The sequence below is a fragment of the Anopheles nili genome, chromosome 3 (assembly GCF_943737925.1).
Source record: "Anopheles nili chromosome 3, idAnoNiliSN_F5_01, whole genome shotgun sequence".
Classification (NCBI taxonomy): Eukaryota; Metazoa; Arthropoda; class Insecta; order Diptera; family Culicidae; genus Anopheles; species Anopheles nili.
Window position 1 is genome coordinate 73,925,858 of NC_071292.1, and position 71,417 is coordinate 73,997,274.

A 71,417-nucleotide genomic window follows, 5' to 3' on the forward strand; every position below is an offset into this window, starting at 1 on the left:
ATCACTGTCAGTCCCAGATGCAGTGAAGACAACAGTGCGTTTAGCACAAAGTGGGATAAAATTCTCTTGAAGGCTTTTGCAAATGCATTAACAAATGATACATCAGCTTTCCCCCTAAGGATCCGCTGATGCAGCAGCGTCCGTTCGGTATTAGTGGAAATTGAATTTGACCTGCACAATGCTCTAGTCGACTAGTATATAACCTCATCAGCGAAAGCACCACAGCTGCTGTGAAGTTTGCCACACTTTCCGGTTGCAGGCGGATGAGGAAGATGCGTTTTACCGGATGGCCTGGAATACACAAGCTCGATGCCGCTTCCAGAGTCACTGCGTTAGGAGTCTTTATGGGGAGAAAAGAAGCGATGTTAAGATTCAATTAGTCTACCATTGCCTGCACCGCGGAATAAATGCTCTAGAGGGAAGATCAAGGGAGACCATCACATGCCGTGGGGAAATATGGTCAGGAAACAATAGTATGCTCGAACGGATGCGACATCCGATCCATCATCAGTCAGTGTATGTATTTTGCCATGAGGGAACCACCATTGCCACTTTGTTTCAATCCATCTGTTTCATATTAGGTGTTGAAGGGCGAAAAAAATCGACATTCTGTACTAAATCGATTTATCTTAAAGCTATGGTGTATTAACTTCTATAGGCCAGCTGGCCTTTTCCATTGAGAAAATCCTTATTTTAATCATTTGCTTCCTTTGCAGAACTGTTAAAATAATTGTTGATAGTTTGCAAACAATAGTATATTCTTTAAAATTTCTATTTTTTTCAATTTTATTTTTCTTGATGAATATTAAAAACTTGAAATACGAGGTGCATAATAATTTTTTTGTTCTCAAAAGCGTCCAGAATAAATGTAATGTCGATTTTCTGTTTCCAGCTGCAAATAATCTTGCGCAATATACTCAAATCGAAGAATAGTATTGTTTGTTCGTTCTTATTGCTGTTGAATTAGGTTGTATCTCAGCTTTTATGTAACCGTGTCGTTATCAGTTACGTGGGAAATTGAACTCGACAAGGCTTACGAGAAGTGATGGTTTCCGCAACCTTTGAAAAAACAACTATTTTTAGCCCGCACCGTGCTTTTATCGTTTGCTTGCGCACAATTAGCAATAAATCCTTTTTTCCAGAAACATTGTAGATCTGCGGATCTGAAGGATCTGCGAACGGTAATGTCGATTGGCAATGAGCCACCACTCGGGAGCACCATTTCGTACCAGTATAATCTTCAAACTGAACGATGATTAAACGCGAAAAGGTCAATTACGGACTGGGGCAATCGAATTGCTTAATTTTGGGTGAAGTTGTTGAATGATTCCCTAAGCAAGAACTCACGGATTTTGCAAAACCCGCACATCCATACGAAAGAAATGTCTACCTTCAGAAGTTGAAATAGAATTTAAGAAGCAATGTAGAGAGAAAAAAATTAAAACATAAGTGTGTTTGAGTTGCCAGAACCACAAAGCAGCAAGTGAACGCTACGCTCGAGCGTCTTAATCTTAAAGCGTGTAACGAACGGACCATCACGTTGATGTGCGAAAAATCCGCTTGGCAATCGAGGTTGAAGTGGGAAAATCATTAATAACCAGAGTAATAACAGAAAAGCACCGATCAAGCTAGGTTATTTAATTTCTTTTTTCTTTTCTTTTTCCTCCATTTCCTGGCTAATGTTTCCGGCATTCCGCATCGTACAGCATTCAGCAACGAAGACGGCTCCCCCATCTCAGAACAGAGGATCAAGAAAGCGCCAACTGAAACGTAGCTCCGGTGCCGGCACCACAGAAACCCGGGGATTGGCTTCACAGCTTCGCATCCTCGTAATCTAATCCCAATCGGAGTTTCATCTTGTAACGGCAGGCTTAACTTGGGACGCAATTGACGTCACCGGACGAAGCACCAGACCTCACAGGGTGGTGGTGTGGATGATCTAAATCGTTGCCATTCTTTTCTAATTAAGAAATTGAAAAGTGTAACTCCGCCGAAGGAGTGCATTCCAGAGTGCGAGTGTGATACACGAAACACGGACGTAACACACAAAACCTCATTAAAAGACAGCAAAACATTGCGGATAGCAAGAAGGAAGGAAAAAATACGACACCGTAACCGAACCGCCACGAAAGGAAGCCACCAGAGGCGACGTGGCATCCGTCGAGTGCTTTAATCATTTATATTTGAGCCGACGGCAGATCCAACCAAGAAGAGCGTTTTGCCCGCTGAGTTCGAACAACGCAGCTATTCCTCGGTTAGATTCCTCGAACCACAAGCGAGCAGCTTCGGAAACACCAAATCCGACCCCATCCACCAAACAGCGCTTCCCGGACTCGTACACACAATCACAAAATGGGCAAGCAAAACAGCAAACTGAAGCCGGAGGTGCTGGAGGATCTGAAGCAGAACACAGAATTCTCAGGTACGTTGGCACGGCAGGTGGACCAAGACACGGTGGATAGGTCGGGTATTTTTGCGTTCCCTCGCTCATGTGCGAGCATCTTAGCAGTATCTTAGAGTATCTTAGCAAACATCCGGACTGAAGGCACGGTGGACGTTATCATTGCCGGATATTATTATTCATTACGGGTTCTTGAAGTGCGCGACGCCGCGTTTTTTATCGCACTCGGAGACTCATTCATCGTCCTTAAACCACACTCTGTTGGCGTTCCTTGCAGGGATTCGCAACACAGACATGGTGGTCAAGAACAGAGGGAACGCGAAAAGAAAAATGTCCGTTCGTTGAGAGCGTGAAATGGAGCGGATCGGAGAGGCATTAATTGACAAACGCTGTCGTAAAAAGGAAAAACGGAAAGTTTCCTAAAATGCGACCTGACATGGGGCAGAACCGTTATCTACCATCCGCAATGTGGCATTTCGATGTTTTTATTCCAATGCACAACTTAATTATCGGAGCCCTGTTTGCCTCTTCCCACGGATGTGGTGCGCTCCGTAATTGGAGGTAGCAAACATATTTAATTATATAAATGTGCATAACATGTCGTGGTACTGCTTTTAGCATATTATTATCCTCACACTGTACCATTAGTCGGAAGTTTATTTTTCGAAATAGTAATACGCCACGTTAATACTGTTCCATGTTACACAATGAGCAATTGGATTGCATTGAGAAAGTGATTGTAACACTTATTATCTTTGAAGGCAATTGCTACAGAGAAACGCCTTCATTTGCCTATATTTTGATGTGTAGTATTTGACAAAATGTTCCTATGGCTTCAATTTGTAAACATTTCATTTGATGATCAATTTAATTAAACATGATATGCAATCATATAGTCATCAGATTAAGATCTGATCAAATTGATATTTATTCAAATTGGAGCAATCACCTTTTACACTGCGAACGACAATGTTCGACCAGCGTTAGAGTATTGATTTATCAATTATTTTCCGTTAATTGACACAATCTACGTAATCATGAGCTCGAGAAATCATTTGATGTGTTTTATCCAGTCATTTTTTTTAAATTTTCTGTTGCTTCATTCGGTAGAGATCTGCGAAAATAGGATTCCCATGCAATGTTGTTATAAAAGAAAATTGTTTTAATACATGTTCAATCCTAAATCATTTACGAAAGTTGAAATCTGTTCGTGTAAAGTCTCGTTTTAATGGTCACCTTAAAGTAAAAACGCAAAATGGTCTGGTTGAAACAATAAAAAAAAGGAAAGGAAATTCAACCAAAACGGCATCGGATGCTCGAATGAAACCGCGTCAATAGCAGATACATGGCTCGTTCAACAGGAAATACATTTCCTGCTTCCTTTTCCTGTACGTTTTCGCTTGCCATTCTTCCTCCACGTGATGCTCGCTGTGTTTCGATCACTATCGTTCGGTTCGCCCTTGGTCGCGGCACTGTCGACATCTTCTTCAATCAAATAAATCCAGTTTCCGTTCCGGTGCGCCGTGAAAAAAAAAAACTACATTTCAAAAGCGAACCCAGTATCCTGCACCACCACGTTCATGCATCCTTTAACAGCAACCCCGAAAGCCTGTGCACTATCGAAACGACCTTCAGCAGCGTAAATTATTCCGTCAGTGAAAGCTTCAAGCTGAACTCACACGCACTCTCCCTGGCACGGGAGGTGTCCTTTTGCAGGAGGTGTTTTCGTTTCTTCTTTCATCGGGTCAATATACCAAGCCCCAGAAGCTCCACCACACACGCATAGGTTGGACGGTTGTGGAATGGTCGAGGCAAACCTCGATCATCAATCAAGGTCCACGCACCCTGGTGGACGAAGGATTTCGGACAGCCCACGGGGGCCAGCACTCCTTCCATTAATCCCGGACTGCTTCGGCGGCCCATGTTGACCCGTACTCCACACTCCTCGGCCTTGGCTGGGCCTGATTATTCGAGTCTCAGCGTATGGCTCATTAAATCGAACGCTTCGGGGGCTCATAAAAGTCCACACCGGGTTTGACAGGGTCGTGTCATGGTATGCGATGCATCGGCCATTCCCTTAACGATTCTTTCTGCCCAATGCGTCGCAGCGCGCGCTTTTACGACGTTCTTGTTATTGTGGCTTATTGCGTCGCTGCCCAAATGGAGCTTCAAGGGAAGATAACAGAGCTGTCGGGGTTGGTATTTGTTACGTTCATGCCGGTAATGGCGTGGGCGGAGGAGGGAGAGGGAGGTGAGTTGGACAATTATTTGCTCTGAAGACGACGTGGGCCCTTTTAGTAGATGATAAAAGCTCGCTTCGACGGATTTGGCCTATTTATGATTAAGCTGAATCATCGTCTCGTGCCGCTGATAACCGGCACGACGCGAAGCTCCATTATTAATCGATTCCATCATCGCGATGCGATCGTTGGCCCTTTATCAATTTCAATCAGGCTGAAATGTTGAGCGGCATATTTCAGGAACTAATATTTTTGACGATTTATCAATCAATTCTATCGCCTGGTCCTGATAGATGGATAACAGCGGTGCTCAGACAAACAGAGTCTTTCAACGCCTTCAACACAGGGATGTAATAGCTGGAAACAAGGGCTCGATGGGCACGAACTTAATTAGCTTCTATCGCTTCATAAGGCGATCGTTCAAGAGAGCGAGATGGGACTAAGAAAAGAGGGTACTCAAAATCATCGGCTTGGTAAACAAAATTACATCCCATGGTCTCGTTGGGTTTTCCCCCAAATGGAACTTATGTACCTAAGTAAAGTAAGGTGTGGCGAGGAAAATATTATCCACCAAGAGACGAATTTTCCATCCCATGCCTCCGGATCCGGAAAAATCCTCGCTCTGCAAAAAAGGTGCAACACGCTCACATTGCGTTGAATGCGGCTAATGTGGAAGAGTAATCTATGCCTTGTATTTTGGTTTTGGTTTTGCTTCATGTGCCGCATGAAATCCGGTTTTCCCACGGGATGGGTACGGAATTAACCGTGGGTCAAAGTTAATGAAACGGATACGAAACGCTGCACGAGGAAAAGGTCCACTGGGACGGTATCGCCCGGAAGGGACTCTATTTCGGTCGGCTAATCCGTTTCTCTGCGAAAGGGATAAATCACGCCTGGGTGTCTGTTTTCTTTGGCCGGTATGTTTTTTCGACACGTTTTCATTAGGATCGAGATTCCACGAAAACCTTCGACCATCTTCAGCACCACGTTTAGTGTACGCGTCGTAGAACCTTCTAAGGGGAACTCCAAACCGGAGAAGCGTTAATTTGTGTGAACGATGTTGTGTGCAATTTTGCTGTCGATCGTCTGAGTTCCGGTTTCGAAGGTTGAGGACGCCGTTGATATACTTGCTGCTTCTAAGCTACACATGCCATCATGGCTATCAAAATGCTATCGACTCTTCTCTTGAACAGATGTAGATTTGCACGTGAGTTTATTTCATTTTTTTAAAAATTATTGGAATGTTTATCATATTTTCGGAGATCGGGCAAAAGGTTACGGCTGGACAACAATGGAACTGAATAATACAACAAATGAAGTAACGCCGTATTGGAGAAAATTGTGAAGTGGAGTAGATTGAATGAAAGCCTCACATTGTTGTAAAATACTTAGTCACAATTGTCAACACTAAATTTCTATTCAACTAGTTAAAATAAGTCAGTATTACTTTAAATCTTAAAACCCTAAACATACACCATTCATCGTGCTTCCAATTTCTAACTCCCAAAAACGAGGCAAAGGTTTTTCAACCGTGCTTCATATTAATCGAAATTGAGCCGATGAGTTCCATTTAGTCGAATCGATACATAATAAACCATTTACCATCAATGGTAAGCGGATCATTTAGAATAGGCATCTCGTTTGGGGGAGAAATAAAACATCAAGCGTCAGAACCCACCATCTGAAATTCTGACTTTCGAGGACATAACATATTTATTTCCATTCCATTCGTTCCGTTCGATTCGATTACTCTTCTTTTGCAGCATCATGCTCCAATGGGCGATCGAATCGAAAACAACAACCGTACCATAACAAAGTACAAAACAACAAATGGCTGGCCGAAAAATCTCAAAAGAATTTATCCCAGCCTACCTAGAGAGAACTTCCTTCCTTAGCCATTTGGTTTGTGTGTGTTTTTGTGCATGTTCGTATCGTTTTTTTTTTCTTTTTCGCCACGTCCTTCTTTCACCATCTGGCTCAGTTTGCCGCTGGTGCCCATTTTGTAGGGCTTTTAGATCGAATCCCAAAAACATCCTACCGTTGTGGCACGGTCTTTTCTTCGCTTCGTTTCATTCTTTTAGTGAAGCTGTTCGATTTTTTTCAGTCTCAGCCCCTTCCTTCATCTCGCGATTTTGTGTGCCCGCTTACGAATGCGGATAAATAAATAATCAAATTCGAAACAATAAATTTCCGCTCCGGAACGATTTCCCAAACGTCTTAATACAGCATTATTGTACTATCTTTCATTTCGCCTCACCCGAGCAATGGTTCCGTCATTCACTGGTCCGGTAGCAAATCGTTATTCGATTTCGGCGATGTGTGCTCGAAAATTTTCCTCGCGATGGAATGTTTGTATAGCGATCTTTGTATACAGATAGGTGGATCGGGGTTTTTGTTTTTCTGTTGTTATTTAGCACCGTTCAGTAGACAAAGAAGCCGTCTAAGAGCTAAACAGCAGCGATTTAGATGAAATATGTTTTTGACACACGTCGCTCGAGCATTCGCGGTTCGTATTGACATTGCACCATCATCTTCTAGCACAGTTGCTCCCTTTGTCATTAGCAATCAATATGCATCCGGCTGTTGAATTTCGATTTATCATTTAAATCACATGCACGTGGCTTTCGGCATAATTTTACACTCAAATTTTTCTACATTTACAGACGCTGAGATACAGGAATGGTACAAAGGGTTCCTCAAAGATTGCCCAAGCGGCCATCTATCGGTAGAGGAGTTCAAAAAAATCTATGGTAACTTTTTCCCGTATGGCGACGCGAGCAAGGTGAGTATTCCCGATTTTGCTTCCCTTTCAATTGGCATCAGCAGCATTGCTACCTTTTATTTTGGGTTTAATGTAAATGCTGGTCTTTTAAAAAAAGGGGATAAGCTATCCCTCGGAGATGAACAGCACCGGACACCAATCATACGCTCACACTCGCCGTTGGCAAAGTGGGCTGATGTTGAAATGTGGCAACAACAGATAAAATATTCAAACTCTAATATCCAACATTGGCGCGATTGTTGCTATACAAGCACACGCCGTCGTGCGCATGCCACTATGCAAAGGCATCGTTTGATCCTTATCGTTGAAGCTTTTGTTTTTTTCCTGCTCCATGTCGTCCAAACCGGCATCGTCATCAACAGCAGCAGGTGGTCGTCCTCGTACAAGCAGGAACGCTTGTCTCTCGGCGGGAGTTGTTTGAAATTGAATCAACTTTCGTTGAATGTGTGAGAGTTTTTTTAACTCTGTTTTCTCGCACATGTTTGTACGTTTCATTGGAAAACGCCAGGCTCATTCCAGCTGAGTGGATTAGGATGGGAGTGATTGTCTGAAACGCGTATCGAAGAGCTTCGTCGAGGGTACGCAGGTTCTCGAGCGCACCGTGGCAACCGAACGCCTTGAAAGATACCGGCAAAGTTCTAATCCCCATGCGATGCCGTCCAGCGTTTGTTCTCGTCGCGTGGGCTATGCCAATCCAATCTGTATGCAACCGGACGTCGCGTAATTAGCTCGAGCTTTGGGAGTGTTTGAGATTAAATTTATTTATATTTTCTCCTGAGCCCGGTCAGGTGCGTTGCGAATTGTTTCATCTTTCATTAAAAGTCACCACTCGCTGGATGGCGTAACAGCTTTTTAATGTGTTTCTAGTTAACTGTAATTTTTCATTAGTTGCGGTTGTGTTTTTGTAGATATTACTACAAAACACCAGGCGTCTCCATCAAACGTGTAGTTTCGTAACTTTTGTCAAATTTATGATAGAAGATAGACGGTTTTGCCTGTTAGGCAATATAATTAATAACGAATGATTGTCACTGATCAATCTTTTTAAGCAATTAACATCCCTCCCAGCCCATAACTATTGATTTTACTGTAAAACACCAGGCGCCTCCATTTGCCATGCCCTTTAATCAAACGTGTACTTTTATGTCTTTTTTCAGATATTTGATAGAAAGCAAATAGTTTTATCTGTTAGATAACATTGTTAATAACGAATTATTATTATTAGCATTTTTATATTCAATTAAGATCACTAATTTTACTCAGAGTCTATAATTTCAATAGTATAGAATTTCCATTTTTTTTAATGATTGCTTTCAAAATTCTCTTTGCAAACCATCGTCAGAAACCAATTACCATAATATTAATTAACAGTAAAAGTAACGATACGCGCAAGTACTGATCGAGCATAAAACATTAGGAACAATCAATCATTTCTATCCACGTTTCATCAAGTGTTGCGTGTGTCCGCATCAACCTGATTGCCTTCCGGCCATTACCCACCCGACGGTACCAAAACCCATCCCTAACTTCCTCGCCATCATTAGTGGAGCTCAATTTGCTGCCAATTGCTGGTCGGGTCCTAGAAAGGGAAACCAGATTTGACCGAAAGGGCAAAAATAAAATAATAAATCTGGCGGTCACGGGTCAGCGGATTTTTTTTCTGCCGATTGTTGTTTGATTTTTCGGTTCATTTGTTTTGTAAACGTCTAGCTTTTTTATAGTTTTATTCGCTCGCTGTTTTGCTTTTACACGCTAGATTTGACCTTGTTACAAATGACCTTCAGGGATTTGGCATTACTTGTCCACGTTAGATCCCCCTTCTGGCGGTAGGGTTTAGGGGAATTTTATTCTCCATTCTTTTTTCCTTTTCTTTCTCTTCTCTATAGGATATTTTCAGTGTTAATGCTTTCTCTATGCCAGGCAATGAAAAATGGTTCACCTTCAATGCCACTGAATATAAGACGTAGGTGTGGAAACACCGTTGCTCACGAGTCCCATTTCAATCCATTGAAATAATGCCTGCACGATGAAAACATTTCGGAAGCGACGCTTCTTTTTCTTAAATGAAAATCTATGAGAATCGGGCCTCATTAATGATGATTGATCTGCTAAATATAAAATGGAAATATTGTTTTCTTTTTGTTTCTCATTTCCGCATTCTCGCCACACGTGCTATCACTCTTCCAAACCGTTTCCAACTTAGTTCGCCGAGCACGTGTTCAGGACGTTTGACGCCAACGGTGATGGCACGATTGACTTCCGGGAGTTCCTGTGTGCACTGAGCGTCACATCGCGCGGTAAATTGGAGCAGAAGCTGAAATGGGCGTTCTCGATGTACGACCTGGACGGTAACGGATACATCTCTCGCCAGGAAATGCTGGAAATTGTTACCGTAAGTCGGTCGGCAAACTCTGCCGGAAATACAATTACCCGTAACAACCCGCACCGAAATGGGGCGGCTATGGAAAGGATGCAAGTCCTTGCCATTCACGAGCGTGCTACCTTCCCAAGGTTACCCATGCTTTCGGACTCCATTTGTTTCAATTTTATTACCCGTTCGTTCGTTTTATGGTTTTTTTCTCTCTCGCTTTCTTTTTTTATCTCTTTCTCTCTTCGCTATCTTTTCCTCGTGTATTTGTGTTTTTTGGTCTGTCTTGTGGTGTTCCTCTCCGGAATGTTCAACAGGCCATCTATAAAATGGTCGGCTCGGTGATGAAGATGCCAGAAGACGAGAGCACACCAGAGAAACGGACGGACAAAATCTTCCGTCAGATGGATCGCAACAAGGACGGCAAGCTGAGCCTGGAGGAGTTCATCGAAGGCGCAAAGAGTGATCCGTCGATCGTGCGGCTGTTGCAATGTGATCCGCAGGCGCAGTGAGCAATTCCATGCTAAAAATATCCTACATCGCGCTACAATAATATGCACACAAAACAACACATTTAACAAAGCAACAAACAAACCAACACACAAGACAGATGCAGAGCACTTTCACCAAGACCTGATCCACAAACTCGGGTGGCACCTTTGCTGCACGAAAGAAAGAAGCTCGATGCAAACAAAACGTTTGAAAGCGTTTAAAACCAACAAACCCTTATTAGACAAAAAAAAAAACAAATATATATACAACCATATTAATATACTTATATTTTTTCCTTTACACACTCAAAACTTAAAGTAAAAACATCCTTAAAGTACGAGTTGATAAAAAACACGTCATGCAAAAACTAGCTAAAATCCATCAAAATTCCTCAACGTTTTAATATATTGTAAATGGTAGTAACAAAAAAGAGAAACTATTGGAACACGAGTTTAAACGAAGAAGCCTGCCTATGTTGAGGGTTAACATAAATGAAATGCTACCAACTACCGATTGCTATATGTTTAATCAGGCTGACAAGCTTGACTTGATCAACCTGGACAAACCGTGTCATGTCGATCACACTTATCGGAAATCAGAATTTGTGTCATTTTATGGGCTGAAATGCAAACGTACCGGTTCGCGCAAACCGTTCCTTAAGAGATTTAAAAAGGCTATAAAATCAATCTCATTTTTTCGACTGCGGTTTGTGATGTTTGACCTCGGGGCTTCAGTAGAATTACAGGTAACTAAAGATAAAAAAGCATTTTAACACCGATAAAATGGGCGAATTCGAAGTGAAAAAATTACCCTATCTCTGGAATGGAGAGATCCGATGTATAAACAACAAATCGATAGTCAACTTGTGAAACCGCCCAAAAAGGTACATTTGCCGTCATTTTGTATTTGAATCTTCGTTTTAGCTTTTGCATAGAGTTATCGTTATTTTATATTACGGTTTCTTGCGTAAATTGCGCAATAAGCGCATTCTATTTGTATAATCTCTTGTCGCGTGTAAAACTAGATTACCTTCCGCAATCTCGTTCGATTTTCGATCCCTCCAATTCGGTTCCTTTCCCTGTAAGTCGCGATATTCTCAGGATTTGTAATGATTTCCAAACACATTCGTGCGTCGACGTTAACGTTCAATTCACTTATTAAGAGGGTTTTTTACTAAACTCTCTCCACATCATAATTGGATCACCGTCATGTGCCACTCTGTCGAACACTAGAAAGCAAAATGAATAGCAATCGAGCTAACGAACACGCACTCACAAATGCATTAAAATAGCTTCCATTTTGTTCCTGTTGCCCCGCTGTTTGTCGCCGCTTTTCGGTTACATTGCGTTGAGCCAAAGCCATTGGGCGAGATTAGCGTCCGTGGGTGGGTGGCGGGTGTGATTTTAGCTCCAGAGATCACACCCGACATCCCGGCCCGTAAAGCCCTCTGTACCTTCCGAGAGATAGTAGGACGCAAAAACGATCAATGCCACATTAAAGCTAACAAATTGGTTTTGCGACCACCGGCAGTAGATTAATATTTGAAGACATTGTTGCGGGTTTATCTTGAATTTTCACGATGTCTTTAATATCCTAGAGGGAGCCTGTTGTCGCACGGCCATTTGTTTTTGAAGTGTCTTGTTAGTTGGCCTACCGCTATGGTATGATTGATTGCACAACACCGTGTGCTGATCGGCTGCAAATGGCATCGGCCCAACCGAAGTTCGACGTTTCTCGAAAGCGCTTCAAACAGAATAATTGAAAGCGTCTAAACAGGAACAAGATATGTAACGAATTGAGCATACGGCTAATATTTGCAGTATAGTTGAAAAGCGTATCACACAAATACGTATATATACCCACAAACATACATTCGCCTTCCCTTTCACACACGCACAGTAATACGCAATCTCACACTCGACCGTTCGAACCATACACGAATGGAAATGGAATTTTTTGCTGCCTCCGCGAACTCACCTGGCAAACGCCCGATGTGATGAGATGATACACAAGACATTCAATCTCAATCAAACTTTCTCACGGTAATACATCAGCGTAGCATAAGCAATAGCGAGTGTACACTGTAGTATAGTATATCCTGAACGTCTGAAAGGTGTTGATAACGACTCCAATTCGTACCAAATGTAACCAATTGAAAGGCAGATTTTTGTACGCAGGAACGTCAGACGCCATAGAGTAGCTAAATCGGTTATCGGTGAAAAACGGAATGTATAATCGGATGGAATTGAGCTATTATGCTAGCGTACCAACATATTCAACACTGAGATCGTGGATTCACGGCGCAATGTGATGCGATCAATACGAAACGCTCGAACGAAAATAGTAAGAAAATACTGATAAGCCCAACGCAAATGAACGCACGGAAAACAGAAGGTTCTTTCAATAATGGGAGTTGCTTTCCATTTAGGCGTATTTTCAATTTTTGTTTCGTCGATCCAAACCACACAGCAACAAATGCAAACAACAACTAGCGCTGGCTGATTTAAAGATGTTCGTTTTAAAGATCAGGAACCTACATTGCGCAGAACGCCATATTATCCAGCCGACCCAATAGTTCACATAGGGCTTATGAAAGTATTTGTTGCTTCCCTCCATTATGTATTATACCTTCATCGTAACCGTTGCTATGCGTCAGCATAACGATGCGGTTCGTTCAACAGCACATCAACCTCCCAGTTAAGAGACTGGTTCATAACGTACATAAACATTATCGTGTTTTATATTATTATTATCATTATTATTATTATTATTATATTATTGTCGCTATTGATTTCTGCGCAAGTTGGTTTGACGCATCTGTCGTAAACATTATTTATTATATTTAGCCATGAATTGGTACGTTACACCCAATATTGCGAATTTATTAAACTTATTCCCAATTTGTTTTGTCGTTCTCTATTTAAACACAGTTCTTTTGCTTTTGTGTTTACATGTGTTATGAAACATTCACTATTTAAATTTGCCTTGATTGCAAAAGAAACTATTTCATGAAAAATGGTATGCACACCAATCGTGGACAGCACCGAAAATGTGTGTAGTGTTTCACGCCATGATTTAATGTTTCACAATTTGTACTTTACGCTATACGAAGAAACTGTCTCGATCATTTGAGGGAGTACATTGTTGTGGCAGTATTCTCACGACAGTGCAAATTCTATAGGCTGTACTGGCTAAACAGAAATTCGTTAAATGTTATAATAAGTTTGCCATTTGGCGCTTGTTGAACAATTAACCAGACAGATCTGAACTTTACACACTTGTAATCTTTTTGTCGATAGAAAAACACAAAAATAAATACGACAAATTTATGAATTTACCACGTGTAACCTCTCAGTTTTTGCTCATGAATAGGAAAATGTTGTCCTTCTCAGAGTAGATTATCTAAAATTCATTTAGCCCTCGCATCTAGTTGATCGTTCCTCCCAATCTAATATAGACATTTCTTGATCCGTAAATGACACAATAAATGACACTATCGATGAAAAAAGATAAACTTACAGTAAGATAATCAAATGTCACTGAGAAGGAGCAGCGACTAAAATTACAAAACTAAGCAATTCCCTATTTTGAGTGCATTGACGTTAACACACATCCATACTGCAAACAATGAGAAACGTAAAATAACGAGAATGGTATGATCGTATATAAGTTTGTACAGTCTTTTGATTACATATTAAAACTTTTTATTTTATTTAAATTCTTGATGAGTTTTTGATGTTGTATTTTTGTTACTATTTACTTTTAGTCCTTTTTTGATTTTTTATTTAGGGCAAACAAATAGTGAAAGAAATGTTGTTTTTTCTTCATTTTTATTATGCCGCTTATAGCAGTTGATTCAACACTCATCTCATATCCTCCTGTACATTAGCAACATCAAAATATTCCTATCCACACTATTGTAGCGTTTCATTCCTTCTTGTATTCATATCGTAGCGTATACAATGAACACATGTAACAGAGGCATAAGCAAGAAACCGCGTTGGTTTCGGTTCATAAACGATACGCTTGCTATCTTGGAAATTTCGGTCATTATAGTTGATTTCTTCTAGTTAGTGTATTCACAACATGCTAATCGTTAGCGTTTCTAGCTCTGCCTAACTTCCAACTAAACGTTGTTGTTGACATAAAATTGGGTAAAATAGTTAATCATTCAAATGGCGATTAAAGAAAACAAATCTATCAATTACGTAGAGCTTTTACATTATCACATATCGATACATACGTACGCGTGTTTTCCGAGTGTTCCTTCCTCTTCTACTTCTAAGCTTCTTGCTTCAACGAAACGTATGGAAGTTTACTGATAACAGTGCTCCCAAGTTTTAACCATCGTAGAAGTAATTGTTTTTTTAACTACCACCCCACGATTCCGAAGCTGTTTTTGAACGGTTTCTCCCTCAGGATTTCCAGTGGCCGTTCCGAATTATCATGCATTTTTGTCATTATTTTTTATGCTAAACATCCAAGCCACTCCAAAGACTACATCGGGCACATTCCGTTGTCGATGTCGTCGTTTGCAGCTAAGGCACCTTTTGATGAATCCATCGGTAACGCCAACCAATGGAGCAACAGCAAGCGTCTTACGATCGGCATAAACATGATTTAACGGTAGAGCAGTGGTTTATGTTTGACGTTACCGTTCGTGAAGGAATTAATACACTTCAAACTGCCCGACCCTGGGGAGGAAGAAATGGATAAGTAATAGCTTAAGCCATACCATTGAATTGAATGTACCTCCAGATATGCTGTCGTTGAAACACGCTACTAATTAAGTACATCGAGCAAACCGCGCAAGTACCGCTCCATCGCCTAATGCCCGGGTCGAATATATCGAAAAATAGGATCTATAAACAAGTGTAGAAACGTAATGTAAAGATCTGCAAGCATTCATGGCGGGTGCCGTGTGCTCTAACATAAGTGAAAACATATTACTTAACAAAGGAAAGAAGAAAAACATAAATGAAGAGCATTGAAATTGAACAAAAAATATTACTGGAAAAACGTTTACAATTATGGACAAATGGCTAAAATGTGCGATATTAAATTTACGTATTAAAGAGAGTGTGTAAACGTGAAAAAACTGTAACCTGTCGAAGAAACATGAAATGAAACGAAAACAGTGGATAAAATGCAAGAACCGGTGGTGTACACACTTGTTTGCGCTCAAGTCTCCCGGTAGGTGGTAAGCTCAGTTTGGATTCCCTGATCGCTAGAGCAAGCTGTGAGACACACACAGGTTGGAAATTATAGGATTAGAACTTGCATCTAGCAAATGCCGGAAAGCTCTGGACGAACTGTTATATAATCTTTACAACAACGTGGAATAAATGGTAAACGATCAGCACCGAGGAAACCTAACGCTAGAAACAAATATATATATTATATATACACATAAAAAGAAAAACCTATAGCATAAAAGGCAGATAGAAAAGAAAACTAAAACTGACATAGATAAAAACCAAGCGCACCCCAAAGCACAAACTTGCACACATACTTACGTTTGCTGAGAACGAATGAAAGGACGAAGCTGAGCAACAGTTTCAAACCATTATCGTTCGCTAGGACTGAAGTCGCATCCTCGGACGTAAGGATCGTAAAAGCCTATTCCCAGCTGTGAGTGTGTTCGCGCATGGGTGCATACGTGGGGTGCAGTTAGATAGTATTTTGGAAGTAACATTAGCGAATACAAATAGACCCACAGCAATTGCTAGCAGCCAAGCAGCAAAGCAACCAGCATCCAGTACGAAACGAAAGGCAGAACGGAAAAGGAGACAAGTTATCAACGGTAAATGAGACACAAACTACCTGATTTATTAGCGCACCACTAGCTGTTGGCTACTCATTATTATCTATATTTTATATTGTCCGATCCAAAAGGTGGGCTAGCGGAATACTTAACACTACTAGAAATTAAGAGGTACATCTAAACCGTTACTGACGTCAGCAGCGCAGCAGAGGTGTGCAATGTTGTTGGCACAAAACAGCAAACGTTGATGCAAGAAATTCTAGTCACTTCTCTTTTCACTTCTTACTTTCCTAAAACCCACAAAACTTCCGGTATCGGAATATTGAAGGAAACGTGATTTTGTATGGGATTTGTGCATTGTACGCAAACGTATCGTCTGCATAATAAATTATTCTTTTTTTTTAACTACATTTTTGAGCAATGCGAGCAAAATTTCTCGTACTACAACGTAATGCAAACACACGATTTAGGTCGTGCTTAGTTTTAGTCTTGTATGCGCCCGTTGCATAACATTTGCTCCATCATTCTCTCTTTCTCGTTCTATATCCCTTAGCTACACACGTTTCACAAGCTAGATAGGCGTACGACGTTAAGGTACTATTATATTTTAAGTCCAATTGGGTAAATCGAAACTGAACATCGTTCAAATGCAAACTGCACATTACACTCGTGCTGCAACTGCAGTAAAGGGGCATTTAAGGGATCTATATATCGGTGCCTGCATCGGAGATTTTTAAACACCGCCTACTTACGACACCTACCTAGCAAACGACGGGCTTGTGTGTGTACGCTATTGCTCATCGAATCGAAGGTACCCTAACTATCATCAACTTGAGCGGTTCGAAGATAAAAGCGGCGCATGAAAAAAATGTACACAAAAACGACACACGCAGAAAGAAATCTCGCTATTATCACACGAGTTTCAAGCCGAGTAGTGCTTAGCAAACTTTGCCAAAGCAGGGTCCAATACCGGAGCCCTTCTACCAGGCGATTTAACCGAATTAAAAACATCTTTTTCGATAAAAAGCCTCCTTTTCTGGGAGAGGGAGATCGAAATGAAGACGAGCGGGAAAACTCTTGCAATGATGGTAGGAACACAAAATATGCTCGACTTATCGATAATATCTAAACCTTTTTGAAGCACGGAAACTCATTTTACCTCTACATTTTATCCCGTTTCTCGATTATTGTTACACAACAAACTTTAGATTAATGAAACGAAAACAAAGCATAACAGCGAACATGTAAGAGGTGGAGTTGGAGGAAGTGGGTGAGAGCAGAAAGGAAGAAATAGAAGAAGAAGAATAATAAGACAACATTACACGGTACACATGAACGACAAATAAATCAAACTTGAGAATAGTATTGCAGGCCGAAACCAAACGAAATGGAAAGGGAAACGATTTATCTGGTTCCAGTCAGGATGTATAACGTGGAGCAGCGATAAGCCACTTGGTAATGTAATGTAAAAAATCTCGAACAAAACCCGAAGACAGAACAAATCGCGAAGGAATGTCCCGACACGGAGAAACGATGCAAACAAACAAAAACTAACAAACTCTCAATATTTACTTGCACAATATCTAAGGCACAGCTCTTCCGAAACTTTTCAAAAACTAACTATACTAGCTAAAACTAACGTTGCGAGATGAAGCATTGAGTAGCAGAGGCATGGCAGAGGATTAAAGAAACAAAAAACACTTAATAAAAGATATCAAAACAAAACATGAGCAAAACGAACTAATCATAGTGTGACAGTTTACCGAAAGCAGACATATTTTCAAATAATGCTACTAAAGAAAAACGGTAACGCTCTCACGAAAACAAAGCAACGACCGAAGAATGATGATGCGAAAGAAGATGGACAGGATACTTGATCCACGTGCAGATACACATGGTAGCCGTCAGTCGGTAGGCACGAGAGAAAATAGAAGAGATCTGCCTCAAGTGCTGGCTGGTGCCGTATTGTTTAGGAGTGACGCCATGGACACAGAACGATGTAACCGAGACATCTGCTGATCCCGACCCGCCGCAAACGCGCTAAGGCACTGGTGGCGGAAAATAAAACATAAATACCGAAACATTAGAGCTGTACGCCTGAAGCAGCCTGAAGAAATGGATGGACGTTGCCGAAATGCGAATGCCAAGGTTCCAGCACACGGAACCGCTCGAGTGGTGAAGTGAACCGGTGTGAATATTTCATCACAGGATTTTCCTATCCCTCCTACACACACACACACACACAAATGCGAGAAAAGTTCGTTTCCCTTTCCAAACTCAAACGGACCTCGCGAAGCGAACGAACGAAGCGTAACGAAGGGTCCACATGCTATGCGTCTGGTCAGTTCGTGTCCCTTTGAAAGCAATTTGCGACTGTGAAACGGGGTTCGGGTTTTTGGGGGCTATGACGGGGGATCAATTGAGAATTTACATATTCCGAGGAATTGGATATAAGCGATGAAGCCATTTGAATTGGGGAAAACGAACAAAAGTTGCTCCCTGTTGTGGCCTATGCAAATGAAAAGGCGCGATCGATACTCCACTCCCGCACTTGAAAGAAGTTTTGCAGAAAGAGAGAGAGCTGCTGCCGCTGTCCAGACTGTGGTAAGAAACTGAAATGAAACTTCTCGTCGTTAATCTCAACTTTAAGCCTCAATCAATAGCAAATACTCAAAACGATTGTAAAATGACGTTCGTTACAAGTAGATTTTTTGAATGGTTACTTTTTGGACAAAACAACTAGCTATGGAGGTATTTTAGAAGCAAATTTCCAGGTGGGATTTTAGGGATTCTTAGAAAGCTACACTCCAAACGGGCGGTTCCGTGTGCAGGACGACGGAAAAGGAACGTTTCCAAACAACCGAGAACTGAACGCGGAAAAGACGAAGCAAGGTGCATGCCGCGCTGGAAGGACGAACCACACGAATGGTGCGAACAAATCGACTATGTTAAATAAAATAACGGCGAAAACCAATAAACTCATATAACGTGTTGGAAGATGAACAAAGTGTGATACGCGTGTTTTGGAGTTTTACTATTTTACGTTTATTTGCATAACTACAGCTAGGTAAGGAAATGCCCCCCTTTTAATTGAATAGGGAAGTAAGTTTCGGTTTCGTTTTCATGCACTATGTACTTGATTGAGTCTCGTTGACTCGCTGCCTGCCCAGAGGGGGTAAATACATATTTGTTTTAATTTCGTCACAGAGCTTAAGGATTAGAGTGTCCGACGAATGTTCACCACGTGTGACTTCTGGCCAAGGGCTTTCTCGAGGAGATCTGCGTAGCTGAGTTGATGTGTGCTTCTTGCTGCAGGACGATTCTGATGCTGCGGAAGTTTGCTGGAGGCGCCGTTTTCCCCGATCGAACGCGAACTGCACCAAACGCTGTCCACTTTGCCACGGATTTGCTGCGAACGTTGGTCGAAGGATATTATGCTGAACCGCTTGTCACTCGTTTGCGCAAAAGAATCCATAGTACGATTTTTCGACAAGGATGAATGTGTTGTTAACTCGATAGCTGGCGTATAACAATTGTGCTGAACCATCAGGAATGTGTGACTATTTATGGACGAGCAGGGTGTTTTACATCACAACGGCTGCTAGGATTAGAGCTCGATTACCTCGCGATGTAGCTAAGAAATGAAACGAAGTACCTGTACAACATTCATTGGTTTTTCCCAAAAAAAATATTGTTATGCGTTCCGTTCCCCAAGTCATGTATTTTGTATATTGAATAAAACATTAGTAAGAGGTAAAAAATGCCTTCAAAACGTATTCGTACCTGTTTCCTATTATTTCAAACATCTGAAACATTGAGCTTGTCAAGAGGTAAGTTTATTTCCGAAAGAACATAGTTTAACATCCTCGCGGGTAAATAATTCACTAAAAAATCAAGGATTATTAACGAAAAAACTACCCAAGCACGGGCAAATGAGAACAGGGAATATACTTTATAGCATTTTGGGCATATTAGTATAGGTAGTCGATCTATATCTCTACAGAATATTTGCTCCTTTCATCGAATTATACTTTTCAAATTAAATGCTACATCGTTTGCTGATAGAAAAACGAAAAATTAAGTAACTATAATGATAGAAAAATGTTGAGAAAATCACAGAGTTAAAATTTACGTTAAAAGTAGTACAAAACAACTGTTTAAATCGTTGAAATACGCAAAACCATAGGCAACGTTCATTTTCAACGGCATGATCCCGCGCGGCTGAAATCGCGCCGTTGCGGGCAAAAAAGCAACTTTCGAAAACGAGCAAAATTTGTCGCTTTTGTAACAGGGTCGCAGAACGTCTAGGAGGTTGCCTCTATCAGGCGCCGTATCGCCGTTTGCTACTATAGCGGTCTCACTCGCACCTTAAGAAACCTGAGGACATTTTGCGACGCCCCATCCGTCGACTACGAAGGCATGACGCGCACTGAACCACTTGCGCCGTTATTCGATTGCGTGTTCCCGGCAGCGCGTGAAGCTGCGCGGTAAAGCGAGAAAGCAAATGACTCTCTCTTACGCGACGCGCCGTGATTGGATGGTTTGGAGAAACGCTGCACTATGGAACTACGCACATCAAAAGGTCATCGCATTAACATTTCGATTTCTTTACACATTATCGAAAAAAATCCACCCAATGCCGCGACAAAATCCACTCAATGCCTCGGAAAATAATATTCCAATTCAAATGAATATGATTTCGACAATGGGCTATCGAGTTTGTGTTGAAATTTCACGTCTTGCGTTAATGCTCAGATTTTTGCACTCAAATTATGGCCACCACATACCACCCATAGTCTAACCAGCACTACAGGAGATCACATGCAAAACAGAGCTACCCATCTCTTAACATGCCAGAAAGAGAGACACCATAGATCGGCTAAATGCTGAAGCGAATCGACACGACGGTTAAAGCGTGGTGAAATATAGTAACTACGACCGAGGGGAATTCGCTTGTTTGCAGCTTCCTACGTGCATGATCTCCTGGTATCACTTTCATGCAACCCATATGTGAAATTCGCGCCTGGTCGACGACGGCGCAAACGTCGCTGGCGTGCTTTTTCAGTTCAGCGTGGCGAGTCTGCTTATATGACGCCGCTTGAACTTGCTATCTCGTTGGACTGTTCTTTCTGGGTACTTTTAAACAAAGAAATTGTTTCTTGATTCTCCTTTAAAATAGTGATACTTTGAAAACATTGCAGGTAATTTCTTTTTAATGCGTTAAACCACTCCGCAGGTAACAATTTACACTCGGATGTATGTTCACCCGTATATTTCATCATCATTTTACCTACATTTTGATCAATTCTGAACGATTTGTTTCGATAATGGAACGAATTAGCCCTTATGTAGCTCAATATATCCTTCACGTATTATATACGCTTACAATTCCACACGATTGCTGGGTGATTTATCATTGCTTGAATTCGAAAAGCTCCCCAGCAGCCCCAGTGCGCTGAAAAGCAATCAAAATAAAGAGACACGTGCCATGTAGTTTCGGAGTTACTTTCGTTTATTGAAATTTTATCGTTCTCAGAGCGCTCGAGTGCTGATCACTTTGGGTCGGGAAAAGGGAAAGTTGAGTGTCATTGGGACTGTTCGGTGGTGGTGAATTTTCCTGCTATTATTCCGAGCGGACCGTTGCGGCCATACGCCGATCGCCACCGGCAGCAGCGATAGAAGCCTGGAAGAAAACGTGCGTGATCGGTTCACAGCCTGTGGACCGATCACCAGCCTCGGTAGGTCGAGCTCAGGTAGAGCCGCACTAGGGGTCGGCTTTTTCCTACACCACAACGGGCGATGGGGTGGGTGGGTCGAAGAAAGAGAAGAAAACAGAAAACGTACGAAAAAACATGGTACACACCGACAACAATCAACAGTGGGAAGCTTCGGAATCACCCTCGGAAAAGCGAGTTACTTGCACATGTTAGGCGGGAAAAACAAATTAACGGAACCCGCTGGACGTGAAAAGCAGAAAGTTGGGGTGAGGAAAATGAAAGCGGCTCATTTCAAAAGCGAAAATAACTGCAAACTAAAACAGCATTGCTGGGCGCTGGGCTGTGGGCTCCGTGGGACCGATTGTGGTGCTCGGGGCAGTGGAAAATTAATTTAAAAAAAAAGTGAACTCGTTCGTTTGGGAAAACCCTTTTTCCACATCCTGGACCACGTCACTCAGCCGCATCAGAGCACTAGAGCACCAACGACCCAGCCGGTCGATATCTAAACAGGTTTCAATGTGTTGACGCGCGCGCTCGATCGGTTCTGCTGTGCTCGCAGGTCCACACCGAGTACTACCTAGCGTGTATTAATCTAAGTCAAAGCAAAGCGAATTAAGAAAAGTAAGTACAAAAAATAGTAAAAACGCATCACACGGACTCTGTACTTCCGCTTCAAGTGCTGCCAAGGATTCTAGCATCCTTTTCCGCAAACGCGTACAGCAAACTTCGAAAGAGAACCTAAGTGGGCGCGAGGAAGGACATTTCTCGCCGTGGAGAGTGTCGATCAGGTAGGACGAAAAAGGGGAGAGTTGAGGAAGGGCGGGGCGTTCGTTTTCGTTCGAGTCTCTCTGTGTTGTTGTGCGACAAGGACGTACTCGTCCTCAGTTCAACTTCTTACAGCATCTTCTACCGTTTGGTAAAGGTGAAGGACGTATGGTACGAATAGGATCGGTTTTGTTTAGGTTGCCATTTTTACACAATTTTTATATGAATTTTCACAGGCACAGTTCTGTTATTTGTTTTCAGGAGGAGATAGTTTTCTTTTATCTTTTCACAATCTTGTTACTCTTCGATTTTTTTTCGATTTTTTTCCGATTTTTTCCCTCCATTGTTTGCTGTTACTGTTTGGTTAGGTGGCCGTGGGTTGGTGGGTAGAAAATGAGAGAATATAAAAAAAGCCTTCAGTAAGCGTTATCCTTAGCATCGGGTTAGCGTTGCGGTGCTCCCCTTTGTGCTCGTTTTCAGGAGAGAGAGAGAGAATGCGAAAGCGACGCGCCTTAGAGGATCTTGCGGTACTTTCTGTTAGTGTAAGCCTTCGAGTGGCAGTTGTACGACTTGATCTGATTACTTAGGGTGTACATAAGCTTCCGGTCGTCCTTCTTGAGGCCGATGCTGGTGTAGTTATACACGTCATTGATGTCGCGGGGCGTGCTAGAAGTAAATTAAATTATGGAGAAAAAAAAGGGATGGAGCTGATAAACATCTTCAAACGCATCCCACCGTCGGCTGCTTACGTTCTCTGAGTTCTCAGGACGCGCTCGGCCCAGGTCTGAGGGCGAGGGATTTCCGAAGCAACGCCACGCGATCGTCGATCCAGATAATTGATGACATCATCGTAGTAGTTGACGCGGTAGTCGTACATGTAGTTGTACTGCAAGAATTGTGGGCTGCAAACGCGGCAGATGGAATAACAAAAAAATAATTTCCACTCAATCACATTGATTCAATTACCGGATAAATGTTTTTACCGATCACATTTCAATTACGTACCGAACCCAGTGCTTGTAGAGAGGCATCTTACGACGCTGGAAGTCGTCGACGATGTTAAGCGGTTTCGCGCCTGGCTTGTTCTTCACAATGACGCCGGTGGATGCAGCACCATCATCCATTGTTAGGCTGGGTTGCGTTCGTTGCTAGCGTAAACGTACCTACGAAGGAAAAGCCAACAACATACAACACATCACTCGAATGCACTGTAGCACCATGGTAAAGCCCTGCAAAACCCCTTCAACAGAACGTTCGCGAAATCGTTCCTTCACCTGGTCGGCTGATGACAATCACACCCTAAACGCTCGACGTAACACGCCCTCAGAATAGAGGCTGGCGTTTAATGTCGGTGATTAAAATTAGACACCATTTCTAGTACCCACTCTCAATGCCTGCTTGCGTTTTTCTGCGGTGGTGCAATGATCGATACACGAAAAGAGTAAAAAACAGTCAAATAAAGGCAAGGGAACGACTTTGCCTAGGCATTGGCTCGGAAACAAACACAAAAAGGGAAAACTACGATCAGCGACAGCCGCTTCGGTTCGTTTGAAAAGCGTGGCTTTTCTTTTTGGCGAAATTCCACATGATCTTGGACTAGCGAGAGTGACATCTGTTAAAGTGTTTTCGTTTTGGAGGCTATTTGACATTTTATTCTTTCCTGCTGTCCTCCGCGAAGGAGCTCAAAGAGTTATGGGTTGATGATTTGTGATGAAATCTCTCCCGAAAGCATGATCAGCGAGGGGTTTGTTCTTTATGCGCCTGAGGTCGGAGGTTGACGAATGATTTATGTGAGGTGTCTTTGACGGGCCAGTATTTATTCTTTTTCTTTTTCTTTCTGTCTTGGCATTTCGTACGATGTCGTGACATTGTAGAAGTATATCGCACAGTCAATGACCATCAAGCATGAGCGAGCAATAGGTATCAGGGTTGGTAGCTACAAGCATGTTCGGTCCATGCCTCTTTGAATCTTACTCACCACCGTACGATCGATCGATCCGAAGATTGATCGTGCGTAGTTAATTTCAATAGCACAGTGCCCTAGCACGAGGCCTGCAAATAATAAATGATCTTCGCGGACCAATTTTAGCATCAACGACGATCTTCGTACCGTTGGAACGATGAAATCAGCGAACAAAAACCCTTGTGGTTAAAGCATTGAACCGCTGCCAGAGCGGGCAAGGTAACATACCAACCGTCGGCAGCTCATGCAGTGGTGCGTGAAGTTAGTTTTGATGTATACTATAGGTTTTTCCTTGAAATGAAAAGTCTTAGTATTTATACAATCTGTAAATGACAGCTTTTGTGATACATTCTTTACTACTCAAAAAGATACCATTTGTCATAACTTTGACGACGATTTGTTCACAACCATCAAAAATTAAAGCGGTTTCAAATGTTGATGAGCAAGCTTGACCAAAACTGAAAAAATGTACATTCACTTATTTCATTCACATGAGTCAGGATTCAAAACGATATAATTGTGTGTAAAATTGTTTAATGCCATAGTCCACTCCATATCCTCTTGGTAACAATTCCACAAAGTTATGAAACTATAGTCAACACTTAGCTACAAAACCACCACCTACACCAGCACCTTGCCAAGCGTTTCCCCTCGATTTGCTGAATACAACGACAACTCAAGCCAACAGAATGAACCAACTTAACACACGTTCAATCACTTGCGCAGCGTACCTTTAAGAAAATTGACTTGTTAATCCGGTGGAATGAACAGAGAGACTGACTGCTTCCCGAACCGGACCGGTATCGAAATCGACACGGTTGTCGGGCGTTCGGCACCGCTACTTCTCCTCACCCAGAGGGAGGAAACTACGCCATTTTTTTCCTACTACTCCTCATTAACGTGAATACCTTCGATCGTCGCCCCTCCTCGCTAAGGAAAGCTCACTCCTCCGACGATCGTGAACGCGTGCGCGGAATGGTAGTGACACGTGGGTGGTGAGAAGAGGAAAAAGAAGGGAAAGTATAGGAGACCATTTTCGCGCGTACGAGTGAAAACACCTTTTTGCCACGTTCGGGCATCTGTCAATGGGCAGCACGCCATAAAGCATTCCCCGGTCACCGTAACTGATCTTCCGATTCGGACCGTCGGCTTTCGGAAGCAGAAGCGAATCCATCCGAGTCCGGTTAATGTGTGAACGCACAATGAGCCACAATTTGCACCGCTGATTTCGGTCAAATTTTGCAAAGGATGAGTAATCGAAGCTATATCAACTTTAACCACATTCTGCTACGCAGCTGGGTGTTATCGACAATCAACGGCTAATTCTGAGATTCCTTACAGAAGAAAAAGGATTTAAAGATTCGTCTTCAATGTGTAATTTATTTTCTCTTATAAAAACGGCTGAACAATGTTCGCATATGGTTTCGTTGCCAAAATGTTACCCGCCATAGATACACCGCATGAGTTGATTCAAACTGAGCAATCTCTATGGTAAGGATACACAAAACTACTACATTTGTTCCATCAATCTTTCATTGCATTCCTACCCGTGCCAGTTATCGACTAATTAGCACCCCTTGAAAGCCGCCAAATGGCGAGAAATTGTTTAAATTTTCGAAATCAGTCAGACTTGTGAGCGATCCCCGAGAGTAGTGCATTTTCATCTAATCACCAGCCCCATTTGTCCCTCGTCCCAAGGAAGCGGCCTGCGTCACAAAGCACCTCTGCCACTGTTCAGGGCTTGAGTCCGATGATATAAGTGGACCGTGCCTTGGTTATGCGAGGAATTTGCCCGCCGACCGGTAGCTGGCCCATAAACACACTTTCCGATGCACCTCTTTTTGGCCACCGTGTGTGCGGTGCAATAAAATTAACTGCCTTTATTTTTATTTCCCTTCAAATAGGGAACCTCACGGTTCGCTGGCTTCATGCGCATACACACCGAATTCCCTCCGATTGCATGGGCTCTGAAGTAGTTTTGCTTTTTTGTCGGTCTCGGTGTCGGCAGCTATCAAACCCGAGGGTGTCCCTGCATTGGATTCGGCCATGCCTTGCTAGGACAAAGGTGTCGCCAGGCGAACATTTTCAGCACTATCGTTTTTTATTTGCTCATAGCAAAAAGAAGGAGGGATGCGATGAGAGTTAATTGTGAAAAATAGACTGCAATCGATGTGCGTTGAATGCGCGACATAGTTCGTTTCCTTTCGAGCTGATTGTGTGAATATTTCCTCCATGAGCAAGCGATAAGTTTCGTCTGCAGTTCAAAATGCACTCAACAATTGTGTTGTAGAGGGGTGAAGGATGGAAGGATTTATTGCCGTTTTATCATCGTTTTTGCCAGCTGATGCCCAGCATTGTAAGTCAACTACCAGGCGCCTCCATCACGGGAGCTATCTTCAACTCAGCAAGATAAAAAATTAAACATCAATTTTTTATATCATAAAAAACAATTACTTCTAGCATGTGATATTTTTTACTCAAAATCGTTGCGCTGAAAAGTTTCCTCAAAAGTTTATGAGCTGAAAGAAACCATTGGTCGATACGTTCAACCAGGGTTTTAAATATATGCTGCCTTACATTAGATTTTTTTTGTCCAAAATAAACGCATCATGCTCGATGTCAAGCCTTACAGTGGAATTCAATTCTGATGCTTAAAGTTGGTCAAAAAAGTATGTGATTTATTTGCCACATGTAATCAAGCTCAGTGTTATTGTATTCATTTTACCAAAGCAAAACAAAGCCATCCTTTTCCGTCGCCAGGTATATTAATCCATGCCACACGAAATACAATACAACTTCATTCGCACGCTGCTTGTGTGCTCATTCGTGAGGCTGACGAAAAACCGGACACCTTAACCGAACATGTAGCTGCTGTCAAAACATATGCAACAGGAAAAAAAACATCATTTAAAAAAACAGCTCTTATAGAACGCTGCCTTTCTCTCTTGCTCGCAAAACCCGTACGTTTTTCGCGTCCATTAGTTAACTCCGGAAACAGTTGAACCACTAACGCGGTCGATATTGTTTCGGTTGGGTCTTCTTTTTACTTTTTTAATTTTGAATTCATATAACCTCATCTCATGCGCACGGAATGTTACACCAGAACATCCTATTTTTGGAGGACACAGCTCAACTACCAAGCCCACAGCCCCGTTCTTTTCGTCAGTGTCAAGGAAAGGAAAATCACCAGCTGAGTCGAGCGCAATTGTCCTCTATCTCGCGGTCAGGGATAGAATCTTGAATGTTGGCCATTGGTTCATTTCTTCGCACTGATCACTGTTGAACACCTGAAAACGATCCGATGGGCCTACAGAAGCATGCTTGTTGTAGAGTTTACGTGCCGGGAGATGTGAGACGTACGACTTGACACGTGACAGCTGGCAGCTGGCGCTTTAACCATGAGTTCAAACCCGATCGCACTTCCATTAGAGCATAAAGTCCTCTTAACTGCCGCTTTGAAGAAAACTCATTAGAAATAAAACCGTAAGGGCCCTTAAGCGTTTGGATCTCGCAAAACAATTTAAATTTCGTTATTGACATTATTAAATTATTAATATTAAATCACATTACTTTCCAAAATGATCCGAAAGTGTTCCCAGTGTTTAGATCCGGTATGTATTGCGCATCTCATACGTCATCACTCACAGGGACGATCTTGATCGTAGATCAGACTGGAAAACGAACGCCACCCCTTTCGAAGATCGGTCAAGATCAGTCAGCCTTTCTACACCAGTCTAATGAAGCTACAAATTATCTTCCCAAACGATGAGATAGGACGCTGAGGTTTCGTCAAAGCCGCTCACACGGGTACACCTGGTCTAGTTCGACGGAATTTGTTTTACTTTTCAGGTCCATTAAAAATAGCATTCTTATTTCCCGCTCATTGCTCCCTCTTGCCTACTGAGTCCGTATAAGCTAAATCTTTTAGAGATGAATTATTGACACCAAATGGCATCCCACATGCCCCGTGCACTTTACAGAAGACTCTCGGCAAGGTGATTCATCTATTTGGTAGAGGAGAACGACGCAAAAATACGGTACGACCCTCAACGATACGACCATCCACCGATACAGGTGCCGGTGGGAAGGTAAATTATTGATTGCACTTGTGCAGACGCGCACTATGCAAGTACGACCAGTTTCTTGCTGACTGGCGCTAGACAAATATAGCTCATGTTTACCCCAAGCCGTGCGATTTGTCCCGCACATTGTCATAAACATTGTTAATCCACCGGCCGGGTTTTTGGCGTAAAGTGAGCATTACCGTCTGCACACGCTTTGCAATCCCGGACAGCTTGTAAGCGCCGCATTTGTCTCTAGCTCGCATGGCAGTGGTCGACGACCCTCGTTCTTGGATGTGAAATAGATCAGTTTGTCGAGAAATATACGTTCGTACTCTTGAAAGTGTGTTTTATTTGTTAAATACCAGTTGTGCTGATGGTGAACATATCCCAGTAAGTATAACGAGGCAAACTTTGTAGGAACGGTGTGTCTCAGTATAAACGCCGTGAAAGTATGCAACATGCAATACGCTTGAGCGAACCGGATTTGAACGATTTTTATAGGAAAATGGCGGTATAGCTTATTTTTCTCACAGCTGAGAATCTATTTTATGTTTTCTAATAATCAACTGAGAGTGTTGATAGCATCACTGCTAATTATTATAATCCAATTATATAAAATTTCATCGTTATATAAAAGTTCATCGTATGTATGATTTATATCAGAGCAACAATCATCAGAATCACCCATGATTGGAATGTTTCGTGGAACGTGATCAGATTTACACCGATTTACAATGTAAATACACATCTGCAGCCTACACAAAACAAATGAAAGTACGAAGAACATTAATCTTTCTGCTAGAGTTTCTATTGGATGGGCAATATCTTATTCACTACATTATACCTTTCAACCCAAGCAACGCTATATCAGTTGTCGCATGGTACTAAATGCAGGAATGTACTATTACTGCAAAGTTCATAAAAGTACAAGCATGTTTTCTCAGTAGCACGTACGTGGTTCTTTCAAATGAGTACAACAAAAAACGACAAATTGCGAATAAATATGACCACCGAGAACACGCTGCTCTTTTATAAATATCCTCTGTACTAGCGGTACCGAAATGGTGACGAGACACTATGTAGAAGCGTGCTGCAAGAGGAGAACTCTGAGTAATTTTATTCCCTCGTTGACATCGAGCCCATCGTGACCATCGCTCCTCACTAATGGATTCATATTTCCTTCAAATCCTCCCACCCATCCAAATCACCACCCATTTCCGCTAATCACAATCCGCACAGTGCATGAACTGTCCCCCGTCTCTCACAATCAAAACACCGGCACACGCCACAAGTAAATAAACATCATTTATTATTCAGCATGTTTTCACGTCGGTAAAACCTTAGCTTACTTGGTGCCTGTATGCATTCACCGTGCAGGAAGATTTTTTGAGACGATACGGGGGGCTAACAAAAAGAAAACGAAATACACGCCCCAATGCGCGTGTGGGACTACGCAAATGGTCGACCCACGGTTTGACGCCACTGCAATGGATTGTCTTTAAAGAAGGACAATCTATGGCGCGTGGTTCCTCGTTCCTTGCTCTTGTTTTCCTTTTACACTATAGAGACTTTGCCCGCCCGGCGGCGGGACTCGGTTTGATAGAAACCTAGAACCTTACCAGCTAGTAGTGCCTACACCTGTACGTATTACACGAGAATTATTACACGAGAGACGTATGTAAAGTAAAATTAAACGAAACGCAACACACGTGCTCCCCGTAGGGACCTTCTCTTACACTTCTTCTTCTCTTGTTCTCTCTCTCTCTCTCTCTCTCTCTCTCTCTCTCTACGGCTGTCTTTCACATCCTCCGGCATCCTTCACTTGCTCAAAAGCTAACCATCTTCTTCTGCTTGGTCGTCACCTTGACGACGCCCGTCGTGACCTTCATGCCATCGCCGTGCTCCGTGAGGCTGGCCGGCACCAGGTCCTGAGCCGCCGTTTCGGCCAGCAGCTGTTTCAGCTGGGCGTTGCGCCTGGCTCGAGCCGCCTGCTTCAACTCGAACTCTTCAATCTCCTGATCAATGTCCTGCAGGCGCGCCTTTGTCGCGCTCGCTCGCTTGCACGCGAACGTTTCGGCCGTTTCGTCCTTCCACTTAAGCGCCTGGGAGCTCTTCATCTGCGACGACGTCTCGGTGCTGGCCCGAACCTGCCGTGATGACATTTCGGCATTTGTTGGACCGGGTAAGATGGGAGAGAAACATAGGATGGAAAAATACGGAACACGCACATGGGTCACTCGAGGTCTTTTCTTTTTTGGTCTTTTTTTTTTTGGAAGGAACTCGCGGACTCCTCGAGCTTGGTCGCCTTGGTTGCACTATGCTGCCTCGTGGGATGTGGATGTGGCTCAACACACCTGCGACCACATTCCAGAGCAACGAGAGGCAGTGGCCAAGGCAATCCGGGCATCGGTCCGTCCTTAGTCGGCGAAGTATTTGCGGTATTTGTACTGAAGGATGTACCGAGCGGCAGCACGAGATCCGATCGTGAAGGATACCGAAAGCGGTAAGCGATGCGGCCGGTGAATGAACGGGACAGCAGGAAACCGATGCAGAAAGTGATGGAAGAAGCGGCGGTGTTTTAGAAGCGGTTTAGCATTTATCGGATATGAGTCGCATGGGAGGGGCTGGAGAAAAGGGAATGGGAATTGGGAAGGATTCGCTCGAAACCTCATAAACGTTTCTATCGCTGGAGAGCTTAGTCAAAAACTTTGCTAGCAATATCTCTCAATGACCACACAACAGGTCCTGCCGTCTGTCACACAAAAGCCAAACGTTTACTTGTTTAGAGCCAACGCTCCAGAAGGGAACAGGGTACACCTTAGTGCCAACGGAAGGGCATAAAGTTTTAAGTGAAGGCAATTTGAGATACTGTTGATTTTGACTCTGTTGAGCTGTTCCCAAGACATCATATGAAGTATGACCAGCTACTCCAATTAACATAGCACACTGTGCAAGCCCATAGAAACGTGACATGAGGCGAATTTCCCGAGTCGAAGCGTACGTCAGCGCAGTAGCCGAGCATGAGGGGAAACTTAATCCCTTCGGGGGGATTAATCTTGGAATGAATGTCGGAATAGCGAGCGGGTTTTCAGCTGTGCGGGGCATGCTGAAGCATCCTTACCTTGAGCGCCTTGCGCGCGGTCATGCCGGTCGAGGCGAACTGTTCGTCCTCGTCGCTGTGAACCATGGCCAGTTTGTCCGCCAGTTTGCGGGCCGTCTGTTCGCTCAGCTTCGAGCGGGCCTCGGTGCGGTACGATTCCAGCGCGTCGTCCGACTGCAGCTGACTGAGCAGGCTCTTGCTGGCCCGGATCCGATCGAGCGTGGCCTGGACCTGGAGAGCGAAGACAGAGCATGAAAATCTATTCGTTACGGTGGGTGTAAGTTTTCCCGGAGCTCGAGGAAAACTTTAATTTGCATCTTTTGCCGGGGTTAATCCAGCAGCCAATTATTACGTGCTGATGAGGGTAGGCTACCGAGAGGGCCAGCTTTGTTTCGATATAGTTGGACGAAATGTGCTGAGAGATGCTAAAAAGCTTGGCCCGGTTGCTACATTGCTGCTGCGTTGGTTATAAGCGTGCTTAAGCAGGAGAAGTTTTTGCCCATTATTTTTGCGCAATTTCAGATGGCTTTAAATTGATAATGAAATTAAATGGCCCTAAGTTGAGGTTTCATGCTTTGGGAAAACTCTCCAAACATTCGTGATGGAAATGTATAACAATGTGTTATTTAACATGTACATGGTTTGCTCAAATCAGATAATATAATGATGACGAATAACGATGACACTGTACTTTAATGACAATAAATAAGATGCCCATCAATCTCATCAATTGCGATGTAGGAAATTGGAAAATAAATTCAACCAGCCATCAGACCATCCGCATTTAGAGCGTTATAACGATAAGAAATCTGAAAAAATAGCTCAATCTGTGCGTTTCAATTAAAACTACTGATTTTCCTTATGCTAACCTACCACTCCGTTGCAACACTCATGCTTTGAATCGTTGCGGCGTGCTACGCCATACCGAACTGATTCAAACAAGATTTCATCGTGGTCCTTCATACGGTCCAAAAGAAGCAATTCAACAATCGACCGTTAAAACGGCAACTTGTTGAGTAACCTCAATAATCATCCACTTCCCGGTGCAACCACACGCGCGGTTATGTCTTTTAAATTAGTCACTCATTCAGATCAACTTCATGGGGAGAGAAATAAAAACAAATCACCCAAAAAACAAAGAAATCAAAAGCCCTCTCGAAGGCGGCTCACATTCTAACGGCCAAAGAAGGGAGGACATGAAGGCAAACAAAACTCGAGTGCCCGCAAGAATGTTGACGTTTCGAGCGGATCGGTGGATCTTTCCCTTTCCGTTGGTTCCCCTGTCTCGCTTGCGCAACCATCCTCCGTCGTATAATTAGCGGCAGGCGGTTGCCATTTTGCCATTTTGCGAGATTTTATTTTTATCGCACACCCGCTCCACCCAACGTACCGGGGTTTTCGAGAACAGTTCGATGCCCATGCCACGAACCCTGAGGTGGAAAACTCTCAAATCAAACAGAGAGAAAGAGAGAGTGAGTGAGAGAACGGGAGAGAGAAGGAAAAAGAGATCCGAAAGCTGGCTCCACATCCCTTCCGGACGGCTTTCCACCGGGCAAAATGAAGCCGTCACTGGCAGACATGGCCAGTTCGCCCCAAAGGGACGCGATTCCGCGTCGGTACGATGGCACGCGGCTTCACGCGTACGAGATGGGGAGATATTTTTAACAAAACCCACCAAAACGACGGTGCGAACGCAACCACAAACTCAGGAGTCCTGGGAAGCGAGCCCTGCCCGCGCAGTTAGACCGCAATTTTTTTCCTTAGCCGTTTGCGATAAACGTAAGTGCGGGCAAATGAAAATAAAACCTTACTCATCGCTGCTGAGGACGGTCCGGGTCCGAGATGGCTAGTGCTAGGCGGTGGCGTTTCGGGCGTAACCCCAAAAATATCCGCCATCCGCCGCAGTTGACTCAGCGCGAAGGTAATCGACAAATGTACCGAAATACGGGAACATCCTCATAAACTTCTAACGAGCAGTGGACCCGTTTTGTGCCGGTCCGTGCAGACAGCTTCAAGGTTCAGTCACATCGTGTGACATTTTTTCATTTGTTTTTCCGCCTCTCATGTTTGGTTTTCCTCTTCGCCACCCATCAATCAGCTGATCGCGGACACCGATGCAGCGTGATGTGGTGAGAGAGTTATTGGGCTGCTGTTGCGGTGCAAAAGTGAAGAATGCACATTTATCATGCCACGCTGTCGCAATGTATTCCAAAAGGAAGGAAAAATGCAAAAATTATCACTCGAAATAATCGACCCACACATTCCTTAGCTCTGTAGAATAAACTGGCCTTCTTTTCTCGTGTCGCAAGCAGGTTGACATTCGGATCCGGTGCGATGATAACAATATTTGTGTCGAAGGAAAAGCCGCCAAGTAAACACCGTTGAGCCGCCAGAAACTTGCCAAGGCAACTGTCTGCAGGCAGAGCGGCGTCGTGATACTTGTTTAACAAAAACCCCGAACCCAAAACACTGCCATCATCAATCCCGGTGTTGACCTTTTTTTTTGTTGTGGCCGTAAGCAATCGCAGCAACAAAGTCACGGACGAGATGAGATCACCACGGGCAAATTAAGCGCTTCGACCAACGGGAAAACCGCTTCTTTTTCTAGAGACCATTCGCCCATCGCGATGTTCTCAACATCTCTCTTCTTTATCAATCACAGCAACATTACCATTTCAGGTGGGTTGCTTGATGGACTTGAACAAGCCGTTACAAGTTTTTGGTGGTATTTCTATGCGCGCTTGTCATTTGGAAAATGCGAGCTAATTGAAGTGGTGTTGCTATGGAAAATTCCCTAGAGAATTCTATTATACACAACAAAAAGATAGTGTTTTTTGTCAGTTGCCAAAATAGCCAGTACGTATTACATTTGGGAGGCAGTTTCTATAATAATAATCTACTTGTTCAGCAAAATTAAAGGAGCAAAATGAATGCAGGAAATGCACGAAGCAAAATATAGCACTATTAAAAAGTAATAAATTGTTATATTATACATCTGAAACGTGAAATAACGCCGTTTGCGATCATGTCGTTACAATGAACGAAATGTAATATTATTTGATGCATTATAAAATGGAATTAACCAAATATCATGCTGTTAGTTGAATTTTGTTAGACATTAGTTTGAAAGCATTCGCATGCCGTACGTGTTGAGCTTTTTAACATTTTGATTAAATATGTTTCCACCAGCTGATTCGTATGACCTTAATACAAAGTTCCGCGATTTTTGTTGTTGCTAGAGTTCCGAAAGAATGAGCTCAAAAGACAAGAGAGTTACCGTTAGTTTGGGTTCAGTTCACCACATTCACTCAAACGGCACTCGAAAGCTGCTGATCGATGAGAACGTATTACAACAAAATGGGAAAAAATGAGCGTGTTGCAAATGGCAAATGGTGACTCGGGCGCGATCGATACCAAGCATAAGCCATCAACTTACGAACTTACGATCGTCGGCTCGATGAGGACTCCAACGAAAACATCAAAAATACCAACAACAAATAACAAACAACTAAACGGCGTATTCTCGTGGATACGGACGACGCTATCCGAATCTTAACACATTTTTATTCACGTTCGTCTTGGATGCAGTGCTTGGGCGATGTGGAAGGACCCATATGGGGCGGACGAATGGGGAAGTGCAACAATGTTAGTTTACAAACGTTTGATTCGCGCAACGCGATACGAACGGAACATGGAAACAGCCTATTTTTGTTGTATTTTTTTGTTTTGCCTAACCACTTTCCATGACAGGTTTTATATACCAAACAAGCGAAACAAACATCTAACCCCTACCGATCAGTTCAAAAGCGCTCCTTTGAGAGCAATCGCAATTTTACTCTCAACGAAACGTCACATCCGGTTTTTGATTTCATTACTTACAGTCTAGAGAAGAGTATAATTTGTAAATTTGTAAAGCAATATAAATATCGACGCATTTTCGCGTTAAATTTGGTGTCGCTTGTACAAAATGAATAACTAGTTCTTTGCTACTACATAACATCGAAAAAAGGGGTATAAAAAAAATAATACTACGAAAGGCAACATTTTGAAGCGTATCATGTTCTCCTTAAACATTTCTGTACTTTTACACGAGCCACTGGGGACTCGTTTCGTTCGCAGACTAAGCTAAAATCATCCCGGGAAAGGGTGTCGTTGATAAATATTTCCGTCTTCCTCCATTCCGAACTAGATACCAAAAAACATACACACTCTTAGAACATTCCATTCCAAAAGCAACACGGTTGTTAGTTTTCGATTTCCCTAACGGTGGCCAGTAACGAAATTTGTTGGTTAGATTTGTTGAGTTGGATAGATAGTAATACAAAGAGGCTAACTCTAACACTGATATTCTGACCATCGGGCAATTGTACTCAGGTGAACATTTGTTAACAATCCGGCTCAAAACAAAACAAAAAGACGAAGATTTTCAAACCCACGTTCTCCTCGGCGTCAAAAGGAGGTGAACGAATTGACGAATGAAAAAAGGAGCCCGTTTGGAAACATATTGTAATCTCGTTGAGGTATGGTAGTATCATTAGTACATCGAGAGTGAGGGATTCTGGATACAAGGGTGGTCAGGGTTAGCAGGACGAGGATCGTCCGACCTCATCCGATAGTCTTCGTGCTTTCCAAACATCATTGAAAAACACCTACACGTGCTGTGTCTAAACAAGGACACGGACGGACCTCGTTCCAAACCAACCGACCAAACGGCTGTGGGTCGTCGAAAGGATCATCAGGAGAGGGGTAGAAGTGTGTGAGGCAGGAAGAGGGTGGAGTGGTGGGACCACTCAGCAGCAGCTGTAGTAGTAGTCGTAGTAGCAGCGCGGGAAGTAGCTCGCGTCGCTCGGCAGTGGCACTACGTAAATGACGCTGTTGTTGTGGTTGACCCACGAGCGGCGCAACAGAAACCGCCGGAAGCTCACCTGATCGTCGAACTCGCTCTCAAGTGCGAGCGCCGAGCTGACCGGAGCCGGAGCAAGACTCGAACTACGGAACTGCTCCGCCCTGTGGTCGATGGTTGACTTCTCGTGGATCACCTTGGCGGCACGGCTACGAGCGACTTGCAGCTCATCGTCCAGTTCCGCTCCGTTGAAGTCGTACCGAGTCCGAGCCGCGAAAGGCGAAGCACGTGGACGTGCCTCGCGATCGAGTGACCTGCGAGGGTCAAGGAAAGAAACACCGGAAAAATGCGTCAGTTCAAGATCAAACTCCGGAGAAATTAATGTCTACACCGAACGGACAGCAGTTCCGAACGTTGACGTCAACCGACAGAGAGCTGATCGGTTTGGACAGCTGGACTGTGGTATGTCTCGGGAACGAGTGCAGAATGCCATTTGGTAACTTACGGCGCACGGCGGCTCTTCTCGAGACGATCCAGAGCGGCACGGTAGTTGTTTTCGACCATGCTCATGTTGGCATCGTAGACGCGAGTGCGAAGTCCTCGGCGAGCGCTCATGATGACTTGTTTTGGGAGTTGGAGAAGCCTGCTTTTAGTTTACCTACAAATGGGAAAGTGGAGCAGAGAAAATCTTGCTGTCAGTTTTCGATCTTCTACAGGTAATTTCGGGTGAAGTGAATTGTGACATCTATCAAAAAGCCAAAAATGATGGACACAGACCAATACCACCGATAAGTTCTGTACTGATGCTTTTCAAACGCTCGATAATGAGAAGATAAAGCTTTTCCTCAAATGTTCATGAGCCTCAAACGCAAGTCTTTGATCTTAACTTGACAATCAATAAATGACATGACACTAATCGTTGTTCGATTGATAGACACGTTCTGGTCCCCCAAATTGCCAATGAACGACGACAGCAGTCCGAAGCATTAAACGGTGGACCTTTATCGTAACTTAAATAATTTCAAAACTGTCAAACTGTCAGGAACCATTGATGCAGCAAACTCTCCGTCCTTGGGCCATAAAAAACAATCAAATAAGTATCCCATCAAGCACTATAGGCTGTGAGATAAAAAGTATAGAACTGGTAAGTCTCGGTAGGGGTTTGCTCTTCGTTTGCGTCATCTAACGTTTGAATCAAGCAATTTGTAAGCTTGGCCAAACAAACCCGTGACACATGTCAAATGTAAACAAAACCTACGCGAGTAATAACAAATCTATTAATAGCAGAATCTGGCACGGGAAATTCGTGAATCAAGTAGTTTCCGGACACTTTTCAAGTGCAACCGGCTCTAAGCGACTTCTTGAACGAGGTTTGATTGCTCCGAAGACAACAAGAAAAGACATATTTGTTCAGCTGATGTTTGCAAAATCATTAAATAAACGTGATGATATCGAATAAATGGTCAAACGGCAACCCACGTTAGGTGGTCGCATTTTTTTAACGCATAAACAATCACCCCTATTTTACGATGGCGTCCACCATCGTCTACATTCCGTGCCTTTACCGTGGACCCTGAACGTGTGGTCCGGTGGCAGCAATTTCACGACCAAGCACACCCATCGTACACCGCGCGGTTGTTTTTAATGGCGAGTAAATCCACCCCACGCTCGCATAAACAACCACCTGGTGATCGTGGCATCAACACGTGGCGTCACGGATTCTGGAAGTGATTATTATGGTTGCCGAATATTTGCGCGCAAATAAAGTTAAAACCGTTTCAGTTTTTGCGCCAGTCGTTAAACGCGTTTTGAATACGTGTCGGTTCCTGCGCAAAGCTTTCAATATCTTGTGCATCGTAGAAGCGACTTTAACTTTTTGTTTCGTTCCGGTCACACTCTTGCCGGTGTTTGTTCGCATATTCTCGCTCCTTTAATGATCACTGAGGATCAACGAGCGGGGTGGGTATAAAATAAACGTGATAGAATAAATAAACGAAGTTTCACGACACGCTGCCATGAAGATAATGCACCCTGAGGCGGACACAGTAACACAAATCCGGGACCAGCATTAGTAATGCTGCATTCACCTCAAATACACAGCTTGACGTCCCACTCTACGGCCGATTAGAGAGCGATTGTTTATGCGGACGCGTTCTAATTAATGAACATTCCTTCGTACCGAACCGGTAAACTTTGGGCACCGTGCCTGCGTCCGGGTGAATTATCTTCTTTTTCCCGGCTATTTAAAGCCTCATCGCCATTGCGCAGCCCTTTGTGGGGGAAGAATGTGGTGGAAGAACTTTGCGTAAAAGAATTTCTACAGACGACGACTCGCGTCGCCGGCGCTGCATCCCAGGAAAATCACATCTAGAAAGAGCTCTAGATCGCTAGTCACTCGCCTCGAGGAGTTGAAGCAAAAGGGGGTAAAAGTGATCACTCCGTCAGTCATTTCGTCGTTCGGACAGCTGACACTCGAGCACTTAATTAGGGCACCCGAAAAGCGCGCTGCATTTTCAAGCCAAAAAGGCACGCTGCCCATTGCAACACACACACACACACACACCTGCAGAGCTCGGCTTCACACATCGTGGATGCGAAGGTGCGGCATAATTTAGGACAACGCGACGGTGCTGTGGTTGCTCCACAACGAGCACCGTAAACCTTGACTTAGATCCCCTGCTCTGCCTGGTCTGATACGGAGGACCGAGTGAGACCCGTTTATGGTACCGGTTGTAGAGGGGCCAGTGCGGTCACCGGAGGCATATTTTAGTCACATCGAAAATAGACACTCATCAACGCCACAGCGACACGCTCTCGAATCGGACACACGTACGCACCTCCCGAACGGTATCCCTTCATTTTCCTGTGGTTCTCTTGAAAACTTCTCGAACCCATTCAATTTTCCCCGTACAGGTTGGCCGTCATTATGGCGGAGGAACGTAAGCGCTACACCGAAACCACAACCAGTTGCGGCTTGGGGCTGTTTTGAGGGTATATTTTCCTAACCTCTCCCAACCGACGGGTCATTATGGTGCGGCCGATGGGGGAAAACGGGTGCGTCACGGGTGAACCCAGCCTAAAATTAGTAAGAGGGTGACGAGTAATTGCTCGGGATGCGCGTTCGGTTTCACGTGAACAGAAGCCAATAAAATATAATTGGATGTCCAATATTTGCACCGAGTTTAATGGGAAAACCCCTGCTTTTGGTTGATGGTGTGTGTTTATGAGTAACCGACGTGCATGTTGAGTGCGTGAAATACGTGTTCAGAAGTCATTTCATATTTGTTTCTAGTAGAAATTTCATCAGCAACTGTACTCTAAAAGCCGAAATGGGCATGGAATGTTTGCAATCCAGTCGTTTGTCAGTTCGTCGTTTTGAACTGTGAACTACCATGCGCCTCCATCAAGGTCGGAGTAAAAGACCAGGCGTCTCCATCGTGCAATTTTTTCATCTTTCTGTGTTAATAAAACAAAGCGCAAAATTGGTGTACAGGTGGCCTCCCAAGTTGCACAGCAAAAATAGAATTCGACCACCCATTTGGCAATCTTTCCCATGGCTACCTAACACCATTTACTTGGTACACATCTGGTAAATGTTCCATTACCAGAGGGCGTTCAAAGCGGCTTCAATATAGCCGATCTCTAGCACCGATCGGCCAGCAGCGAATATTGTCTTCGATATCATGAAATACACAGCAGGGGTGGAAATGCCCGATTGTATGAGCTCCGCTCCATTGCCAAATCAAACCGAGCGCCAACCCATCTCGATTGCGATGCTTTTTTGTGAGGTCATAAATTAAAAATATTACATGACCACTAGAATCCGGCCGGACCATTTTCTGCTGTTTGCACTCCCAGTTGAAAGTCACACTGCCAAACGCGTTTGAAAATTTGGACGAATTTAACGATGCGCGCGTCGATTCGATCGTGTTTCGGCTTTTTGTAACCGGTTTTGTATGACGGCTTTTGTTGTGGTTGTTTTAATCAACTGACTCCCGCTTCTACTTATGGAATGTGTAATGCACGAAAAAGACGCAACTCGCTGGCGACTCACTCGCAAAACCTACCTACGGTGTTTGCAAACGTTTGCAAAACTAAACGCTACACTTGCTGCACGATCGATCTCCCACCGGTTGGGTCACTTTTGGACGCGATATTCGAGATGTGGATCCGTACACGTTCACGTACTGCACTCGGTTGCACACCTGCCAGCGACAAATACAAATGCAATTGATTCAATCCACCACCAAAAGTCACCTTCGTGAGTTCACCTAACCTGTCACACTATCCCAGTTCAAGCCCTGTGTTTCGACTGAAGTTGCCCGGTTCACGTGGCGACAGTTTTATGAAGACGTCGTTCCGGGCCCGGTGCCGGCGAGCGATCGATGCGTGAGCGCACTTGCGCAAGTCAATCGGCGTGGTTTGCGCATACGCCATACGGTTAGAGTCGATACAGTGCGCTCTGACTCGTACGTTCTGCTTGGCATGCGGTTTTACGAGAACACGCTCTTACGCGACTGCACGTTAATGCGTAACGCGGGCGGATGACCAAAACACGGAGAGAAGGACTCCATTAAACTCGATCACTCTCTTGAGAAATTGACTTCGTGAGCACGATAACGTTGAGCTGGTAGTCTCACTCGGAGTTAATTTATCAGTAAAAACAAGGTATAATTTGTCTTTTTTATTTCACCCGTTATCAAATGTATCGCTCGAGCAGTGATATCACCGCGTGGGAAAATAATCACGACGCGTCAATAAATCGTCAATAGCGCGTACAATCCATGCTTCCGGTGATTAATATAAGCACAATCTCAAACGGAACTCCATTTTGCCCTCCAACCAACCTAGTTTCGAGGTACTTCCACATGCCGAATCGCTTCCGTCAGATGGATCTGATCGTTGGCCGCGAAACGGAACGATTCTTTTTTGGAAATATTGAGAATGACGTTAAAAATAGTCATACTCGTTGGGTTGCTCCACGCTATGCGGGATTGGTACGATGAGTGAGGAAGAAAACAGCTTCCCGAGAGACGAATACGACGCTCTGGCTGCTCCATCTTGCCCTGGCAATACTCGGACTATTTGTGCCGTGCCCTTGGAACGACGTTTTATGAAGAAGCGTTTCGGCATTGACGGTGACGTTCGCTTGTCCGAGGTTTTGATGAGGTTTTATTTTATTTTTCCCTTCTTTTGCCCCGACAAGATGTTCACATGGCTGCTGGCTATCGGTTCTTGCACCTGAAATAGAGCGTGCTCGCATTCGTAGTGGCCCGTGAGCCAGTTCATGCTACGAGAATTCGCAAGATAGCCAAGTTTCTACGGCATCAGTTCCGACCGTATCAAAATAAAACATGACACCACGCCAACAAACACACGAAATATTACAAAAGCACGAGTACATTTTATCGAAAGCATTTTTTGATATAATCCTTTGAATTTTGCAATAAGGACGTATTCTGAGCAAATGACAAAAGTATTCATTGAAATTTGATAGTTGATAGAATTACTTTATTACTGCATAGATTACTTTATGGTATTTTTGTTTTTTCAAATTAAATACATTACATCATGCACAGCTACTTATCGAGCATATGAGCGAGATACGCAGTACATGTAGCCTTTCTAGAAGGTACAAGCTTATTCCAAGCAGATTGAAAGATGCAACGTTTGACGTTTACGTCATACACCTGCGTATGAGGCTCCGTAGGCCTGCCTGTTGAGTAAGAACCGCATGGTAAGGAACAGGGCTCAAGTTATCACAAGTTACCGGCGTTATCTGAATCCGATTGCTGCCGCAACGGGCACTGCGGTGTGAACTAGAAATGCTTCTCACCACACTCAACCATCGACGTAATCCGAGTTGGCACTGATCCAGTCCATGAAAAAGGAAGTTCGCGCGTAGACCGTCGGCATACCACGTGTGCACCCGCTTCCGGATCCAAACGACGTCACACCGATCAGCAATGACGATCCCGATTCCTGCACAGTCAGTGGACCACCCGAGTCCCCGTTACACGATGACCGACCGCCCTCACCGGAAAGGCACACGTTTTGAGGTTCTACGAGCAACACACTCCAAAACCCGAGACAATCGACGTTCGCCATGACAGGATTGACGGTATAACGGAGTACTGGGGCAAACACCGTCTCAGTGTCACTCGTTCTGCCAAACCCACTGACAGTGCCGATGAATCCCTCGAATTGCCGTGGATCGCTTCTGGCCGGCAAACGTACTGGTTGAACCGCCACAGTGTAGATCGCTGCCGAGTTGAGCTGAACGAGCGCCACGTCAAAGCGGTAGTTGGTGACGGCGTACTGTGGATGCACAACGATGCCACTGCGGCCGTAACGAATTCGCTGTTGCGTCGGTTCGACCTCAAGTCGGTTGTGTGCGCCGAGGATGACGGTGCCACCACTGGCAAGAGTGCTCTGATCCAGCATCACGCAATGACCCGCCGTGAGGACGAAGTGTTGCGTTAACAGCGAACCTCCACACATGGTTGTCAGCACGCCATACTCGCTCAACACGAGCGTCTGGTGGGGGAACTGGCCCGGCTCGGCTTCCTGTCCGTTGGTGATTCGGGACGTGTTCCGGAAAGCGTGTAATGCCGGTGGCAATCGAGCCCAGTAGTGGTCTAACTCTTCAACCGGTTGCACGCGCGCCCAATCGATCGTATCTGCCACTGCAGTGGTCAAAACCGCTACGAAAAGCAACGCCACGGCAGTCATGATGCACGAATTAATACGCAACAAACTACTAAAGCGCTCCATTAGGAATGGCGGCCGTTTTATACCGCGAGGACTGCGTTCCCGGTGCGATAATGTTCGATCTATCTGATACCAAACATGTTGGTTTGATAAGGTATATCAGCAAAACAAAACGAACAAAAACTGCACCTGCATTAACGTCTAGGGATACGTAATAGTCCGGATTATCAGGGCTGGAATTCGTGGAAATGGGTTTGATTTTGCGCTTCACCGTGCGATTCAATTCCGGGTGTCATTGCTCCCACTGGGGGTAGATTGATATTCCAAAACCAAGCTTACATTCAAGGTCGATAATGGTAATCATAGCGAATTGAACCGACCACAAGATATCTGTATTCCAGTAACCCAGATAACACTGGTTGAATTGAGCTGAGGGATTAAAAAACATTTTTTTTCAGATGTTGAATTATGAAAGATTTGTTTTAAATTTTGACTAAAAATGGAAAACTATGAAAAAATTACACAAAGTCGTTAATTCTGATTATTTTTTGAAGATATTCTGATTATTTTATGAACCCAATTTTCTTTATAATTATTTAAATCTGCAATTGTGTAGAAGGTCGTTCTAAAGATAAAAAGCTTACACGTGCATTATCCTTGCAATCGTACAGCTTTTATACGATGTTGGACAAAAATCGAGCAATTTCCACTATGTGCACTGTTCTACATCGAACAACTGCTCGAAATACTGTTGTGCGCCAGCGCCGTTGACGGCGGGTGCGGTAACCATTACATTTTTTGAAGCTACGGTTACAATTGATCTGAACAATAACATGGAGCGGTTATCAATTTTGCTACATCATTTATAGAGATTGATTTTAGTTGATCGAAGCCAAAACATCACTCCTACAATGGCCGTTGAATTCAAATCTATTGAAATCAATCAAAAGCTACTAAGGTCATTATGGCCCTTTTTGCACAAAAAGTATTGGCACAATCGTAACATTGGTAGTCAACAACTTCAACAAGTTACATTTTGCTGTTGCTTCTGCTGGATAGCCTAACCGCTTATCAATGGGAATAACCAGTAAGAGAGATTTCTTGCGACATTTACGTCAAGAGATCCTAGTCCTAACTTTTAATATCGTACGGGCCAAACACTTATCGGCGAGATTATACGTTATCGAGACATTTTTAAAGTACCCTAATAATGCTACTTATACATTTTTGTCCCGTTCTTCCTGCCTGGTTTCTCCCTTTGGTAGATCGATTTCTGTAGTTTACGTCCAACGAAACGATAGCCGTATTTTTCCAGCGACTTTCTTGGTGCGTAAGGTCCCACTGTCTCAGCTGCTATCGAACGATCCATCGAAATGGACCTTATCTTGAGAAACCGCAATGATACGCGAACAAAGTGCCCCCGGTTCTAGAATCCAACCCGATAGGCATTTTATTACTACCCACCAGTTCCTCGGTACCTCGTGGTGTTCGCATGCATTGGCTATATATACAACTCCTTCGCAAGTCCACCGGCACACTAGTGTATTTGTGTGATCAAAGATGAAGCTCTCCCTGTTGGCGTTGCTCGCGCTCGCGTGTGCCGTCCTGGCCACCGACGATATCGACTGGTCGAAGGTTCGCCCAATGTCCCGTATGCCGCAATACTGGCGCCGCCTGCCGAAGGACATCCTCAAGCAGTACCTGACCGAAGTGCGCACCCTGAACACGAGCTCCCGCGGCAATGGCCGCATCGTAAACGGCTACATCGCCCAGCCCGGCCAGTTCCCGTACCAGGTTGCCATGTTGAGCAACTTCGCCGGCGGCGCCGGCCTGTGCGGTGGATCGGTCCTCACCAACAACTACGTCCTGACGGCGGCTCACTGCGTGGACGTCGCGACCGGTGGTCTCGTCATCTACGGAGCTGAGGACCGCACCAACGCCAACGAACCGAGCCAGGTACGCATTGCCTTCAACCAGGACGGTATCCGGCTGCACCCGAACTGGAACCCTGCTCTGATCCGCTACGATATTGCCACCGTACGAGTCGTCTCGCCCGTCACCTACTCTGCCCGCATCCAGCCCGTCACGCTGCCTCGCCTCAGCGACATCGGTAATGACTTTGCCGGACTGATCGGAACCGTGTCTGGCTTCGGCCGCTTCTCGGACGCCGTCCAGGAGGCCTCGACTGTGCTGCGCTACGTCAACAACCCGATCCAGACGAATCTGGCCTGCTCGTTGCGCTTCCCGGGAGTTGTGCAGCCGGAGAACATCTGCCTGTCGGGAGATGCGGGCCGTGGCGCCTGCCAGGGTGATTCCGGTGGCCCGCTCACGATCATCCGTGACGGTACCACTGTCCAGCTCGGTGTCGTATCGTTCGGTCTTGCTCTCGGATGCGAGCTTAACTGGCCGTCCGTGTTCGCCCGCACCACTTCCTTCCTGACCTGGATCGAGGAGAACTCTGACGTTGTCCTGCTGCCGTAATTTCCCAACTATCGTAATAAAGAAAGACAAATATACGTAACGATTACATAAAGTAACATCCACCGTACGCAGTCTTGCTTCACGTCGTCTCAGCACCGAACTCAAGGATACGAATGCACTTTTTCTTCAAATTATTTTATCAATATTTATTTCTTTTCATTTCACCATTCGTTCTATCATTCGTTTGCCTACTTTCTCTCCTTTTCCTAACGGTCAACGATTCACGGTTTTCATTTACCTACCACCACGAGGTCGCTCGCTACAAACCATTTCCATTCATTTCATCTCGCATATTCGCTGTTAATTTTTTCACATTCACTCTCTCAGTAATGTTTGCCCACTTAATTCGCTCCTCTCAAAAACGATGGCTGATCGATCGAACACTATATGCTGTAGTTTTGTTTGGTTTTTTTTGCGTATTTTGCTTACGGGTTCGCTTTGTGTCTATGTTTCTTTATACGTTTTGTTTTTCTTTCTTTTATTCTGTGTTGGCTTAAAATTTACAAATTTACTGAACTGGGCTGCCCTACAGTTACGTTTACCCTTCTCGCTTCCGGTCACACTTAAAAAAGTACCGGAAAAAGAAGAGCGAGTGAGGCTGAGAGGAGAAAAAAGAATCTTTTTGATACTTCTGGTTCACTGTTTTTCTGTGGACCTCATCCTGGACACTACACGTTTCTGATGAAGTCCTCTGTGGTACTTCATTCCGGGTTACGAACACAAAACTAGTTAACACATAGTCATAGAAAAATGATTCATAGCGGCACACGCATAGGATAGGCCAACAATATTTCAGTACAACGTTGATATTGTGTATGGATGTGTGTGTGTGGCATATGTCGTTATTTGATTTGTATACTATTTTGCTTTTCATTTCCATTTCCGAAATAAACGATTCGGTGACGATCGTGAAGAATTAAAAAGGCAGAATTAGGGCAGAACGGTTTGTCAACGGATTATAGTCGTTTGCGCATCGGAACACCGGGGAACGTTGCTACATCGCTATGAACCGAAACAATGCATTAGGGATCTAAGCTCCCTGTGAAAATGATTAGCTTAATCGCCCGTTTGTAGGCCTCGCTACAGAGTACGCAATCCAGCACGTACCTGTACTAGCCGCAAATGCCCTCTCGGACCGCTCCCCTATATTACAAACAGAGAAATTTGGGGCCAAAACGAAACTACCTACTAGGGCCCTAATCGTGTAAGGTTAGTTTCCATTACTTATACTTGTATTTATTGTGGTTTTTTGCTTCCATGCCTATGCCCAAACCCAGATCGACTGGGCGACTTTTTGATCGCTGTTTGACACATTTGCCTTCTTTACAACTTTCATTCCGTCAAGCGTGCCCATTTCCTATCGCCACACGATTTTTTTTTCTTTGTGTTTAATACTAACTGTCTAGCACTAGTGTAGTTCAAGTTAATTCATAATCTTTGGACTAACAGTGTCTCGTCTAGTAGTTATATGATGTTTCGGCGCTGCTGCAGCGATCGCGACCTTTACGATTTTCTGTTGCATTTATCCTGGTATTATTAATTTTGTTTGCCTTCTGTTTTCTCTTAACTGCCATTTACAAATTAGCATGTTTGTTTTATAATACACTCGAAATCCGTGTCCATTGTCAATTGTGGATAGATATGGCATTATCTTTAAGTTGGATACAGGACACGGACCCTTTTTTCTTGTGGTTCGCATGTCACATTGAGCCAAAGCAAGATGCTTTTCTTGCTATTCATTTCAGCAGTTATCTCACTTTTATTTCATGTATTTGCCGTATAGTGTAAAGAAAATCTTTTGATAAGTGTATTTTGTTGCTCGTGAGTAAAATGCTTCTGGCGGCGTAAAAACACCACACTCAACACACTTTTGCTAACATAGGCAATATTTAGGCTTCGCTCAGCTCAACGAAGCTTAAAATTTGAATTTAAGGAAAAAGACAGACGCCATTGATCTTGGTTATGTTTAACGAATTCGAACCACAGCCGGAACCCTAAGGATTTTTAGCAAAGTCGTAAATTCGAATTATAGTCAATCGGCTGCCTTTACATTTTTCAAACATGCTAATTCAAACATAACTTACAAAATACGCTTAATATATCACTCGGCAGCGACAAAACTAATTGGTTGTTACTACGGGTGGTCGTGAGAGATTGTTTCTTACTTCTTCTGTTGTATTGTGATTATTTCCAAGTTGCAGCAGCCCATGTGTTGCGGCTACGGTCCATTCTCAACAACTGCTTACTTTTTTTGTTTACTTTCACGCTCTAAACAGTAATCTAATTCTACTATCACTCGATTATTCTGCCACTGACTAAGCGGAACCACGGACAAAAAATTCGCATCCAGCATGCGGTTTCATTTGCTTCCTTCCAGTCCTAATTTACAAGCCTCGACACCGCCATAAACTACTCGTCATTCAACACTAAAATATCCGTCCGCTAGAAAACAACGCAAGATTTATTAACGGCGAGAATCCTAACCCGTTCCTACCAGAGCATAATCAGCTTTTCAGTGTGTCCGTCAACTGACTAGACTAAGGAAAATAATGAACAAACTCCGACGGCGGACCATATGGTACTGTCTGTTTCTTTTCACGTTCGTTGTGCCACAACTGGGGAAGGTTTATGCGTTCCAAATGTCTGAACCGCACACAGTTCCGATTAGTTTAAAGCTTTCCATCCCAATAGAAAACAGAATTAGAAAAAAATGTTACGCCCGATCATTGTTTACCAAAAGGCTCTCAAATTCAATGCGTAAAAACAGCCGTAAACTACCGGATTCGGTAAACTTTCAGAAGAAAATAAGATACCGGATACGATAAAAATACAGTCAAACATTGTAAACAAAAATTACTTTCGTCGAATGATGCAGTACTTTTAACATTTTTTGAACCGATCCATACAACTCATTCGTTAAGACGACCAAATTAACAACCGCTTGTTTAGGATCATCGCAATGAATGACAGACAACATAAACAGACTAAACTTACACATTTTTACAATACTTTCTTTCGATATATCCGCCTCTACACGCTATTGTATTATCCAACAACGCTAACCCTACCAAATCGCACATTCCCTGCCTTGACCTTGGTTTATTCACATCGTGTGTAACCATATCTCCGGCTTCAACACAATGCGTCTTATGCTAGATTATACAAACTAGTCCATATTGATGACGATTTAGATTACGTCGTGCGCAACACCATCACTTAACCAAGCCTGCTGATCTTACGCTGTGCGACTGACCAGTAACAGAACTATAGCTGAGCAGAATCTTGGTGCATCAGTGGTGATAATGGGCCAGCAACTTTTCGTCCACGCTCGTACTCGTAGTCACCATCCAACGAAAGCCCTACAGAATGACCAGAGCATAAAACAGGAAAATGTGTTATAATCTGTTAGGCAATTTAAATGTTACTAAAGAATATCTATTTTTCTACGTGGATAATCACACTCTTTTTGATAAAGACACTACACAAAAAAAAATTATTCGTACTCAAAAAAAATGATTCGAAAAAACTCAATAGGCAGCACAATGTTTAAGCATATTGGTAAAGAGCACTATGATTTGATTGTTAAGCACAACTGGTTCTATCTATTGCAAGGTGAGAAATGTCATCAATGGCATGGATCGGTGTAGAATTTGCTCGAAAAATAGTTAGATTTGTTAATGCATCAGTTGAAACAAATAAGTTAAGGTATCGATCTAAAGAAATCATCAAAAACACAAACTTAGTTCTACAATGGTTTGCAATAATTGTAGATAATAATCGTGAAGAGAAGTTCTTGACATTTTTATGCATAAATATTTAATTAATTCTATCCTATGTTTTAGCAACTAGTGTGCCGGAAACTATAATATTTTATTTAAAATGGTATCATAAGAAGGCGTCTTAGACTAATTTAGCGATGGAAAAAATAGTGATTGCAAGAAAATATCAGAGAGAGGGATAAAGAACATAGCTCGACATCGCCACTAAAAATCTGTGCGAGTAATGCAATAAAATGTACAAAAATTCAAATAGTACAGAAAGGAGAATTTATTTTGACTATGTTTAAACAAAAATATAATTACTTTTAACTAATACGGCGCCTGCTGGGATGAGCATTCTCTCCGGGTGTAGACACCATGACAAAAATCAGAGTTACGGTATTTCAAAAAGGACAACTCTAATCAACAGATCAGAGGCAGGATGGAAGCTCTAAGAATTTTAAACTATTTCGATGAGTTCGGTAGCGAAGAAGTGAAAGTGTGTGTACAATTTCCGCACATATTTATGAGCGAATGAAGAAAAAATCAAAGCTGCCCACACTGCCTTCTACAAGTTTCTTTCGGTTCCCCTTTTCATTTGGCGAAGAAATTGATGGATCGCCCGGTGCTTATCCCATTTATCACCGTACTAATCAGTCTCCAATAAGAACGGTTAATCTGTCTTGGCTCCGATAGCCGCTCTCTGGAAATGGCAGAAAAAAGAAGTAAAAAAAGAAATAGTGGGAATACTGAAACATGGCAACGCATAGCTGCTTGATTTCCAAATATGGGACAGTTTGCAAAACGCATAACCTTACACACATCAAATAACGTTATGCCCGGTAGAACTAACCGATCTCAATGATAATGATAAGAACAATGAATTACATAACATCTCCATAGGTAATACAACATTCACAAACAGAAGATCGATGTATAATATCCCAACACCCTCTGCACTGGTGCAAGTTTCAACTCAGAACGGTACTAGTAGATTGGTGGAAACGGTACAAAGTTAATGTTAGGCTATAGAAAATAGTAATTCAACCAAAGAACTGCAGTTCCTTATGAGATCGTGTAACCATCCACCGCAGTTCAACATTGAAAACAAACAACTAAGAACTAGAAAAGAAAGATTTTGGAATAACTACTTTTTTTCTCACCCGATGGCCGCCGAATGTTGTCGCTCGGTGCCTCAGGAATAAAGGCCGCAACAGCGATCGCGCAGATGACCATCAGTGCACCGAAAACGAATGGGGGACCCGGCATTAGTTGCGAGTACTCGTCCTCGATGTGATGGTGAACTGAGCCTCCAAGCAACGTTTCGTTGCGGACAAACTTCGCATCAGACCCGTCAAAAACTCCACCGCCAGCAACAGCACCCATGGCACCACCGTTCAAACCGTGACTCGCTGCGTTGTGCTCATCGTTCAGATCCACGTGGAACACGTAGAAAATGACGCCGAACATCGCTGGCCCTAGACCGTTGCACAAACCGCGCATTCCCGTCACCATACCCTGAACCACACCTAAAAAAACAATGGGCAATGATGCGTTAGTAGAAATCCTTTCAATCAACCCTCCCTTCTCCACTGATGCTTAAAATAACCTTTCGACATACCTTGTTGGTCCGGGTTGGAGTGTATCGACACGAATGCACTAATTGCCGGATACGTAATTGACGCTAACGAAGCAAGGATACCCGCTGCCCACATCATCCTGAAAAAAAAACAACGGAAGCCATGAAAAAGGATCGCGGATAAATTAGCGTTCGACTAGCGCTCCGCAGCAGCCCTACAACTTACCAAGTTTGACTGCCAAAACCATACCAAAGCAGTTGCAACATTTCGAACAGTAATCCTATTATTATTGTACGCTTCGCACCAAGTGCCCTGTCAAACGAAACACCAAGTTAATATGCTTCACTTTCTCAGAGAGGGTTTGCTTAACAAAACTTACTTCATCAGATCACCCAAGATGACCTGTGTCAGTATACTTAGTATACCGACGACTGCAATGAAGATCGACACGTCGATCGAGCTGAAATGCATTTTCAGTTTGAGATAGACGAAAATGCAAGAATATTGTCCTGCTTCCGGCAGATAGGAGAGAAGCACCGTAACACACTGCATCAGAATCGTTTGATCCAGACCAACCTTACGGAGTGCCTGAAAAATAACGAAAGCCGATTGAAGGTTATGTTTCATGTAACGCTCCGCAACAACAAACGAGTGACTTACCGCAAACGGATCTGCCTGCTCCCAGCTGATCGGCGCACCCCAAGAGCTGGGGCGCACCTTTTCCGGCAAACTTTCTGGAACCGCAACCAATATGAAAAACACATCCAACACTGCGATTGCCGTAGCAAGCGCTACGATTAGCGGTTCCGAGTATTTGTCGTTCAGGTAAGCTCCAAGGGCGGGTGAAATTACCTAATGGATGAGAGATGAAATTAATTCGATTCATGTGGAATGATAAAACGATTATGTCCTAACAACCCGCGATACCTACCAAGCTGGCGGCAAAGGTGGCCGACACCAAACCGTACGCTCGGGATCTATCCTCCACCGTCGTCACGTCAGCAACGTACGCGAACACGACGGAAAACGTTACCGCAAACACACCACTGATTGAGATCATTGCAAAGAACCACCTGCAATAAATTGAGAGGAAAAAAATGGACGCAAGCATAATCAGTGCAAAGTTTTTCGTCAGTTACAATCAGGCTAGTGTTATGGAGTCAGTGTTTACTTACCACGAGTTGATCGACATGAGTGGTATAGGGGCGCAGGTGAAAAATACCGTAATTAGTAAGAAGAACTTTCGGCCCCACACGTCCGAAAGGGCCCCAATCAGGGGGGCGCTCAGGAATGATAGTATACCCTTGATGCCCATTACAAGGCCATTCATTAGGAAGGTGTGATCTGGGAAGGTTTGATTAAGAACCTGCGGAAAGCATAGAATGAAAAGAATGAATTAAATAGAAACTAAAACATACTTAAGAATTCACCCAGCAACGTGCTAGGAATCGCTCCACCAGACAGGCCAGACGAGTAGTTGCGGATCACGTTACGCAAGGAGTCTATTTTTGGCACACTATTGCGTTATGTCTAATACAATTTAGCACGTCGAATGACGGTCTTCAAGAATTAGCAATGCCTCCCAGTTACAAACGTTCAAATGTCTGGCATTGCATAATGAAGTAACTACAGTTATGTTTCCTGTTTCTTTCTATTCGTAATAAGCTACAAATATGTCACCAATTATTACTTACGTTTATGACGGGCATCGTTAAAAGACCCCAGGCGAAGAATTCCAAAAATATTACTACTAAGGCATGATAAACGCTCGGTTCTCCTATTCCGGAACTCTGGAAAAATGATTGATAAAGGTTGACAAACAATAATAAAAAATCTGAACAGAATTTGATTCACACAAACCAAAATTAAGCCCCACTAGTGACGAAGGCAGTAAGAGCTTGACCAACAATTAGATATTTGCGCGATAACTATAGTGATTTGACAAAATTTTGATCAAAAAGCTTAGCGTTGTCCTTTGTTCCCATAATGTGAACGTTGTTTGTGATATAAATTATGCATACCACGGTCGTAATATGTTATGTACATACAGAACTATCATGTTGCACATTCATATCGCCCACGTAACTCACGTAGCACCCATAAACAAATGTGAAGGTTAATAAGTGTTGACAGTCCTACACGAAATTAAGCTACCGTACATGCGTATAAAACTCATCGACAGATCATCATGTTCATGGGTATGTTTACAACATGAGACATGGAAGGATATCGATCGATAATGTTCCAATTCGTAACGAAGTATATGTTGGACATAAAAATCAGATACAAGAATTGCTGGAGATTCAGAGCATAATACCAAAAAATACAACTTAAGCAAATTTTCATAATTTTGTGTTATTAAAGCCACTCTTGAATGGGATATGTCCGAAAGCAATATATGCCAATTTAAAACTCAAACCTCCTCTACCAACCTTGCAGTGATTGAAGATCAATCGCAGGAAATAGATGACATTTTTGCTCTGCTTCAACTGCACCATAGTCACGGTCGGTAATCCGCTGCAGTTGCTCAGGTTCGAAGGTGTGGTTGTAACTCGGGCATGCGAGTTACCTCCACCGTTGGGTACACCAGCAGAACCTGGACGATGCGAACCATCCTGCTCACTGGTAGCCACCGTACCACGTCCGATGTCCAGCGTTGTCGCCTCGCTCACCGGATTGTCTACGATGTTACAACAAATGCCAGCTTCCGGATCGCTACTACGCGGTTGCTGCTCGCCACCAACGAACAGCCGCGATTTGTTCGAGGAAACTGTGGCCGTCGTTGCTGCCGAATGAGTCAGCATGGACGAGTCCTCGTCCTCGTCCTCATCCCCATCGGCGCCGTCGTACTCGCGTTCCCCGGGTAACGAATTAGTGGCGTTGGTTTTATTGCTTCCACCCAGTCCAGTAGCTCCCGCGAGTTTCATCTCCGGTGTCACCACAGGTGTGGCACCCTGCGACTGAACATATCGCTCGTTCACTAACGTCACCCTGCTTTCATCAACTTCGATCGCGTGCACCATCATCGGTGCCGATTCGCCGGGCAGGTCGAAGCAGCTGCTGCTACGACTGTTGCTAATGCTTAGATAATTACTATTCTGATCGTCCGTATCCGTGCAGTTGTCCTCGTTCATTCCCGCTTCCAATGGCAGCCTGGAGGTCTGCGGCGAACCCGCACCGATCTTCATCAGCCGCATCTCGTCACCATCATCCATAGTAACCACGTTACTTCTATCACAGACATCCGCATCACACGCATTCCCGCCAGCTGGCCGCGCGGGATGGACCGGTCCGAAACCAGAAGTGACCTCGTGGCTGCTATCACCGGTACCATCCCCGACCAAGAACTTAGAGGAGTGCTCCATCACTTGTACTATGCCGTTTCCTACCGTTCCCGAACGAATTGACCTTCTGCCAATGCGTCTGGCGTAGCGGTAGCGTTACTGCTGGTAACGTCTCGGGAGGGTTGATTTCGTCGCGCCGCAGCACCGTTATTTCACAAACGCTTCTCGGCTACCGGCGATCGTTACTTTGCGCTGCCACAGTTGCATCCAGTCGAGCGGACCCCTGCCACCGATTTGGGCTCCGCTGGCGCTAATTTTACGTCTACTACCACTACCGCAACAACAACAATGATAACAATAATGGCACCGATTAGGGCTCATTTAACTAGCAGCAGCCTACGTCTATATAGCTTGTACCGTCTCGCAAAAGACTTCGTCTCAACACGCGCCTGTGTGTGTTACGTGTACGGAAGAGAGACTTCTTTTCCTTTCTGTTTGCTACTTTTTGAGGGAGTAGTTGGGGTGTAATTTTTAGCACCCAGATCTGTGCCACAAAAAGTGCCTCTTATGCGCTGCGCTTCTCCGATCTGCTTAGTGACCTTCAGTAGGTAACGAAATCGATTCCGTCCATCTGCCGGCGGCGTGACTTTTGCTTCGTCGCCCTCAAATAGCACAGCTGTGCCAATCGACGGATAGCAGGGGTGGAGGTCCCGGCCACCCGCAGGGATGTGCGCGAAAGATTCCCGTCCCTTGCCTTGGGGTGTGCCAGCGGAAGAAAACGCGTCTAAAATTAACACCAGGCGCGGTCACTCAACGTAGCACACGGGTGTTACTTGGAGCTGTCGGGAAACGCGCATTTGCGCGCTTGGTTGAGACGTTAGCACGCTGAATAAATCGAACCGGACGGACGGATTGGCGGTTCGACTGCGGCTGAATGAACGACGCACGTGGTGTCCTGCACCAGAGCCGAAGCCAGCGATAAAATGCGTTTCTCTTTCCGCTTTTTTTATCCTCTCCTACGCGACTTTCAAATGGGATTTTCAAATAAAAGCCTGTTTATTGCCACTCGACAATCGCGGCTTCGACTTGTATTGCGCTTGCAGAAGTCGGGAAGATGATTTGTGCTGCTGTTTTAATGTACTCTGTCGCTACCTCCGGTGCGGCACGAAAATAAACGCCTCACCGGTTCTAGGAACTCGTTAAATACTATCGATGCAAAAATAAATGTTTTTTTTTCTCTGACTGCCAGTCGTAGAGTTGAATGCTGAGGTATGAGGAAAGTTGTACGCTCGTATCGTCCTTATGCGGGGAAATTTCAGACGTCTTAATTTGCACAGACACCTACCGCTCACATAAAAATATATTTCTTCGTTTCATATAGGCCGTATATTTTTCACTCCCGGTCCAATTGTGGTCTGGATGTTGCTCGTGTTCACCGTTATCAGGTAAAGCTCAGTCAAATGAGGACATTGACTCTATGTGGTTGCCCGGAAAGGCCTGTTTTTTCAGCTGGCCCGTCAATGCATGTATTCTTGCGGGAATCTCGTCAGGACGTATGTGATCTGCGTTTCCACATTTGAGTTGGTGCGAAATTGAACGGATGTTTTGTTGATTTGCTTGTAACTTTATTGATTTTGAGAGGCACTGAATTGAGAATTAATTTCTTTACAATTGTTTTTCGACAGTGTTATGCTTCTTACACTGAATAGTCTTGATTCAAACGCTCAAATTGCTCACCTACAAGTGGATGTTGGATCAGTAATGGTTAGTGAAAACATGGGCACCATTATATTTGTCAAAAGAGTATGCAACGATATCCGTCTAGGTTTCTGATACTTTAAACATCTTTGGTACAGCGTTCATTTTTGAGAAATTCGTTTACAAGATTGAATCTTTCTTTCTGAATAAAAGGCTTAGCCAAAGAAACCAGAGCAACTATTTTTAAACTGTCATACAGCATCTTTAGAATAGCAATAAAAGGTTTTCTATCCATCAACAAATAAATCCCTATCGAATGGAGCACCCTAGCCTTGAAAGGACTGGTGATGAAGAAAAACAACCATCTATCCGGGCAGAACGGGATTTCGCAATGTATGGGATAAACAAACACTTGGAGCACGCTGCCAGGTTCTATTTTCTTCCGTACATTCTTCGTATCTGGGGAAGGAGTTTTGGACCTTTTCTTTCGTTCTTTTTTCGTATCTCACGATGAACGCTTGGTATACGGTGTTCAGCTTTCTGGAGACCACATTCAGTAAAGCTCAAAAGCAATTACGATGCATAGCTCAAAAGAAACTGCCGTCGGCCATCGACCACCACACCCTACAAAACTACCGAGAGAGCATGATAAAACTGGAAGGTGATTGACTGTAAAAGGACTAAAAATACAACACAGAAATCTTGCACAGAGTATCTTACTAAGATCGTCGAATAAAACGTCATTAGTGGCTGCACGACGCTGGGGCTAATGAAAGGTCAAAACAAAATGTTTAACATGAAAGGATGAGATTCAAAAGGCACCGCCCGGTCGTATAATATTTTCGTACCTCGATACATAAAACATAACCTTACAAAGCATGCTCTTGAAGGTATCTGAGAACCTATTATATAATGAAAAAAGTGAACACTTTCATAAGGATGAGCGACAAAAAAGGCAAACATACGTTTTTTAAGTATTTCAACAATGTACAAAATAATTTATGTATCTTTATATAAGTAAGGAATTACAAAGTAATCAGTAAAGAATTACAAAGCTTGCACATAACCATTGTAAAAATATCCATAATCATATACATAACGAAGAACTGTGAAGAAAGATTGACTAGAAAACGGAACCAAGAATACATCAAACGTAGCCCTGAATATACCTTTCTCAAATAAAAAAGAGATTCATGATTCATCAAAAGCAAATACGAACAAATAATCTCGCTTCAAACACGACCCTCGTTCAGCGAAAAGTAGCTTAGCTCACTCAACTGAAAGCTAAAAAAAGTAAGATTGGATGTGGCCAGTGTAAGCACACGTGTTTTTGTACTCGAAATCATTGCCACATGCCGCCCGTTTAATAAGTAAATTTGTTGCGAAAAAGTTATCCAGATCCTGCACAAACATTAGTACTGGCAAAAATTCGCAACCATCAGCAACCTCACAAGGCGTCGTCTACTGGGCGTTTCCCTGCTCCAAACTCCAAACCAAAAAAAGGCACGTTGCCAAACGCAAACAGCGATGGTTCGTTGTAGCGAAAACCTTTGGTCGACTGATGGGAACCACAGGGAGCTAAGAGAGAAACCAAACGGTGTAATCATGCCTAGGTGCGTTGAGGGACCGGAAGGCCCGAGCCAAGGTACCTGTACTGGAAAAACCATACGGTAAAGGACATCGATCGATAAGGAAACGTGAAGCTTCATACCCAAAAATGGATCAAGTAACGAAAGAGCTCCCATTACTGCTGTGCAGTCTACAATATATCGTGTCCCGAGCACTAAGCGGACCACGGGGTCGCTTGCCAAACATTTTTTGCGGGCCAAAAGCTTGCTGCAGTACGGGCAGACTACGACGATAAAGTACCACTAAACCCCAATGCATTGCGCTGCATCGTGCTGCACGAGATGGGTCTCATTGGAAGTCCGCAGGATGCGAGTCACACGCCGTTGCACCAGAGTGGTCCCCTGATTTGCTCCAGAACACTTGCTCTACATCCCCGTGCAAAACCTCTTCGGTCTTTGAATCTTCGTGACTCGCAATTTTCCAAACGCGAGAACTGAACGAAAACCGTCACGAAATGTCGCGCTCTTCGGATCGATTATTTACAACGGTGAAGCTTTGATTTACTGCCCGCAGGGGCGCACACAGGTGAATAATTGACGGCAGTCGCGGAACTACTGCCATGTAGACCAAAAACCCACGAGGAGAACCTCTCTCTATGGGCCGTATGATTTAGAAGGGCTCTAACGTTTATGGTTTGATTAAAGTTGAGGCTATGTTTTAGGTGCCTTTCTTTCATGTAAGTAATGTTTAATACAAACTGCTCAACATACCCAAATTGCAACCTCAATATTTGTTTAAAAAATCCAATCGGATTATATGCAGTTTAAAATCCGTTTCATCTTTAATAAAAGCGATTTTACAGTAGCACGTGAATGCATGTGTTTGTTTCAAAGCAATGTCATGCAATCCGAAGGCCAACTGCGGTCTGGTCTCAATTGGCTCATCCCATTTGGTAGCGCAAACACTCGTGAGAGCAGCTTCTTCATTGAACCGCCTTTGCCAACTTACCGCGCAGCATTCGGTGAGCCAGTAAAACGAAAGAAAAGAAATACGATGACCCGCTGGTGACCCTCAGAAGCTGCAAATGGAGACGAGTCGCTGAAATGCGTATCGACGGCCAAGAACACGGCCGCATACATCCGAAAGAAGGATCAAATTTCACCATCCTTGACCTAAAAAAGCCCGTCCAGTCAAAGCAAAGATGCGATAAGCGATTTATACTGCTGAAGCGGCACGGGATGAAGTTTTACGATACTCCAGGGACCCCCAACCGAGAGCGCCATTATCCGAGCAATTTCGCCAACGTTTGGGAGTTACATTTTACGGAACACGCACATCCACACAATGGCGGGGTCAAATGCGAGGCGAGCATCCACCTGCCTGACAGCGGACTGGAAAGACGTCCATTTTCCAAGGCGCGTGCAAGGCGATGATTAAGAAAAAACCATGCCATTTCGTGCAGCATGCAATGGGAGCGGGATCGTTGCAACAAATTGACGCAAAATGGCTGTTGATGATGTTGATGATGATGATGATGATGGATAGTGATGATGGGGCAAATGGGGAGTACGATCGAATGAATGAGTTCGCATTAACTACTAGCAGCGGTAAAACCAGAAGCTCAGCGCGAGTCACCCCAACAGCATGGTCGTTTATCATGCCGTACCGAAACCAACATGGAAGATGATTCATTGCCAGTTACATATCGCCGTTAATTAACTGCTCCGTTTAGGTGGCGTTTGAAAAGGAAAAATGGGATGCAATTTTATGGATTACTGTGCGTGGATTACTGTGTGTGTTGTTCTGAAAAAGATGATATATTTCACACATGTTTTCTTACGATATTAGTGTTGCAATGATGAAATGCAACCAAAGAAATGCTTACACTCCCGCTTCAAACTCAAGAACCGAAGCCCAAAATAAAACAATCAGTCTAACTCTAATCTGACTGAGATCATCAAATTTGACACAGATCGTAGAATAAGGCACCACAGTAATCAAACTAATTGCACGGTACAACAGCGTTGTTCTCGTTGAAAAGTTTTCTGCTCGAAAGTTCTGCTTGTTACGAAAATTCATTTTAGGCAGACCCGTAAATGGTACGCTTTGAACAGAGAACATATCACATCCTCTTGCCTGAACAGTGGAAAAGCCTCACCAAAGCCGCCTAGGACATGGGAGCGACGTGAGTTTCCTTTTCTCCAAAAAAAATCAACAAACCTCAACAACCGCCGGCAGCCCGAAACTATGAGGCGATGCAAAAGGGGAGGAAGGACCGGAGTGTTTCGGCGCTCCGGTCTCCCAAACTCGCATTCTTACGTATGGCTTTTCTCACCAATATCGGAGTCCTCTTCGTAATGGCAACCAAAACGAAACACGAGAGCACGGAGTTTGCTTTTAATGCGCATGTCCCTAAGGAAAACGGTCGGCACATTCCGACGATTTCGTCGGTCCGCTGGAAAATTCCCTCGGCTTTCCCTTTCGTATGCCCCCAATCATGCTGGCTCTCGCGGGAACGGGCGAAACGGGTGGAAACTCAGTGGCAGCGGGTAAGCTGGTTCCGGTTGTGCTAGACCAATAGCAGCATTATAGAGCACAACACCGACCATTCGACAAATGTGAGAGCGCGTACTAGCGTTTTTCCACACGCGGCGCTCGCCACGAACGCCATCTCACGCACGGCCGAGGGGCAGTAATTTACAACAGCTGTCGATAGCGATTTTCTCAAGGTCTAGCAGCACCTTTCGGTGCACGTGCACTCGCCACAGGACAGCCGAGTGAAACACCCATCAGGATGGTGGTTGATTTTGTTGCTTTTTTCTTCTTTCCGCACTAGTATGCTTTCAATGATGACGCTATCGTGGGGTTAACCCAATGGAAACTTGTCATGAGCCGCAACACTACCAATGGTGGCTATATTATTCACCAAACTGCTGATGTACTTTTTACAATACTGCTTACTAACCAAGCGAAAGGATAACATTCAATTTGAAATGGTAATCATTACAAATCGAATGTTTTTGTAATTTTCCATTGGCATAGCTAAACATTACTGCTGCATAAAAGCTTGCCAAATTAAACGCTTCTCGAATGCACCTAAAACATTCACAGTATATATCCCCTATGGTAACTAGTCAGTGAAATCATCTCAATTCCAATAAAGCAGTCTATGAATACGTAGTGGGCCAGTACATTCCTCGAGAAATCGCATTCCAATAACGTAGAATCTAACGACACATGTCCTCGACAAACGAGTACAACGACCCGTGAGGACCCGAGTCCCCTGTGCCACTAAATGCTAACATTTTCCATTGAAACATTCACATACACAGACAGAGATACTGCGCCACGCATAAGCCAACCCAGGGCCAGCGTTTATCGACCGATCGAACCAACGACCAACATCCGCTTTCTACACGGTAGCGAATGGATAAAAAACACACACACACATACAAAATAAGGACACGGCAGCCGTACATCATCGAAATCGTTTCAAGACGTTTCTGTCCTCGGATCGCTCTTGGTTAACGAGCAACGAGGTGCTTCAAAGCATAATAAAAACACCAAGAGCAATGCTGCTAACCAAAAACACATACATCATCATTTTTGCATGTATTTTGCACAAGACAAGCAACAAAAACAATATCCTGGGAAACGGATACTCATGCACGGGTAGTGTCAGCAGCAGACTTTTTTTTCCTGTATTTTTTGCAACAAAACAATGTACAATAAAGTTTGCCTTTGCAGTGAAACCACAAACCTCTCCGTAATGATGTGCTTTGGAGACGTTCGGTTCTGTGACATTCGATGAAGCACGGAATAATAAAGCTGAAAGCTCTCGAGAAAGAAGCACAAGATGCACAAAAATCATCCCGATATGAATTATTTGATTAATGGCTGGGGCGTGACTTTTGCAGAGATATACTCGAGGCCAGAGCGAAAGAGAGGATATATGTTTTTCAAGAAAAAAAGGCTTTTAACTACCTACAAAAAGAAAAACCTGTAACAGCATGTCAAGTATGTGAGATGGGTTTTGCTTCATGATTCCCGCCACCAGGCGTCTCCATCGCACAGTAACCAACTATTTCTCTGCATTGATTTTATTTTTAGGGCCAAGATTTTTTTTGCACTAAACAATGAAGAAATCATTCTTACTTTACGGCTCCTTCACCAATTGTTAATTACCGTAGCGGTATAGCGAAGATTTCTCGACCGCGTGTTTACCAGTCCCGTGCGGTTGGTAAATTTTGAAAGAATACCTTTTTTCCTCTTTTCATCCTCAAGTATACCGTCGTCATCATCATAATGGTTTGCTCGAGAGGACGTCTTCCATGCCTAATAATAGCCCAAGAATTGAAGCTAACTGCACTTCAAATCTAAGGAATGGCTAGGGAAACGAACTCTAAAAGGCGTTTGAGTGGTTTGGGTGCATAAATTGGAAAAATATTCTTAACTCATGTTCATACTATATTTATCAAGTCTACCTCAAAAATACCTTGTAACAAATTCAGCTTGATAAAGACAAATGTTACGTTTATTAAAGATCATAGACTTTTATGAATCTGACGTTGCCATGTTTTCTGGCTGCTAATAAACGCATGTATAAAGAAAATTCACTTCAAGCCCGTTACAATTTTACGATCAGCAGAGGTATTTGAGGCTTAAATGTTCAGCCACAATTAGGACAGGCGTCCGACCGAAAGGGTGCCAATTTAGCACTTTCCTTTCAATGGCTACTCAAACATTCACATCCGCTGGACCACAGAGTCTGCCCACCCGTTATCATTATCGTTTCTATCAACTCCCGCCGGTGATAGGCAGGAAGTGGATCGCCGCCGGTCTGCTGTAGTGCAGTCACGAACGCATGATAGCGGTGGTGCTAAGAGTTTTGTCAATATTGACCCATGCGTCATCCAACCTCTAGGCGAGCACGGCTAGTGGTTCGCGCCCTGACGCGAAAACACCGAACAGGCGAACTACGGTGACTTCACTATCCTGAGCCTTCAATGGAATGCTTAAAAATCCTATAAAAACTGGAGTTTTTGGCATGTTTCAATCGATCATTTCACACTTCACCCATAAAGACCTCAAGTACAAGGGACATTAAACTAATTTCTAGCCGCAAAACCACCAAAAATTAAGTCGATTATTAGTCTTCGAACCCGCGTAGGACGAGGTGTTCTGACATACTGAGCTGATGCAAAGGTCAGGCGAGAACTCCTCTAGGTACGATGGTCCATGTTACCAATTTATGGAAAACATAATTACATAAACCTCGTACTTGTCCTCAGGTATAAAATGGTTCATGAAATATGCAACAAATCCAAACACTCACAATACCTTGCACCAATGCGGTGTTTTATCAACAAACACAAAAAAAGCTATATCCCTGCCAGAAATTCGAGCTTGTTCTTGGAAAACAAAGACCCAACCGATCGTATCGTCCGAGCTTCTCCATAATGATTCCATTCATTAGCCCAAAGGCCCCACAATTTGACTGCTGTTTCGTACAAACCAACCGTCACAATTCATCGGCGAACGGGCATTAGCATTCTCAGTCGGGCACGTGTCGCCCAATCAATCGAAATTAATCCCATCCGTGTGTTTCTCCACACAACGAAAGCACGAAAAAGGCAACACAGCGCCTGTGTACTGTTGGTGTATCGATTCCCTTCCGAATTGTGCTGTACAAATCAGGGGCTCGAAATACAAAACAGTATGAGGATTTTCTTTTTGCACTGCCCGCATGCCGTCACGATGTCTGAGAAAATCGCGCAGTCGTGTTTTTTTTTGCACCAAAAAAAATTCTAAGCTTTTTAACATGGTAGAGTAATAAAAATGGTGCCAAGATCGATACCTCCGTAAGCTATCTATCGTCTATTTCAACAGCGTTTCGTTACGGGAAATAAAAAAACGTTTGCTCCTCCTTCATAGGGCAATGTTCCAAAGCGATTCTTGATTGAGCCTACATATATATCTTCCCGGATTTGGCTTGAGATGCATCAGCTCGCCTCTCGACCCTTTCGGTACGGTTAGATCTGCTCATCAGCATCGTGCCAGCAGCTCAAAACCGGTTGACCTAGACCTCTACAGTGTGAGGCACCTGGCAACGTCCACCACTATCAGTGTCGGAGACGGAGTAAGGTGACCGCCATCACATAGAACGTGGACTGTGGAACGACGGCGAGCAACAAATCATCGAACCGAGCATGATGACAACACAACACGACCTCGCCGCCGGCCCTCGTGGTTAGTTCGACCGTCATTTCGCTGTGCAACGGCCACCTTCTGTATGAGATCATAAGTTCATCACGGCGGCTTGCTGGCAGCGGTTCCATTACGTAATAACCTTCTGCAACGCTAGGTGATCCGTTCGAAGCTCACCAGCGCAGCATTGTTTATCAATCGAGCAAGCCTAGAAAGAGGCCAGAATCAATATCAAGAGCAAAATAAAAACCGAAACAAGCCACACTCCCTCCATCCACTTCAAAACCCACTGTGGTTGCGAGGATGGAGAGACACGTCCGCTTCCTGTTCCTCTCACTACAAACCGGGGCTTCAGTGAAACCGGTGCCGACGATGTTACATAATTGAATCGAGAAAATGCCGCTACATGGATGGCCTCACGACGTCGCGCCAGAGCTTGAACTATTTCTTTTTCGTCTCCCCAACACCGGATGTTCGAGCTGTGGAGTTTCCCTTGCCACTCGAAATCGAACTCAAATGTCGTTCTGTTGTCCGTTGCCGTGTCTGTCAACCCTTCGCGGCCCGGTTCTTCATTACACTGTGCCGTCCTGTTTTCTATCTTTTTATCCACACACCAGTTTAGATAGTACGATTGGGGCTGGAAAAGAAATGCGAAAAAACATGCAAGAAACCTTGAGGGACACAGAACCGGAACGCGAAAGCGCTTTTCCGTCGTCGTTAGCAAGTGGAGAAGCGAAAAAAGATTGCAAGTTGTCAATTGTCTCACAAGCGCAGAAGGAGAGCGCTCAAGGATCTACGAAAACGGAAAGGATCTCTTTCTCCCTCTCGTTTCGCATCAGGCTCTCTTGTGATGTTCTAGCGATGGGCGCTCCTTTCATTCGTTACTGGTTGGGTTTGGTTGGAGTTCAAAGACGACGAATTTGTCGATAGTACTCTTGGATGGATGTGCTCCATCTTTTGGTGGTCTCTAGGCTAATAGCGCTTTAGAAACCATAACGAAAGCCTCACTGAACCTTTTTCGAGATTGTCTACTATTCGTTATAGCACCAAGGTCCTAATCGATGTAAATGACTCGATTGACTAACAGGAACCATCGACCTTATGTTGCTTCTGTATCACACCCAACGGAGGACATAGTTGCATACCCTTTTTGTCGACAATACAATTAGATTGGGTTTGTACATACTCTGGAAGGTTGTTGTTTCCCTTTCGGGCAGGGTTGTTGCCGTGTAAGCTGACGCGATACGACAGCACTTTGCATCACGCTGGCCGTTTCTTGTCTCCACGGTACCTTTGATAGACAACTCCTTCGATCACGGTACGATTTCAAAGAGGATTGATCGCGTCCGATATGCTAATTGAACGAGGGATTCGCACACTCTTCTTCGTTGGCTAATGCTCGGCATATATCGCGCACTTTGCGCATATTTTTCCGCGGGTGCTCAGATAGAAAAGGATATCGCCCTTACGCAAGGGGTAACGCAATGTATACACGCACTGTCACTTGCACGACCGGATGTTTCCCAGACTGAAGAGCTCTTGACCGAGCAATACCTATAATTGTCGCACTGGCTGACCAAACGAAAACCGAAAACACGCTTGAGCATATGACAACACCTGCAGTTGATGACGCAGACCAATGTGAATTTTTTTCTTTCGTGTTTTGTTTTATGCTCTTTCCCTTTTTTCTTTATTTTCCACAGCCACAAGATGTAAACGTTTAGCAACAAACAGCCCCCTGGTTCGAACTTTCAACTTCAAAATGAAATTCCCCTGAAATACATATGAAAATTCGTCCCTCCACTGACGCTCGATGCGCCTGTGCCTGCTGCGATCTCAATCGTTAAATAGTGCCATTTTTCACTACTGCCAAAATCCTGCGCCCACTGCAATTGCGATTGCGACAGGGCCACACAATGGTAGTTGCTTTGATGTAGGGACAGATTTTCCACGGTCTCGATTGTCGATTTCGATCGCCGTAAATGGGTATTAATGTGCACGCTTCACCAAGTTTCACCCAACGAGCGACAGCACCAACAATGCTCTACCCCCACTAGATTCCACCATGTTTGTTCACCGAAAAAAATAAGAAACCAAAAACACCGACGGACAACTTCATGCGCGTTCGATGGTAACCCACGAACTGGCACCCAAAGGTTGTCTCGGAAGCTGACGCTACCCCCAACTTGGAGTGTGTTTCGGTTCGGAGCGGGAGCATAAATGTCCTCCCATGGCAGCTCTCCTGACGGAGCGGGAACCGTTTCGCTCGCGGGAACCGCTACTAAGTGGCCACAACGCCGCTACCGTCGGAACACACAGCTGACACACAAACACGGCTCGTGGATGGGGCATCTGTTTACGTTCCGTGGCCATTAGCTCACCCTGATCCCCAAAAACGAGAGTGAACTAAAGTGCGAGCTCCGGATGCGATTGCGGTCTGCTCACGCTACCATCGAGAGGATCCGAGAACGCAACGGCTTGCAGCTGAGTGGCTATTTGAATGGTGCATCGCTGTTCGACGCTCTCTCGAAGCAAATGGCAGTGTACTGACTTGGCACTAAGTGAGAAACTCATCGGTTGCGGTACTCATGAACGTCGGCTGACAAGTCAGGTGGAGCCTACAGGGTTGTTCTGGCTGTTTTGGAAATGATATTGTTTTTGCAAGAGGCTATATTGTATCTCCTCTAAACAACTCATGTAAGAATGTAATTTTCTTCGTTCAATCAATGATTCACATAAATTTATCTGCTTTAAAATGATGAGTTTTGAAAAAGACTTCAAATATTCCTCCATCCTGCTATTAGCCTGATCAGACGCAGTATAGAGTGGAAGTTATCAATACGTTCGTTATCGCGAAAAGCAATACCCTCTGACTAGAACATAAATTTAACACAATCGCGTAGCAGAAGAACTTCTGTGCAACAAGACAAACACGTTGCGGTACGCACATATCTCTTCTGTCGACTAACCGATGCATGGTGTTGTTAAACGAGCTGTTATTAAATTCTTCACGTTTGAGCACTTTATGAAAACGTGTTAAACAGCGCAAACATGCCGCTTACAATCGCCCGGTATTGTGACGGATTTTGCCCGGCCACGTGACATCAGAAATCGGTCGGTAGCCGCTAAGGACACCGCAGTATGAGGATATTGACTGTATTCTCGATCCACGAGCCTTCTAATAATCCACGATAATGCGTTAGGTTTTGTGCTTTAGCTATTTCAAAATCATAATCTATTTTCTTACTGCGCTTTCGTCACCATGGGGATTAAAATTGGGGTTCCTCCTAAAGATAGTTTACCTGGAAAGAAAAAAAGAATACAATATATTAATGAAACATTGCATCGACCGTACTATCCGTGGTATTTATCAAATGCACAAATCACTTTACCGAGTGTATTACGTCATCTGAACCGGTTTAGTCAGCCTGATACCCCCATTCATATTTCTCGCGTTCCCTAAATCTCTTTATCGGGTTTATTTAATAGCAGTAAATTTGTCCGAATAATTACACCGCTCCTGGACCGCTCCGTCACACGATACGCGTCATTTTATGCAAATAGGAACGCCACAAAGCCTCGATAGGGCAGGAACTGGCTCTACCATGCGCCATGATTATCGTGCTGCCCACGCAGCACGTTTAAGCATTTTCAGAAAAATCCCTGGAGCAAATAGGCGCTTCGGCCGTACGCAGTGATCTCATCGCGTTTAATTGTTCCCACAAACCCAGCATGAGCATGTGCGACACCGAATGGCACCGGAAAAATACGAGATAACACGTTAGTGCGTATATGGCCAATTCACGACAATATGCGCTACTGTAAGTAGGTCCGAATGAACGAAACCCTACGCAGTGTGTTTTACACAGGAAACCCTAAGAAATTCCACCATAATTTATTTGTGGAAAAATACCAACGCATGTGGGTCGTTGTCGATGGCACGGAACAATACCAAAATAAATAATCTTCAAAACACCTGTCCAGTCCATACGGTCGTCCACGCTGATCGCTGTCGCGTGCTGGAACAACGCGCGCCAAAACAATGTGGAAAACCACGCGTCACCATATCCACAATCAGAACGAAAAGACTAGCCCATTCGACACCGAACGGTACAACGGAAAAGAGCCACAACAATCAAATCCCAAAAGAAAGGAGGCAAACACAATTGACGTCAGAGACGCAACGTCGGAATGGGGTGACAATAAATTAGCTGGCTCCGGTTCGCCACGGCAATGGTGGCGCGGACTGGAAATAAATAAAGTGATCATAAGCAACTCCTCATGTCTCTCGGCAGCACAGATACCGGAGAAGATGCAAAACTGCGATCCATTCGATTTCGCTTGCCTGTCCCAGCGCCATCGCGAGCTTTTTTTCTTGTTTGCTCGATCAACTCGGTTTATTGGAACTGGCACGGGCCAAGACGCACCCGCGTGTTGGCTTCATTTCGCCGGCTCGGGTGGGCGAAAACGCGCTGCTGGTTGCATAGAATTAATCAAACGAACGCTCCACAGCTTCTCCCGCAATCCTTCAAGAAGGCAGCCTCCCATCCGTGTCATCGGTCTGCCACTTTAAACTCAACGCCCCGCATCTGTTAAATTAAAGTCGACTGCTGGCAATAGTTGCATGCTGACAGTTGGAAATTACCTTAAAGTTAGCCCCTGTAATAGTTTCTCTCTTGTCTTTGGCGAGCGATGGTCGCAGAATGTTATCTAAATCTATAATGTTTCGGTTCCAAGAAATAATGAATTAAATTTTCGGAAACATTAGACAAATGAAAAAGTTGCAGCTGAACGGATATGAAGCTATAGATTTTAATAAGACTTATTTCCCGTGCTCGAGAACAATACAGAATACAGTGTTCGATTGGGTTGTTTCATACCGGAGAACAAAGTTTAAAAATTGATCTGCATGTTGAAAAAAAAAACATTTACATCAACAACGTGTGATGCAAATTTTCACACTTTTCCTTGCCCTAGAAAAATAACTGCCACAAAAGTTCACACATTCAGCCACCTGCCGCAACTAACTACATGTTATAAGGATGTACATTAGGAAAGCAGTGCAAAAATTAGCACCCTGTTACGCTCCAAAGAGATCAAAAAACATCAGAGCCGTGAAAATATCGTCCACATCAAGATATGAAATTTAACGTTAATCGTGATTAAAATATACTTATTAACGTCATATTGCTTTACACTATCATTTGGGCGAAATCGCGCATAGTAAACTAAATCATTATCGCAAAAACATAAACACTCATCTATCAGTTCGGTAGATTTCAAACCGGCCAAGTTTCGCAACACTCGGTTTATCGAACAATTCTCGAGGGAATAACAAGACTCCAAAAAACAAGATAACCAGCAAGCTGGCTTATCGCCATGTTAGATACATGCCAGGGCACTCCGATTGCTGTGAGCGTCATATAGCGGCATATTCGTAGCTCGTGCTGGCCAATCCAACAACCCATCGTGACAGGGCAAAAGATGTCGTCGCTAGCGCGGACGATAGGGTGTTGAGTTCGCTCTCGCTATCCGATTTTCCCTTATATGCTCCCGATGCTGATAACGTCTTATCACGAGGTTGATAATTGAAATTTCAGACGAAAGATAGTAAGAAAAGTGAAGCCATCCGCGAGATGGCGGAATTTCATAACGTCACTGAAACGTCGGAAAACGTGCTGCCAGGTGAGTGTTAATCAACAGCTGATGGTGGACAGGGTGGAAATTCTATCCCATCTCAATATAGGTAACATGTAGCGTAAAACCCACAAATGGGTCACATATAGAAATCTCTTCAAAAATACATCTGGCCTTTTCCTGGATCCATCCGGTCTGCAACACTGCAAAGCTATCAGCCATGCACTTGATGAACAATTAATTTGTAAACGATTGCGGAGTTCTGCCACCAACCATGGAACGTTGAAAAATGTTGGATTTCAACATTTTTGCACAGGTTTCTTATTTCGTGCAATAGTCTAAAGCTTTTATACCATGTGCAGGTAATTACCGCGGGTATTGTCTGCTGTTATTCATTCACAATTAAAAAACATGAAAATATTCATGTTGAACATTCATTCGTTATATATCTGAAATTAATATATGTTGCATCTTAATTCGACCACTAACATAAGCTATGGATGGTAAACCTCGAGGCCTCTGGTGAATAATTTCAAACATGTTACGAACATGTTTAAAATCTCATAGCGGAACAAAACCGCACGCTTCAGGAAGTGCCAAATCTTCATCCCACGAGAACCATAACATAACGCCGCCGGAAATGGGTCACATACGGTACACACAATCCTTCGCTTTTTTTAATAATAGCAAAATGGTGCCCGAAAAGAAAGTATGCGGTACGTTTACGTAACAACCGCATAAGACCGCCTTGGCTAAGCCTTATGATGACCGTCGGCGAGGTATCCTCGGATCCAACAGTAAACCATATCGTCTTTGTTTGTTTGTTTGTTTGGCGTGGCCAGCTGCAAGATGATGGCCGGCAGAAGCAACAGTCACCCTCCGACGAGCTATTTCCAGACTGGTTCGCTTCAAAACAAATAAAAAAAGCCTTACACTGTCGTGACTGTTTCATGACGCCATTCTGCCATAGCCGCTCGAATATCCATTGAACTTAATGACTGCAGATATTTGTTGCTGGGCTATAACCGGGTTATTATTACTTTAGAAATGGCAACACACATGGGAAACATGCAAAACAAAGTAAATATATCCTTACACCTTCCACCAAACGAGTCGAACAAATCATCTTTAAAAAACATATCCGTCCCGTGGATCCGCAAAAGTCGCGCGCCACAGTGTGACAGTGTGAAAGTAAAATAGGATAGAAAAGCAAAAACTGCAGCCAACAACGAGTTCTGCTACGAGCAAATTGTAACACCAACAAACCGGTGACGTTCTCCCATTTCGATTTCGCATGGAACTGACCTACGGGACAGAGTGCTGCTGCATGAGAAATACCACAGAAAAACCGGATTTCTGGCAGGTCCGAAAAAGGTTCGCACTCCCAAAAACGGTAGGTGTTACGTCGGCGACAAAAAAAACGCTCGAAGATGATGCCGCCTGCTTGAGAAGGGGAACGTTCTAACGTACTATTTCCGTTCGGTTATCTGATTTCCATAGGACGTTTAAAAAAAGCACAATGGATCGCGAGAATGTGTTTAAGTAGCTACCGGCACGGCCAGCAATCAAAAGCGAGCGTGCACGTAGGGTGAGCGCAATAAGCCGACTTGGGACCAGGCGCGATAATCTACTATCATTACGGACCTCCGGTTTCGACCTGCGAGCTGTGGGCAAGCGGTAGAAGCTGTTAAACCCGCAGCTAACTATCACGGTCAAGTTCAAAGCACGTCCTACATCTCCCCACCTTTCCGGCTGGCAATCGAAGGTTCCGACTGCTGATCAGCTGTGCGTTCGCGTCGACAAGTAGAAAGTAAGCGGTTTACGTGCACATACGAGCCTGCCAGTGGCAACAACCGATCCGCGAGGCTGCGAGTATTTCCTTCTCTCCCGCATGCCATTTTTGCACAGTCCGCTTTTTTCCAATTCTCCTTGCTCCATCTTCAAGATCTTCACCACGAGGTTCCGCGCCATAGCGAACTACTCGAGGAGTGGA

The 71,417-nt window shown here is 43.9% G+C and overlaps 6 protein-coding genes across 9 annotated transcripts in view; 2 read left to right on the forward strand and 4 right to left on the reverse strand.

Annotated features, from left to right (window-relative positions):
• Positions 1-13,947, forward strand: part of LOC128725441 (neurocalcin homolog) — a 102,027-nt gene extending 88,080 nt beyond the window's left edge. For both annotated transcript variants that reach the window (XM_053819184.1, XM_053819183.1), the window contains exons 2-5: positions 1,707-2,422; positions 7,305-7,423; positions 9,627-9,815; positions 10,109-13,947. In XM_053819184.1, the coding sequence (XP_053675159.1) occupies positions 2,353-2,422; positions 7,305-7,423; positions 9,627-9,815; positions 10,109-10,303 (573 nt within the window). In that variant the 5' untranslated portion in view covers positions 1,707-2,352 and the 3' untranslated portion in view covers positions 10,304-13,947. The remainder of the gene's footprint in view (positions 1-1,706; positions 2,423-7,304; positions 7,424-9,626; positions 9,816-10,108) is intronic.
• Positions 13,948-21,538: 7,591 nt separating this feature from the next.
• Positions 21,539-25,375, reverse strand: LOC128727328 (flightin). Of its 3 annotated transcripts, none has more exons than XM_053821224.1 (4): positions 25,224-25,375; positions 23,535-23,692; positions 23,279-23,431; positions 21,539-23,195 (listed from the first exon to the last, which is right to left on the reverse strand). In XM_053821224.1, exons 2-4 carry the CDS (start codon positions 23,651-23,653, stop codon positions 23,042-23,044), a joined length of 426 nt encoding a protein of 141 aa, XP_053677199.1. In that variant the 5' UTR covers positions 23,654-23,692; positions 25,224-25,375; the 3' UTR covers positions 21,539-23,041. The 3 variants fall into 3 exon arrangements, with proteins under 3 accessions (XP_053677199.1, XP_053677200.1, XP_053677201.1); XM_053821225.1 differs by having other exon boundaries at positions 25,126-25,276; XM_053821226.1 differs by having other exon boundaries at positions 25,118-25,263.
• A 4,503-nt stretch (positions 25,376-29,878) lies between these two features.
• On the reverse strand, positions 29,879-40,808 carry LOC128727298 (uncharacterized). Its single transcript, XM_053821192.1, has 6 exons — positions 40,776-40,808; positions 40,567-40,704; positions 37,005-37,157; positions 36,582-36,813; positions 31,678-31,887; positions 29,879-30,703 (listed from the first exon to the last, which is right to left on the reverse strand). Exons 3-6 carry the CDS (start codon positions 37,112-37,114, stop codon positions 30,383-30,385), a joined length of 873 nt encoding a protein of 290 aa, XP_053677167.1. The 5' UTR covers positions 37,115-37,157; positions 40,567-40,704; positions 40,776-40,808; the 3' UTR covers positions 29,879-30,382.
• A 1,532-nt stretch (positions 40,809-42,340) lies between these two features.
• LOC128725051 (brachyurin-like) lies at positions 42,341-43,249 on the reverse strand. Its single transcript, XM_053818770.1, has one exon. The coding sequence runs from the start codon at positions 43,229-43,231 to the stop codon at positions 42,341-42,343; it is 891 nt and encodes a 296-aa protein (XP_053674745.1). The 5' UTR covers positions 43,232-43,249.
• A 1,521-nt stretch (positions 43,250-44,770) lies between these two features.
• On the forward strand, positions 44,771-45,773 carry LOC128723714 (brachyurin-like). Its single transcript, XM_053817478.1, has one exon. The coding sequence runs from the start codon at positions 44,771-44,773 to the stop codon at positions 45,689-45,691; it is 921 nt and encodes a 306-aa protein (XP_053673453.1). The 3' UTR covers positions 45,692-45,773.
• Positions 45,774-48,955: 3,182 nt separating this feature from the next.
• LOC128723712 (hippocampus abundant transcript 1 protein) lies at positions 48,956-54,394 on the reverse strand. Its single transcript, XM_053817477.1, has 10 exons — positions 53,462-54,394; positions 52,724-52,819; positions 52,205-52,395; positions 51,961-52,102; positions 51,690-51,881; positions 51,409-51,617; positions 51,255-51,341; positions 51,071-51,168; positions 50,601-50,978; positions 48,956-49,050 (listed from the first exon to the last, which is right to left on the reverse strand). The coding sequence occupies exons 1-10, from the start codon at positions 54,392-54,394 to the stop codon at positions 48,956-48,958; spliced, it is 2,421 nt and encodes an 806-aa protein (XP_053673452.1).
• Positions 54,395-71,417: the final 17,023 nt, after the last annotated feature.

Coding starts and splice junctions, on each gene's coding strand:
- LOC128723712 (XM_053817477.1), bottom strand. CDS start 54,394: ATGGAGCACTCCTCTAAGTTCTTGGTCGGGGATGGTACCGGTGATAGC. Junction 52,103..52,204: donor CTCATGTCGATCAACTCGTG/GTAAGTAAACAC, acceptor AATTTATTGCAG/GTGGTTCTTTGCAATGATCT. Junction 51,342..51,408: donor ATCTTGGGTGATCTGATGAA/GTAAGTTTTGTT, acceptor TTCGTTTGACAG/GGCACTTGGTGCGAAGCGTA.
- LOC128725051 (XM_053818770.1), bottom strand. CDS start 43,231: ATGACTGCCGTGGCGTTGCTTTTCGTAGCGGTTTTGACCACTGCAGTG.
- LOC128723714 (XM_053817478.1), top strand. CDS start 44,771: ATGAAGCTCTCCCTGTTGGCGTTGCTCGCGCTCGCGTGTGCCGTCCTG.
- LOC128727298 (XM_053821192.1), bottom strand. CDS start 37,114: ATGAGCGCTCGCCGAGGACTTCGCACTCGCGTCTACGATGCCAACATG. Junction 36,814..37,004: donor GAGAAGAGCCGCCGTGCGCC/GTAAGTTACCAA, acceptor TGACCCTCGCAG/GTCACTCGATCGCGAGGCAC. Junction 30,704..31,677: donor CCGCGCGCAAGGCGCTCAAG/GTAAGGATGCTT, acceptor TCATCACGGCAG/GTTCGGGCCAGCACCGAGAC.
- LOC128727328 (XM_053821224.1), bottom strand. CDS start 23,653: ATGGATGATGGTGCTGCATCCACCGGCGTCATTGTGAAGAACAAGCCA. Junction 23,432..23,534: donor CTCTACAAGCACTGGGTTCG/GTACGTAATTGA, acceptor CCGCGTTTGCAG/CCCACAATTCTTGCAGTACA. Junction 23,196..23,278: donor GTCCTGAGAACTCAGAGAAC/GTAAGCAGCCGA, acceptor ATTTACTTCTAG/CACGCCCCGCGACATCAATG.